The sequence below is a fragment of the Spinacia oleracea genome, chromosome 6, assembly GCF_020520425.1.
Source record: "Spinacia oleracea cultivar Varoflay chromosome 6, BTI_SOV_V1, whole genome shotgun sequence".
Lineage (NCBI taxonomy): Eukaryota > Viridiplantae > Streptophyta > Magnoliopsida > Caryophyllales > Amaranthaceae > Spinacia > Spinacia oleracea.
This window is the reverse complement of record NC_079492.1, coordinates 6,407,034-6,467,981: the sequence shown is the minus strand read 5'-3', so window position 1 is coordinate 6,467,981 and position 60,948 is coordinate 6,407,034. Positions and strand designations below refer to the sequence as shown.

Here is a 60,948-nt window from a genome sequence, read left to right as displayed (position 1 = left end):
ATTTGGGGATGTGAAGTATACGTCAAACGATTAATTTCAGACAAACTTCATCCAAAATCTGACAAATGTATCCTTGTGGGCTATCCAAAGGAAACAAAGGGGTATTACTTCTACAATACATCTGAGAACAAAGTGTTTGTTGCTCGAGATGGTGTCTTTTTGGAGAAGGATCACATTTCCAAAATGACAAGTGGGAGAAAAGTAGACCTCGAAGAAATTCGAGTCGAACAACAAACTCTAGAGAATGCTCAAGATGACATTCAGGATGAAACTCAGAGATCTTTAGAAGAATCTGGTGAGAATCATGGTCAATCTAGAAATGTTACCCCGCGTAGATCGCAAAGATATAGATCTCAACCGGAAAGGTACTTAGGTATTTTGACGAACGAGAGCTATGACGTTCTATTACTTGAAAGTGATGAACCTGCGACTTACAAGCAAGCTATGACGAGCCCTAGCTCCAAGCAATGGCAAGAAGCCATGCAATCTGAATTAGACTCCATGTCTGAAAACCAAGTATGGGATTTGGTCGATTTGCCAGATGGCTACCAAGCCATTGGAAGCAAATGGGTTTTCAAACTGAAAAAGGACAAGGATGGGAAACTTGAAGTTTTCAAAGCTAGATTGGTTGCGAAAGGTTACAGGCAAGTCCACGGTGTGGATTACGATGAAACCTTTTCACCAGTTGCAATGCTAAAGTCTATTCGAATAATGTTAGCAATCGCTGCATATTACGATTACGAAATATGGCAGATGGATGTCAAAACTGCTTTCTTAAACGGCGTTTTAACAGAAACTGTGTTTATGACACAGCCTGAAGGTTTTGAGGATCCAAAGAATGCTAAAAAGGTATGCAAGCTAAAGAAGTCAATCTACGGATTGAAGCAGGCATCCAGGAGCTGGAATATACGTTTTGATGAAGCAGTCAGTGACTTTGGTTTCATCAAGAACGCGGACGAATCTTGTGTATACAAGAAGGTCAGTGGGAGCAAAATTGCTTTCCTAGTATTATATGTCGACGACATATTGCTTATCGGAAATGACATTCCTATGTTGAACTCTGTCAAGATTTGGCTTGGGAAATGTTTTTCGATGAAGGATCTAGGGGAAGCACAGTACATATTGGGCATCAAGATTTACAGAGATAGATCTAAAAAGATGATTGGACTTAGTCAAAGCACTTATATCAATAAGGTGCTTGATAGGTTCAAGATGGCGGACTCCAAGCGAGGCTACCTACCCATGTCTCATGGAATGACTCTAAGCAAGACTCAGTGCCCAAAAACACTTGATGAGCGTAGACGAATGAATGGGATTCCATATGCATCATTGATTGGTTCAATAATGTATGCTATGATATGTACACGCCCGGATGTTGCGTACGCACTCAGTGCTACGAGCAGATACCAGTCAGACCCAGGAGAGGCGCATTGGACTGCTGCCAAGAATATTCTGAAGTACCTGAAAAGGCACAAAGATGACTTCCTGGTCTATGGTGGAGATGATGAATTAATTGTTAAAGGCTATACGGACGCAAGTTTCCAAACCGACAAAGATGATTTCAGATCACAGTCTGGGTTTGTCTTCTGCCTCAACGGAGGAGCAGTAAGCTGGAAAAGTGCTAAGCAAAGCACCATTGCGGATTCTACAACTGAAGCGGAGTACATTGCTGCACATGAAGCAGCAAAGGAAGCTATATGGCTAAGGAAGTTCATAGGAGAACTTGGTGTAGTCCCCTCCATTAAAGGACCAATAGCCCTGTATTGTGATAATAACGGAGCTATTGCACAGGCAAAAGAGCCTAGACACCACCAGAGAGTCAAGCATGTACTTCGTAGATTTCACCTTCTACGAGAGTTCGTTGAAAGAAAAGAAGTCGAGATAAGCAAAATTGGAACTGATGACAACATATCAGATCCATTAACTAAACCTCTGCCGCAAGCGAAGCACAACTCGCACACTGCAGCTATGGGAATCAAGCATATTGGAGAATGGCTTTGATGTCTCTGTTTAATGTTTTAAAGTTTTAGAGTTTAAATCTTTGTAAAACATTATTGGTTAATCATTCACAATAAATGAAAGGAATTCATTTTTCCATTTAATTTGTGGTTTATTAAATGATGAGTCCCTTCAACTTGACGATATATTCAAGATAGACTGTCAGGACCAGTCCTGTGACTAAGAAATGTCTATCAAGTGAACTTGAATGTCAAAGGTTGAAAATGGTCCCTAGTCGGAGTTTTCTATAAAATTGGACGCATAGAAAACGTTAGACGATTAGAATGCAAGATGACTAGTAGTTCTGTTTCTTGAACTATGTGGACATGGCAATGTCATAATCATTTGCATAGATACTTACTTTGGGAAGACTAGTATCGGACAAGACCTATGAAACTTTACTGTAAGAGATGAAAGTCTGTCATAAGTAAATTTCATTAAATTATTAGACACTAAATCCTCAATACCTGAGTGATTTGAGATTACTTGTTTGAGAACTGGTTGCTTTGACGTTGACCAACCGTCGCACCGTAAAAGGAGGCTATAAAGGCAACGCTCAGGTAATCACCTATCAAACGAAGTCTAATCTCAAGATCGCAAGATTGGGATTGTCCTCCCATAAATCGGGATGAGATGCTTAAAAGTTGTACAAGGCCACTCGGAGAGCTAGAAACTGTGAAATGCATGGCCGTGCTCGGATGAATCATAGGCTATGATTATCTGTTTATTTGATCAGTTGAACTCTGAAACCGAGGAACACCTCTGGACATAATAAGGATGACAACTCTTACCTTATGTTCAAGAGCAAGCATCGAGCGACAAAGGAATTAGGAAATGCACACTTGTCCCTAAGGACAAGTGGGAGACTGAAGGAAATAATGCCCTTGGTCCAAGTATGCATTCTATGTTAAGTCTAATAAATGCGGTTCAGTATTAATTAACAAGTTAATAATTCAGTGAGATCAAGTGAGCTGAATGCCTAGCTAGAGGCCGCTTCAGTTCAAGTGGAATTAATGATATTAATCCACAGCTTACTCTTGACTGAACCCGTAGGGTCACACAAATAGTACGTAAACGGATCAAGTATTTAATGGCATTAAATACTCCATCTATGAATATTCGGAACCGACGGATCTTGGTTTCAGTGGGAGCTAAGATCGTCACAGGCAAGAAATGAATACTCCGGAAACGATGATATTGCCGGAAACGGAAATATGGATCGTATCGGAAATATGAATATCATCCAAGTCGTAGATGTTACCGGAAACGGAAACATGGTACGTATCGGAAAATATTATTGGAAATGGAAATATTACCAGAATCGGAAATATTGCCGGAAACGGAAATATTGTCAGAATCGGAAATATTGCCGGAATCGGAAAATAATTCCGAAAACGGAAATATTAAATATTTGTTCGAAACGGAAATTAATTCCGGAATCGGAAATATTAAATATTGTTCGTATCGGAAATAGATTCCGGAAATGGAAATTTAATCGGAAGCGTATCGTACGAATAAGCATCGGACGAGGCCTGCCGGACGAAGGCCCAGCACGAAGCCAGGCCATCGCCCAGCAAGCACGCACGCCACAGCCCAGCGCGCACAAGGCCACGCATGCGTGGGCCGCGCTGCGTGGGCTGCTGCTCGCATGCGTGGGCAGCCCTTGTGGCTGCCGTGTGTGTGTGAGTTTGAGCTCATGCGAGATTCCTGAATCTGCAAGAGTCAGTGTATGATTAAATGTCTATTCCTATTGGATAAATTGATTAAGTAGAATTCATGTAGAATTCTAATTCCAATTAATTCGCATCCTACTAGGATTACGATTCCTTTTCCATAACTCTATAAATAAAGGCCTAGGGGTCATAATTTATACAGAAGTTTCAAAGTATTCAAAAGTGAGGTTTTTGAGAGAAAATTCAAACACCCATCTTGCCCCAAAAGTGCCGAATTTTCTGAGTACCTTAAGGGCGATTCTAGTTGGTCAATCTTAAGGCGGATCCGGACGTGCTGTGGACTTTCTACGGAGGGACGACACTTGGAGTCCTAAAAGACTTGTTCTTGTTCGGTTCGGGCGCAGCTAGGGAAGGCACGCAACAAAGAGTATGCATCTAATTATGCTATATGATTATGTGTAAATAATATGTTTCCTGGGTTAATGGTTGTTTCCGCATGATCTATGTAAATGTCATATGTATCATAACCTAACATGAACGTGGGCTGACAACGTGTTCAGACGGACCTTTGTCTTGCGACCGTCTTCTTTCATGATTTTGAGCTAGTCTTTACGGCTCGACTTGGTCTTTGATCAGAAGACCGTGCACAAGTGTCAATGACGACCTTTCTCTGAGGTCGAACCTTTTGTTTTTGAGATATCCAAACATGACATGGTGTATGGCGCAGTCCGGGAATGTGATTTTGATCGTGCGCTCCTTGTTGGAGTATCTTTTTTCGCGAGCCCCAAGCACTGGGGCTCGTCGGTCGTTTTTCGCATCTTGTGATCATGTTTGGGGTCATGCTTGTATGTGCGAGCGACCTTTTATAGTAGTGTGCTACTTTAGCGAAGCCGTGGAGTGCGACTTTTAGTTTTCCGGCGACATCCGGTTTTAGCTTGGCCCGGATTAATCTTTTCACAGACAAACATTTTTTATTTGGAAAACCAACGACTTAACGACATACATTTTTTGGTGTTTCGAAGAATGACCATGATATTTATTTTAATTTGAAAAGTGAACATAAGCATTTTCTGAGACGAGTCTAAGTTTCGACCAAGTTTTAATGTTTATATTTGCTTACTTGGGAGCTAAAGGTGCTTTGGGCTTGATCCTACTTGCAATAGGGCCTCGTTTTTAGCAACACGGTCTTAAGTCCTTTCCTGTTCCGCGTTTTGTGAAATCTGGGCCTTGGGCTGCATCTTCAGCGCCCAAGGCCAAGCGTTAAACATTTCGGCGCCCAGCCATGGGCGCTGAAAGTCTTTTCCTGGTGATATTTGACTTTCGGATTTCCTAACACGTTTCCGAATGGGATCAGGATGTCACTGGGTGCGTCCAGCTATATATAGGGGCTAGATACGTCCCTATTTTCCACCACTCTCAAATTCTTTCTCTCTTTTTTGCTGTGTTTTAATTACTCATTGCTTTTGTCATGTCGATCCCTACTTTCTCACTCCAACGGACTGTTAGGCGTTGGCTACGGGCCCTTACTCCCACAGAAAAGGCTTTGTTAAAAGAATATCACTTAGAGGCACTTTTAGGCTTACAACAAATTAATATTGATTATAACTTTCTGCATGCTGCCCTAAGCTTTTGGGACTCCGATCATCATGTTTTTGCCTTTCGGGGCAAAGAAATATGTCCTTTGCCAGATGAGTTTGCTGCGATCCTTGGTTATCCTACTAATGCTACTCCTCTTACCCCTGGCACTATTGAAGAGGGTAAAACAACCATAGGGACTTTCCTAGGACTAGATGATAACATGTTTGCTGAAATTGTTGTAGGTGACGAGGTTAACTTGGCAAAACTTGTAAAACATCACTTTAGGCCTAGTAAGAATATGACCGAACAAAAATTGAATACTCGAGCCCTTGTATTTTGCTTGTTGAATCACTATTTGCTATCGAATAACAATGGTGAGTTCGGTGACATAAGGTTGATCCCCTTTATTAACCATATAGAAAGTTGCTATTCTATCATGCCGTTGGTTGTTGCCGAGACTTTGATGAGTGCGGATGAGCTGAAGAAGGATGCCAAATCTGAACATTTTAAGGGAAGCCCCCTATTACTGCAGGTAATCGATTTTCTTCTTTGCGCACGCATACGCCCCTTTTGCATATATTTCTTTTGCCTGGGGCTGAGTTTCAGCGCCCATGGCTGGGCGCTGGAGTTTTCGGCGCCTGGTCCTGGGCGTTGAAACTGCGCCCCAGGGACCGTTTTTTTCTTTTCATTCTTTTGATTCGATAGTACCCTGTTTTTGCAGATTTGGCTTGCGGAACGGCTTAGACTTTTGGAAGCTCCCGCCGATCCTAAACATTATCGCCCTATAGCCTTGGGTAACCGAAAATACTTGCACCAAGGCCAGGACGAGGCCGAATGGACCTCCTTTTTTACTTATGGCATTTGCTCTATTAAGTGGGTGGTACCATGGTGGGGTTTGACTACTATGACAGGGGGTTCTGATGTATCGGTTTATGTTTCCTTGTTGGGGCTATCTCGTCCCATTTATATTTTCCCTTACCGAGTCATGCGTCAATATGGTTTAAGGCAGACTATCCCCTTTTCTGATACGGTACCACCTAAGGTAGCGGCCTTTTCACAAACACGGGTCCGAGCGTGGGCTAAGTATTATGATGGTCTCCCGCGTTGGGCCGTAGCTACAAATGGCTTTGTGGGTCTTTCTGAAAACTACAAGTTGTGGATGAGCTCCGATGATAAAGATGTGAGGGCCGAGGCTCGTAATGGGGAGCCGGCTGAGCTTTTAATACCTCGTATTCGTGTTAAGTATGAGGGTCCTGATTCTGCCAAACCTCGTACCTATAGTATTAAGACTGTGCAAGCTCGTCCTGATCGAAAGCGAAAGGAAGTTCCTCCCCGTTCCAGTTTCAGGCCTAAAAAGATGCCTAACATGAAGGGGCCTGCTGTTGTTAAAAGAAACGCAAGCTCTCGCGGAGATCGTCGCCGGAACAATGTATGGGTTAGGAAGGCTCAGCCGCCTGTAGAAACAGTGGCTAGTCTAGTTGATGATAATAATCCTTCTCCCACCATTGTCTGTGCCCTTGAGGCTGAGCGGGCTATAACTGAGAATGTTCCTGAAGCCTTGGCATCTTTGAAAATTAGTGTCCAGGAGCCGGTTCTTATGGAGATTGATATTGGGGCAGCGCAGAAGACTGTGGGGGTGGATCCTGCGAACATTGCCCTCTACAAGACTTTATTTGATGATCCGGAAGAACTAGAGTAGTGTAGTTCTTGCTAGGGTGTAGGTGCCCTTTATTTATTTCAGTTGTGTTTGTTTTTATTCTTAGCACTTTGTTTTCCTTCTTATCATTTTTTTCAATAAAGGCGTATTTTTATTTTTCATTTTGTTTCTCCTCTTTGTTAGGCGTTTTTTTTTTACATGTCTAACACTTTTTGCACAAAGAATATGTATTTTATTTATTTATTGTTGGACCGAATCCTTGGTAAGGATTGCCTACGTATCTTGTCAGAATCAGGTCGCGCGTAGTTCTAGCTAGATAAGTTCTAGGATGCCAGATTTTAATAGATATGCCCTGAGGTGGTAGCATATTACTTAACCGGTCAAATGAGTGAAGTATTATCATTATTTTCGTCTGCCGTTTTTTTGCCGTAAGTCGCGTAAAAAATGAAATTCGACTATGTTTTGTATGGCTATATTTTTGGTAAGCCTATTTGGATACGTACTATACCCCCCAAGTGTTCGTTATTTTTCCGTTGTGTGCGGATAAAATGACGAGCACTTTTGAAAAGAAAATTTTTGGCAGGCAGAGAGTTTCAACGCCCAGGCTGGGGCGTCAGAAATTTCGGCGCCCAGCCCTGGGCGCTGAAAATGACTTGGGCGGTCAATTTTGGACGCTTTGCTTCACATGTTCTTGCATTTATTTCTTTTTTTGTGCCTTGATATTTTGCTCGTATTTAAAGTCAATTTTGAGGCTATTTTGGAGGCTTTTTTGACTGTTAGCGTGAAATGCGTTTTTGTCCGGATTGATTTTTTCTATTCGTGACTCGAAACAGTTTTGAAAATGGGGTTAGGGTGCGGAAGTTATGAAGATCTTTGTGTAGGCTTTGAGGTGGGTTGAAGTGCGTGTTTGTTAGTGAAGGGTATGATGGAATTATGTTTTATGAATCTGTTTTTTGATAACATTTGCATTGTTTTGGATTTCGATTTCCTTTGATTTCTTTGGGTTGCATGGGTTGACTCTTATGATGACACTGGTTGGCCTTTTAGGTTTTGGGGGTATGAATGGGATAGTGTGGTTTATTTTGTGGGTTTCGGGAATTGGTTCCCATGGCACTATTTCAAAACCGAGTGGGCTTTGTTTGTTGGGCCTAGAGTGGGCCGCCTCTTTATTTTTGTATTTCGCAAGTACATTTGGTGTTTATTTAGTGTTAGAAAAAAAATTAGGAGAAATATTACGCCTTTATTGATTCGAAAAGTAAGGAAAACACACCGAAATAAAACTGACCTATATTCTAAGGGGCCTTAGGACCATCTAAAGTCTCTATTATTTTTTCTATCAACCAAAAGAACTACTAGGCGCTTTTTACTAATGGTGCTCTATGTGGCTCAAGCCTGGGGTTTAGTCTCATAAAACTTCGGTCCTTCACCGGTACTCATCTTGAATTCCATTCCTTTTGCATTGACCCACTGATATGTCTTCACCCATCCGTTCTCGACCTCTTCTAGTGTTGATGCAGGAGAGATTAACCGGGTTGGATCGAAACCTTCATCTTGTAAAGCTAGGGTAGTCATCACAGTCTCGTTCTCCATAGGCCTCGATTCGTTAAACAATGTCCATAGAGCCTGGTTGTCCAATATTTCAGCTGTTTTAGTCTTGGTGAGGTGGGGTGCCTCATCCAAGGCGTGGCAGTCATGGAAAATTTCAAATCCGGGTTTTAGCAAGCCATCCTGAACGAAGGGTTCAGGGAAATCACATCATGGGTGTTCTTCTCCTTCCGGAACCAACATCCCGTTAAGGGTCCTTTGATACGGGGGAAGGAGGGTGGTTTGTTTGGCTTTGTTAAGGCGTAGCCTAGACAGGCGGTCAGCAATATCTTCCTCCGTTGGTTCATAGCCTAAGCCAAAGGGAGTAGGTTTGTTGGGAAAAGGACGGAATGTGTATTCCTTCTTCCTTATGCCCAATGGGGTTCCTGGGAAATAACCTTGAGCTAACAACATTCTAGGGATGACTCGGGATGCATGCTGGTCTAGGAATGCTGGATCATAATCTTCGATGAACTGGATTGTTTCTTCCATTTGAAACCCGTAAAGGCCGTCTGCAGTTTCGGCCGTTCCAACCATAGTGCAACTGACGTCGAGAGGAGGGGCGCGGATTTCTAGTACTACACCGTTATGGTTAAGTTTAACCATTTGGTGCAAGGTAGAAGCCACACCTCCTAAGTCATGGAGCCAAGGTCGCCCCAAGAGGAGGTTGAAAGTGGGCTTGATGTCGATTATTTGAAACTCCGTGGTGCGTGCCACAGGCCCGGTTTGTATGGTAAGGTTGATTTTTCCCAATACAGGCCTTCGGGAGTTATCATAAGCTCGTACCCCTTGCGTGGAGGTTTGGAAGTCATCGTTTCCTAGCCCCAAGCAATGGGCGGTTCGCAATGGGCAGACATTAACCGCCGAACCATTATCTACGAGCGCTAGGGGGATGTTTTGTCCTATGCATCCAACCACTAGGTAAAGGGCTTTATTGTGAGCACCCCCCTCTTTGGGCAAGTCTTTGTCAGTGAAAACTATGGCTTTTTCTCCGGCATCTCTTGTGACATGGCTAACCAATGAGTCATGTGTGATATCTGTAGGTACTGAGATGAGGTCGAGTGAGCGAATAAGCTTTTCGCGATGTTCCTTTGAAGTACACATGAGATCCCAGATGGTAATCTCGGCCTTGGTTCTTTTTAGTTGTTTCAGGAGAGGATTTTCAATGACTTCTGCGACGGTGGCGTGCCGTCCATTCTCAGGAGTTTGCCTAACCGGGATGTCGTCCATAGGAGGTGGGTGAATATCCGGTTGGTATATTCTTCCGGATCGGGTGAGGTTGTCGACCTCGGGCTCCTGAGGGGTGGTGTCAATGAGAGCATACCCGGGCCAAGTTTCGGTGAAGAGGTCCTGGCCCGATACTTGAGATAGGTAAATATCTTCAGCATCATCATTCCACACACCGCACACTTCTCTCTCGATTCGATCCATAGGGCCACAACGATTGGTGCACCTTGAGGCGTGATGTACACCGTGGGGTCGAAATTCTCTGGTTGGTCGAGAGAGATGTGACAAGAGCCGAGTGGGCTCTTGTTGTTGTTGGGTTTGCCAACGTTAGGGAGAGGTATCACTTCATCCTCTATCATGTCCTGGATCGTATGTTTTAGATTCCAGCAGTTTTCAGTGTCATGCCCATTTCCTTGATGGAATTTGCAGTAAGTACCTTCGACCCAATATTTGCTTTTGACAGGAGGGTCACGGGTGGGGCCTATAGGTCTCAACTTTCCTTGATTGGTTAGTCTTTCAAAGGCTTGTACCAAAGTCGACCCGAGTGGGGCAAACTTTCGGTCTCGGACCCATCTTCCAGGGCTTCTTCGGGCGGGAGTCTCTTCTACAGCATGGACTTCTTGGGCTTGGGATGTGTTACCCCGATTATAGGTGTTGTTTTTTATATGTGGGTTTTCTTTGTATGGTTTTGGCGAGGTCGTCCTCGATCTTTATTCCCACATCATAAACTCTTTTGAAAGTGTCAAGTCCCAGGTACCTAAGGTGTTGTCTGTAAGCCGGGTCCGGGTTGTCAATGAATTTTCGGACCAATTCTGTTTCGGGAGGCCTATTGATTAGCTGGGCCGCCTGGTCCCTCCATCTAGCAAAGTAGGTCGTGAAACCCTCATTTTTCTTTTGGAAGAGAACTTCCAGCTCGCGCATGGTGACTTGGAAATCCATGTTCGACGAGTATTGCTTGATGAAGACATTGACAAAGTCTTCCCAAGTGGGGAAGAGCTTAGGGTCCTGGTGATAGTACCATTTGAGCGGCACAGGTTCCAAGGACAAAGGAAAGGCAGGTAAGTACATGGACTTATCCACGCCTTTCAAGTTCATGGCATTCACAAAGCTCAGTAGATGATCACGGGGGTTGTCCGTGGCCTTGAACTTTGGTAAGTCAGATGAACTGAACTTTTCTGGTAGTTTGCCAGGAAAAGGTTCAGGATCGAGGGAGAAGTAGTTGCTCCCCATGGTTTGCTGTAGGACCATTTTTTCAATCCTCTTCTCGTTATCGAGGTCATTTTTGGCTTGTGCAGCCGCTAAAGCTTCATTTTCCATTTTCAATTGGCCCATAAGTTGGGTCATTTGGACCATCTGGTCTCGCAAATCTTCGATGGACATGTTTGAAGGTGCGAATCGAGGTTGGGGAAGCGGAGATCCTTGAAATGAGGGACGACGGACGGAGCTTGGAGTCACTAAACCTGATGTTGGTGATGTATCTTCGAGACGCACTAACCGTTGATTCCCTGATCGGCACCAAGTGGCAGGACCAGTCCTAGGCATAAGATAAGCTAAAGTTTAGGTTCCCAAAGTTTCAAGCATTACTTAGTCTAGACTTCGACTCTCTCTATTGGTTTTTCACTCTTTCTTTTGTTGGTACACTTTTTGGTCTTTTTTTTTCTTTTGGTCATTCTTTGGATTTTCGAAACATTTTCCCGTGTGACATTCATAGTTGTTTGCATGTTCGGTATTTAGTGCCGAGAATTTTCGTCGTAGGAGGCCTAACAACGACGCAAAGAGTTATTTAATTTTTTACGAGCCGCTTTTGAAATCGAGTGCTTTTCTTACGCCCTCGTAGCAATTCTTTTTACGAACATTTTTTTTGTGCTACGTATTTTCCTTTTGCGCGGGCACCGAGGCTGCTGTGCCTGACCAGAAGGCCAAGCAGCAACTTCAGCGCCCAGCGAGGGGCGTGAGAAATTCTGGCGCCCAGCCAGGGGCGTTGAAAATGCGTCCCTGGCTGGTTCTCGTTTTCTGTTTACGTCTACTTCTGTTTATGCGACTTCGATTTGCGTGCTTGCCTAATAACGTCCTTTACGCGTTGTGCAGCGTTTGTGGGATTCGTTACAGGCCATCCCGAGCGTCGCTTATTTTTGTGGCGATCATTCGGGTTTGCGGAACACGTATTTCGGTATAACTCTTTGGCAAATTAGTCTATGAATGTTTGGGCAATTTTTAAGGTCGTTGGTTTTCTAGGATAGTTGTCACACACAATCACATATTTCGCTACACATAACTAACATTCATCATGAGGCGATAATAACATGTCATGTAGTTTATGATAGGCTTCTATGGGTAGTTATTTGCGTCTGGCTTGGTACCGCTTCTATCGTAGATCCAACACATGCCCCGGTCGAGGTAGTGTCTTCAACAGAAGAATTTCGCTCAAGAGGCCAACCCGCAAGTGCAAGCCAAGGGGGCATGCAGGCGAGAGGGACCTAATGAGCGAGCGATTGGGTTTGGGATAGGTGTACTACCTGCACAAGTACCGAGTGGGAAACATGCGCGGCGTATGCACCCCCCTATTGGCGAAAAAAGGTATCCTTAGTCCCAACTCCCGAGGGAGCCGAGATTCGTTATGCGGTTCTGCCCGTTCACATTAATATGCTGATTTTCAGGTCGTCCCAACTTGATGGGGAAATAAACGCGGGGTAGGATCATTTCACCCTTCGACTATTTTGATTACCTACAAGCACGAGTATTTCCTTCACTTTCCCCAGCGGAGTCGCCACTGTGAGGGGGTCGAAAAAGCACGAGGCTAATGCGTGACCTCGTCCCTCGTGGGTGTGACGATTCTTTTATTTAATCAAGTTTAATCGGATTTCCTGTGAGTGTACACCCAATTGACTAGTAATATAGGAGTCACCATTCAGTTTTTAACAACAATGAGAAAAACTGACAAAACCCGGTTATCGTGACATAAAGGGAGTGCAATTATGTTTGACCACGACGGCCGTAGGTTCCTTTGTGATCCCTGGTGTGGGGATCTCTCAACATACACCCGCAAGGTAGAGATTGAGGGTTCGGGGGACTGTAACTACCGAGAGGAGTACTTCGCTCGTCGATAACTCCAGAGGCAGGATATCCTTACTAGCTCAGCATAAATAATTGAAGAGACATGCGTTAACTATTAAACTAATCTGAGTTGATTTTAGCAATATGCAACATATAATACTAGATCGATCGCGATTATCTGATTTAGATTGCATTAAGGGACCTAGCATGATAATCCAATTTCCCAAAAATATTATATTTGTTAGGCGTGATAGAACAATCAGATTTAGTTAGTTTAACAGTTCATAAAAAGGGCGAGGAAAGCAATTAAATCATCGAAAAGGGGCACATTACGACGCACCCTTGAGAGGTGCGTCACGGTTCTCAGAAAACTAACCACTTTGACTTTGCTATTTCTCCTTTTTATTTAACGAATCTCAAATTATGGGACAGGATACGTTCTGTTCGATTTATGGATCGATTGCGACAGAACGCGTGAACAATTTCGCAGCGTGAGGCTTAGGCTAAGGGTTGGAGTCAATACTCAGAATATGAATTGTGTGTGTGTGTGTGTGTGTCCTTTTCACGTCGAATTTGGGGCTGTATTTATAGGGAAGAGTTCGTGGAAATATAGAATTTGCAGAGTTCTAATCCACAAAGAATTAGGAAAAAAACACGTACCCAGGTATTTTCAGCGCCCAGGCCTGGGCGCCGAAGATTTCGGCGCCCAGAGCCAGGCGTTGAAAATAGGGTCTGGGCTGTTTTCTTAGTCAGATTCGGATTCCTGAAATCCGTAGTGTTTGAGACTTAATCGATTCTTTTAGTGCGTATCAATTTCATGACGGAATGCGTCTGGGCCCGTTACGAACTCTAGGCTCGTTAGGATTTTAATTAATACGTAACTCTTATTTCCGAATCATATTAGGAATAGGATTCTCGCAGTTTTCTATCTCATTTAGGATTTATGTTGGAGTGCAACACCTAATTCTGACAGGTTTCTATCTTTTATGACTTGCCACTTTTAGAAGCTACCTTTTACGGCAGTTACTATTTTTAGCATGTTTCCATAAATAGCAGGTTTCGGGTGAAATGAAAAGGGGAATTGAGATTTGTTTATTTTATAGGAGATGCGTTGTCAAGCGGAGATTTATGTTTTCATCATCGAACCTTTCCCTTTCGGGAATGGGGACAAAAGTAGGTGTCTACAACTATGTTTGTTGAGAATAATAGAAATATAAAGTTGGAGTAGTTATGAAATTTATAAATCAATTTATATACGTTAATACTACTAATAATTAACATATTAAATGATGATAGATAAATTCTCTCAAAAAAATAATGATGATAGATAAATAAAATGTTGGTACGTAGATGTTTAAGGCAAAATGTTCATATTGATTTTTCTTGGTATATGTCATTTCAAATCTAACTTGAAATACACTTAGGTAGTGTTTGGAACCTGAAATTCATTTGAAATGCATGATTTCAAATTTAGAATTTCAAATATTGATATTCAATTACAACTCTAATGTTTGGCAAACATAAATCATTTCAAATCCAGAATTATAAATCCACTATCATGTTTGGAATATCAGGTGAATTCTGAATGTAGAATTGAGCACTCTTTGCCACCACCGCCTTCTCATTTACCGCAACGGCTCTGCACTATGCTTTCCCACCGCCATCATCGGAAACCATTAATATAGGGAAACCGTACAGTAAAATTGAACAAATCCAATTCTTTAACTTGTTTTCTCTTTTTTTTTTCAAAAAAAGCAATCACTATAAGATTTGAATCAAAATCGATTTTTTTAAATTGAACAAAACATTTAAATTGCTAGTTCATGAAATTATTTATTAATCAACCAGAAAAATCAAAATCATCTTATTAACGGATTCAAATTTGGGGAAAAACTAAACCCTAACCCGCCGTTCATTGTCATCTCGTCACGGGTCCCTCTGAATCATCCTGAGTTGAAAAAAAGTGTCAGCCTAATATCAATAAACAATAGGCGGTTGTGGAAGTGGCGGCAGGCAAAACGCAGTTGTGAGGTGGCGTAAAGATATGAGGGAAGCAGGATAAACATCTAGGGTGAAGAAGGAGAGGAATTAGGGTGCAGAAGGAGAGAAATCTGAAGGAGGTTCAGAGAAATAAGAAGGTTTTTGGGTGGTTGGCAATGGCGGTGGGGAGCCGAGGAGAGAGAGAGGGGAGAGCAAGAGAACCAGAAACGTAAAAGCAGAGGAGAGAAAGGGAACAGGTTGGCAGAAAGATTTCAAATGACGTGATATTTTATGTCATTTGAAATTCCTTGTTTTGTTCTAACTTTTGGAAGGGCTTGGAATTGGGCCAAATCCAATTCTAAATCCTTTGCATTCCCAAACAATGAATTTGACCCAATTCCAAGATTTGAAATGAAAGCCTCTAATCCAAACAGGCCATTATCGAAATGATAATATTAATTGGTTTGGTTTGGTTTGTTATGATTATCCGGATGTTAGTTGATTCATTTTCTATTTCCTTTTTTTGTCAATGGTTATTTTCCTTTTATTGGTAGTTCGAATTCTCTTTTTTTTTTCTTGCTTGATTGGTGCATGATTGAAGTTGTGAATTGATTGTTTTTCTTTTGAATAATTATGATGTGGCAATTGATGTGGCATAGATGAGAAGACAGTATTAGGGGTTTGCTCACCTCTTGCTCTCATTAACCACCACTCTAGCTTTAATTTGAAAGCTTTTCTAGAGAATCGAAGCAATTGAAACTTTGCAAGCACATTTCAACTCGTTCTGAAAATCTAGAAACAATAATGCATTTTTGCAGAGAGTGATAAACAATAGAAAGTTCAGCAGTCTTAAGATTTCAAACCCTATTCAGGCCCTTTTTATTTACGTGCCGGGTCGGGCCTTGGGCCGGCCCGGCCCACAGCCATCCTTAATATTGTCAACTGAACAATAGACGCAAAATACCCAAAAGAAAAAGGCTGAAGTTTTACTCTTAAATAGAAAAAAGGAGTATAAAGGATATCATTCTAATATCATTATCTGAATAAAGTTACAGATAAGAGTACTAAGTACTAACCTTTAGTGTAAAAGAACAACAAAAATCAAGCTGATTCGTGTTCTACAGATTCATACCTCCTACTTCTGTGACTCTCACTGTGACTCTCAGAAGTACCGTACATTCGACAACACAGAAGAAAATACAGAAAATTAACCAAACACAGAAAAGCAAGCAACCAATAATAGTAGTCAACATGACCCTTATTCAGGTTGCTCGACAACCAGCTCACCTTCCCACCAACACTCGAAAAACTATCAACAACATCAACCAATAGGCTACCAACAAGACTCGAAACCGCCATTCCTAGCGTGAATATAGCCATTGCAATGCTCGACATACCTGTTATGTTATAACGGAAGCAAAGAAAGATTAAATAACGTAAATAAAGAACGCAGATCGAGATTTAACGTGGTTCACTAACAATGTGTTAGCTACGTCCAATACAGGCAGAGGGTGAGGCATTATTCTAACAATACCTTTATAAAGGTGAGCATAATAAAACTCTATCTGGCCAACCGCGTTAAAACCCTCGGCAAGTCCGAGCAACACAAGCTGCGGTACCAACCACATTGCTGACATTTCGAGTACTTCGTTAGGTTTATCTTCCAACCCCGAATCAATTGCAACTTTTCTTCTAATTGATTCAACAACTCCAGCAACTAACAGTGAAACACATGATAGTAGCAACCCGATTCCCATACGGACTCTCGGCCCGAGCCCACGTGGCATGTTGAAGTACTTGGCCATTAATGGAACGACAGCACGGTCATAGAATGCTACCCAGAAAGTAATAGTCACGATTGAAAAAACGGTGAAAGTACCTGCTGGAATTTGGAAACTTGAAGAAAAGATATGTCGGTCTAAAGTTTTCGCTTGAAGGGTTGTGTAGCTGTTGTTTAGGGCTACTAGCATCATGAAACCTGTAGTCCACATTGGTAGGATTCTTACAATGGATTTAAGCCTTTCTACTTGTTCGACAGTGCAGAGAGTCCAAGGGTTTGATGCAGATCCATCTGGGTTGAAGTCTGTACCGGGATTTATAATTACACAAGCTCTGTTTAAACACCTACAAAATGCAAAAAAGATATAACACCAAATAAACTACACATGGGTAGCTGAAAGTGATCAAGTTGGACTGTTTCACCAGCAAAAAATTCAGGATTTTTAAGCTAAACTACCTGGAATTCGTTTCACTTTTAAATGGTGGACACTCTAACTTGTAAGTAGGCATTTGTGCCCTTAATACTTCCTCAGTTCTTATTTACATGACACAATTGATTTTGGCACACATATTAAGGAGAGGTAAAAGAGAAAGTTAAAGGAGTGCCCCTTAACAACAACCAACAAACAAAACATTCCCATAATAGAATTGTGTCAACTAAGAAGGAATTTCCCTAAAAGGAAATTGTGTCATGTAAATAAGAACGGAGGAAGTATTAGGCCAAAATACGAAAAGTTTAATGACACTGAAGAAGTCAGATACTTGAACTCGTATCAATGTTGGATATATATTGACTCTGAGTTCTGAAATCATGCAAAAGATACAACACCATTCAACTACACATGGATAGCTAAAAATGAACAAGTTGGACTCTTTCACCAGCAAAAATCCAGGACATTTGAGCTATACTGCATGGATTTTGTTTCACTTTTAATACCTATGAAGCCCATGTTAAATGGTGGACACTCTAACTTATAAGTGGGCATTCGAGTACTTAATTTTAGGCCAAAATATACAAAATTTAATGAAACTGAACAAGTCAGACACTTGAACTCATATCAATGTTGGATATATAATGATTCTGAGTTCTGAAATGCTTCAATGCTAAAGGATGTAAACTAATTTGAGTACCTTATGTGGTCACTAGGAGTTGTGGCCTCAGATCCATTTCCGCAATAGTAACGCACTTCAGCACCAGCACGGAAACTAATTTTCCTTCTCTGAAATGCAGCTACTGGAACTTGAAACAAACCAATAAACAAGTTGTCCCGAGCCTTTACATGCACGTACAAAGGAGAACCGAGTAGAAAGGTAGCAAGGGAAATAACCATGAGAAATACGGGCACACCAAATCCAATTTGCCACCCAAATTTATCTTGGATATACACAATAAACGTCAGGGCTATGACTGTGGACAACCCTGTTGAGGCGTAATACCAGTTAAAGAAACTATCTAAAACCCTTTCATTATTGGGGTTCTCTTTATCATTCACTTGATCGGCCCCAAAAGCCAAAGAACAAGGCCGCACACAACCAGCTCCAACGGATATTAGGCCGAAAGAACCGAACAAAACGAGATAATGAAGCGAAGTAGGTGAGTCACAATCTTGACTAGACATTGCACAAGGTGAAGGTTTCATCCATGGGATCATAGATGTTGACCAGATCATAGTTGTTCCCTGTTGAAAATGATCATGGTGATTCTTAGTTTATTGATGCGTACTGTTGCGTGAAAACAATATTCAAAACTAAGGCTTAAGCATGATAACTTCAAGAAGTTACTGCACTATTCTATACTTAATACTGCAGATTGCTTCCCTTTTTTTTTAAATGAAATTCTTCAATAGGTATCCGTTTCCCACAACTTTGAAGTCCATTAAAAACCTATCTCTAAGTTTTAAGTGGAAATAATCCCATTCCACATAAGATCTTTAGCTTCAATCCATCAAGGTATTCACATATTGACAATATATTCTTCTGAACTCCATAAGAATTAAGAAATCTTTCTTGTGGTTTTCTCCTTCACAAATACTCCGTATCACCTAACTCGGGCAATATAATTCTCAATGCGAATTTCAGAATCACAAGTCAGGTACTCCAACAGTTTACAATAACCTAAGTAATAAATTTCCTTATGTTTTCACTGTCAAATGTTAAGTTGCAATCATTCTAGGACCGCCAACGCATGAGCTAACTTAACCGAACAAACATAAAGATTCAAGTGACGGGCCAAAGTGCTTTTCCTAGCAAGGCAATAAGCAAATTAATGTAATTCCAACTTTTCAAATGGCATCACATTGAGCACAATTGGAAACCAACATGTCCTAATCCAATAAATAAGTAAATACTCTATCAAGAATGCACATAATTTCTAATCCCCCTCCAAAATAGGAAGAACCCTAAATTGGAATTTCTAAAACAAGACAACAATGAAATCCAAAAATCAACTTACAAGAAGGCTGCAAAAGGTCCCAAAAGCAATGACCCGGAAACGGCCAAAGTAAGAATCCGAGAGAAACCCCCCAAATATAGCCATTGCATTGGAAGAAGCAGACCACAGTGATAATATGATACTCCCTTTTGCAGCTTCCAAGTGATAAACATTCATCAAGTAAAATATCATGTTGGGCAACAAACCATAGCTTGATACCTTCTCAAATGCCTCATTCACTACCCACAAAAAGTATAAAAGCAAAATCAAAATTTGCAAACAAAATATTATAAAAAATTAAGCAAAATGATATACGCAGCCTTAAGCGCTAACTAAGGTGATGTTTGGTTGACATGAAAAACCACACGAAGTATATTTCCTTCCTAGGAAGTGGAAGATTATGGTATTGTTTGGTTGACATGAAAAATCACCGAAAATATGACTTCCTATGAAGTGGAAAATTAAGGTATTGTTTGGTTGACAAAAACGTGGAGAGTCGCACTTCATTTTCTTCCTATGTTTAAGCAAACAACATCACCCCTTTTCCTAGGAAATGCTTATACGTGGGAAAAACTTCTTCCTCGGAAGTTCACCTTCCTATGAACAACCAAACAACCCCGAAACTGAAACTATAAGTAGAAGCATTAAGCATCAACTAAACATTAATAACACCAATTGACGCATGGTTTTGCCACAAATTCTAAGCAACTGAATTCCAAATAACCAGAAGAAAAAAAAAATCCAAAATTAGAAAGACATGAGCTTGAATAAGAAATAAGGAAAATGATATACCAGCCCTAAGCAAGTAAGCATAACCATGTGAAACTAGTCAACTAGAAGAAAGAAACATTAACAATTAACAACACCAGTCGAAGTGTGATTTTGTCATAATTGTTCTATTAAGCAACTGAATTTCAAATACCCAGATGGAGAAAATCCAAATTCAGAAAGATAAAAGCAAGAAAAAGAAAGGGGAAATCTTTAGAAACGGTGTTACCAATAATAAAAGGCATTGTGATTAGACCACCCTTTGTTCTGGGTTTTGGGTTTTCATGCTCTGAGTTCTGATGATCTAACAAAAACGCCATTTTCTCCTCTTCTTCAATCGCCATTTTTGAAATTTTTAGTAAGCGTAAATCCTTTTGCAGTAAATAAATGAAGAAATTTCAACAAATATGCAGAATGATTTTGAATTCTTTGATGTTTGAGCTGAAGAGATGATGAAAGAGAAGTGAGAATTGTTAGAAATCAAGTCAATGAGTTAATAAGATCAAAATACGACCACATTCTCACGGCTCAATTACACAAAGCGTGACCCTCGTGGCTCGTGGTGTGTGATCCTTTTACAGAGAGCTGTCAAAGTAGTTCATCGGGTCGGTTAATCTCGAGTTTCGGGTCATTATCAGGTCGGATCGTGTCGAGCCACTTTATCATTCGGGTGTAGGTCGCATTCGGTCAGGTTGATTTTTGGTCGGGTCATGTAAAGATTTTTCTCATTTCGGGTACAACTCGGGTTTGGGTCGAGTCATGTTCAGGTCGGTTTCAATTTCGAATTTGGGTCTTATGTAGTCGGGTTTGAATCGGGTTTGTAGCAGTAAATTTCGGGTTTGGGTCGCGGTCAAGTTCAAATCGAACAAATTTTGGGTCGGTTAAAATTCAGGTCAGGTTCACTCTCGGACACGTGTTAAGATCGAGTCATATCTGATTTAGTCATCTCAAGATATTCAACCGTAAAATATTTACTCCACAAGTCAAATAATAACAAGGTCATTGTCGGGTATCGAATCGGGTTTGGATCATTATTTAGTCGGGTCAGCTCGGTTATCGACTTATCGGTTATCTTTAGGTCGGGTGCCGGGTTCGTTTGGGTCATACAACGTCGGGATAAAATCGGTTATCGATTTTTTCCGATCAGGTACAAGCCGGGTTTCGAGTTAATTGTTTTACGAAAATTTCGGTTCATAGTCGATTACGAATTCGATCAGTTCAGATCGGGTTTTCAAATCGGATCAATTTTTGACAGCTCTATCGACTTGTGCGTTACTTGTGACCCGTTCACTCTATTTTATTTTCGCCAAATTTATTTTTAACGGTTTTTTCATGAAATGCCCTGAGGTTTCACGAAATTCACCAAATACCCCTGCGTGTTTCAAAATACATAGTATACCCCTATTTGAACTTAGAGTGCACCAAATACCCCTTGACTTAACGGCCGTTAGTGTTCCGTTAACGTTATTTTACCTTTATGCCCTTACTCACCCAATATTCTACATTTAACTTTTTTTTTTAAAAAAATAAAAAAATTCCTCTCTTCTTCTTATTCTCTCTCCTCTCCTCTATGTTGCTCGACCCATCTTTGACATCTTGTCTCTGTTCATCTTCTTCTTCTCTCTCCTATCTCTTCACAAAACAAAAAAATATTTCTTGCCCATTGATTAGCCTAACCCAACGCGAATTCGTATCCGTATTCCAATCTGAATTCAACCTTAAACCCTCTTCTTTGGTTTCGCCCTTCTTGTTTCTCCAATCTCAGTTCAAGCGGCGACTTATCCGACATGATATCGCCTCCGGTCAGCCCATGTTGGTCGCCAATGAGAGCGGATCTCACCGCGGCATGTCAGGCGTTCGCGACGGTGGCGGAACCGGACAAAAGTTTGGGTTTGCAATTTTCAATTTTTTACCCAATTTGATTTGTTTGAGGTTTGGAATTTTAAAGATGGATAATGCGGTGAGTCGGAGGAGGGCGATAAACGCGAGTTTCTCCAATCTACCTTCTCGTATGTTCTCCTATGTGTTCTCCTTTGTTGTATCTCCAATCTCAGTCCAATTTGTGGGCGATTATTTTCCAATTGATGATTTCAATTGTTTTTACTCATTTTCCATTTCAATTTAGGGACACCAATTTATTTCAATTTATTTCTCCATTTGGTGAGTTAGATGGGGATGTCTCCAATTCATGCTTTACAAGCCACTATAGCTCAAGGTGTTGCTTTTGGAACTGGAAGTGTCGTAGCGCACAAGGCTGTGGATGCTATTATGGGACCTCGCACAATCCAACATGAAACTGTTGGTACAGAGGTTGACAATATGATTTTGGATCTATGTTGTAAATGTAAAACAATTCATTGAAGGTTGAAGGTTGGCGGCGAATATGATTTCCGCGGATATGATTTCCAATATTGTCAATTTTTCCATATGATTTGGGATCTACGTTGTAAAAACAGCAGAATTTAGGCAGATTAGAGAGAGATTATTAGAGAGAGATTATATATAGACACTAGAATTCGAATTTGTAGTTTAGATTTTCGATTTTAGGAATTAAACTCTCAAAATTTAATATTCTCTTCTTCAATATTATGGGTTTTGTTCTTCAATTTTCACATGTGTTCTTCAATTTTGGGCTTCAAATTCAATTATTAATGGTATAAGTTGTTTGGGTATTTGGTACAAAAAACTTTATAAATAGGTGTATATTATGCAAAAAGTTTATAAATATGTGTATTTGGTGAATTATAAACATGACTTAACGGAGGACTAACGGAAAGTCATAATAGGGGTATTTGGTGAACCAGTTTGAAAAAATAGGGGTATTCTATGAATTTTGAAACGCGCAGGGGTATTTGGTGCATTATTGCAAACCTTAGGGGCATTTCATGAAAAAACCGTATTTTTAATGATTGAAACTTTAATTGGTCAGATTTTCTGATTTGACTAAATTTTAAGGATATGGATTTACATGGACTCTTAATAACATGTAGGTCTTCCTTGACTCGTGACCCCGTGATCCATTATTTATCCGATCTTAAATAAAATGATGTAGACGGGATTTGATCTTAGGTCTCGAGTACCACAATCTCAATGCTCGCTTTACCAATTTAGATGGTTGACATCTACAATATAGGACAAAGTAATTAAAGTAATATTTATGTTTTGGCCGTTAATTGCCATTTGTGTGGTTCACTTGGCTGGTTTGAAAAGATGTTTGTAAATATAATTGTATTTGAAGATAACACTTGGTCGGGTCTGCCCAATACGAAAAATTCACGACACATCACAGTCACGGAAAAAGTACGGCTGGCACGGGCATGAAGACATGGGTTGTGGGCTGGGCTCGGGGCACATTTTATGGAAAAAGCCTAGATAAGGCACGACAAGAAACGAGCCGATAATCTGGCATGATAAGGTATTGCATGTTAAGTTGAGTGAAATTAGGATTAGATACAACACGACACGAGGGCTTGGATTGTGCATGCCTAGCTACTACGGCCCTTTTGAAAATTTTGACGTGACATGACCCGACATGAAACAAGTGAACTTGGTGTGTGGCGGGCCCATTAAAGTCCACAACACGTAGGCTCGACGTGAAGCACGATCCGACACGACCATCTTTAATTTTATTACTCCGTAGCTTTTTATTAATTGTTTGACATGTTAATTATTTGTTTAAAAACATGTTTAACAACATTGGTTGGCTGTTGAATGTTACTAACAACTTCAAAACCAAAAAGTTACTCCAAAGTCCAAACATATTTTTTGCGGTTTTTTCATGAAATGCCCCTGAGGTTTGCAAAAACGCATCAAATACCCTCGCGTCTTTTGAATCACACAATATGCCCCTATTTTTTTCCAAGTTTGCACTAAATACCCCTAAACCGACCTTCCGTTAGTCCTCCGTTAAGTCATGTTTATAATTCACCAAATTCCCCTATTTATAAACTTATTGCACAATATACACCTATTTGTAAACTTATTTGCACCAAATACCCAAATTGCAGGAATTGAATCTAACGGCTAGTTTTATTACACCTAGGGATCAAAATATAGTCGTTCACTTCACTTGCATATTTCTCACTTGGTAAGACAATTTTTATTGCCCTAGTATGATAAATGAGGATCCTTGTTGGTAACCTGGAACAACAAAGAAAGATTGGGTAACTATGTGATGCAACACTATGTTGGTAGGCATCATAAATATGTTATCAAGGTCACTCCTTTGTTGTCTATGTGTTAGAAACTAACTTCCCTTGGACCCTAACAACAGGAAGCATCTGGGAAGGACAATGCAAGTGATAGAAAAATGAAAACTATTTTGTTTTAGCATAGATCATTGACATTAATTGTTTGGGTTAGACAAATTAACTTCATCAATAAGGCAAAATGCAGAGGAATCAGAAGATGTATAATCAAGTTTGATCAATCTGTATCATATTGCTCGTACATAGCTCATGACATATCGTCACAAGATCAAAGAGCTTTGTAAGTAATTGGTTGCTATCATACATCACATTGCACTCGTTAATTAAGAAGACATACCCAAGGAACAGACTAGCTACTAGCTAGTACTAGAATGAACAAAATGAAATCGTATTACTATTTTTGCTACTCCAAAAAAAGAAAAACAATACTGTAGATTGAATTTTCACCATGAAAATGACTAATCAGTCCAGAGAAAGTTAATGATCGATCTAAAAATGAACAAACTGGATCACACTACTCCCTTTGCCCACATTCAAATTCCTTCAACGTACAAGTTCAAGCAACCAATTAATGAATAATTAATACAAACAAATACCTAATCAGATAATTCTAATTATTTAGTCAGAGCAGCCATTAATAACTGATCTTCCTCCGCCTGCTTCCGCTTCCTCCGCTTATAGAAAAAGACAAAAATGCCCACAGCAATCATAACAATTAACCCTCCAAGCCCAATTCCAACCACCGAATTAAGCAGTCGATGTATCCTTCGACATCCCCGAAGTCGGCAGCGACGAAACAGAACTCACGCCCACCGGTGAAACAACCGCTGGAGGTCCAGGCGGTATGGCGGCTGTTGTTCCCGAAGGAGGCGCTGGCGGCGCATCCACTGTTGCGTCATCTGCCAAAATCAACGGCGAAATCTCCGGTGGCGGCGTAGCCATCGGAAAAACGTGCGTGTATGTCGACTTTTGGCTGCAAAGATAACCCTTGCAAAAAAAAAGTAGGAGATAGAAAGTGTGAGTTTATGTCTAAAGTTGCGGTTCTTGCAGATCTACCCAGATTTTTTAGGGTTCCAGTAGAATTCAAGGAGGAGGAAGAACAGGGGAGAGGAGAGAGAAAGAAAAGAAGATTGAGATTTTTTTTTTTTGAATTTCTGAAAAACAATTATAGGTAAATCGTGCCAAACCCAAATTAAGGGCAAAATGGTAAAACGTAACTAACGGCGGACTAACCTCCGTTAACTCCAAGTGCATCTCATGAACAGTACGAAAAAATAGGGGTATATTATGTGATTCAAAAGACGCGAGGGTATTTGGTGCGTTTTTGCAAACCTCAGGGGCATTTCATGAAAAAACCGTATTTTTTGGCTATTGGTCAAACAAAAAAAACTCAAACAACGCCAAAGAAAAACCATTTACCAAACAAACAAAGTTCATATAATAAACTGTCCTTTGAATAATCTGGTTTATCATTTTATGTTCATTGAGGGTAGAAGTAAATTTTTGTCTACAATCTACAAGTTCTAGTTTTCCCATAAATATATATACAATGTAATGCCCCAAACATGGGGGCAAAATCTATATATATACCCCTCAAATTTCACGTCACACACAATTATTTACGAAGTATTATTTATTATTATTATTATTATTATTATCCGGCTTAGGAAGGGGATGGCTAGCTTTTTCCGAGGTTTCTAAATCTACAACGTAAACATATCGTTGTTCATCATCTTCTTCTTCTTCTTCTTCTTTTTCGCCGTTTTTACATTTATAAAAACGTTGCTCGTTGTCGTAGTCGTCGTCGTCTTCTTCGACGGAATGTATGATGACAGTATTGACAGAATGTCTAGGGCTATCAATAATATTAATATTGTCGTTGTTGTCTTCGGGTTTGGAAAGGAATGCTAGGGCAGTAACTACGTCACTAATGAGTGGTCTTGTGCTAGCTTCTTCTTGTAGGCACATTGCTGCTACGGCTAAGGCTTGGTATAAGCCTTTGACTGGGTACCTGTCTTGTAGAAGTGGGTCTGCCATTTTGGTGAACATTTTTCTGTCTTTAAATAGTGGTTGTGCCTACAAGATGGAACATTAGAGTTATGTGTTATTATAACTTCAAACATGAAATTAAATGAGTATGAATAGATAAAGATGACACTGGGACGGGACGGGACGGGGCGATGCGGGACACGGCACGGTCTAGCACGAAAAAAGCACGGCACGACACCGGCACGAAGTCGTGGATCGTGGGCTCGATCCATATTGTTTTGGAAAAAGTATCCAAGGCTTAGGCATGACACGGCCTAACACGGAAAAACACGTTATATTGTGTGAAATTAGGCTTCGGCACGACATGACACATTGGGTTTGTGTTGTGCCTGAGCTGCCCTTTTGAATTTTTCAGTATGACCCAGCATGAAACAAGTGGGCTTACCATGGATGGGGTCAGTTCAGGCCCAAAACAAATGAACTTGACTCAAAAAATGGCCCACAATCATCTTAGCGGGACCATGGTCACAATTTCAACCCAATTTGCCCTAGAAAAAAAAAAACATCCTAAATGGCTAAATCCACAAAAAGTCGAATAGGTAGCCATAAGCCAGTATACTAGACTAAAATTCAGGCTTTATTCTCTTAACCTTATCCTTATTGTTTACTCCGAATTAGTTATTTTTCTTCAACTCATACTAGATCATATCAAAAGAGATAAAAAATCACTCACATACTAAACCGGCAAGAATTAGACTAGACCAGAACAAACCGATAAAAATCAGACCAGACCAAACCCGAAACTTCAAAACCAGACCAAACCACGTGAAGAGAACAAAGCCCCGGTCTAAACAAGTCTTTTTTACCAACTCTATTAAATTGCATTAGAAAATTATGAAACGGTAACATGCACATGAATAGTTGAAATGTAGTAGGAGTTTAAAAGACTAAAGTTTTTCAAACATACCCAAGAAATGAGGTTTTGTTCAGAAGTTGGTTTAGTAGTATCAACTGCTCTCCTCCCTGAAATAAGCTCAAGAAACACAACTCCAAAGCTATAAACATCCGATTTCGTGGTAAGTTTACCGGTCATTGCATACTCGGGTGCACAATACCCATACGTACCCATGACTCTAGTCGAGACATGTTCTTTATCACCCGTCGGGCCTATTCGAGCAAGCCCGAAATCCGAGAGTTTTGGGTGGAATTCTTCGTCTAATAAGATGTTTGATGCTTTGAAATCGCGGTATATGACCGGTGGCTTGCTTGTTTCGTGCAAGTACTCGAGCCCCTTTGCTGCCCCCTCGGCTATCTTCATCCTTGTGTGCCAAGATAAGGGCTCTGTGTTGGGTGGAAGATCTAGTATATATGTGCAAAACAATTGAGTGTCATTATACTTGTCAAAAAAACTAAAACAACTGCTAAAAGCGTCTGCATGGTACAACTGGTTGTATAATGCAAAGTGTTCTAAAATTTGACCCAAAACTAACTCGGAAGCCTAAGAAGAACTCTTTCAATTTATAATGTTACGTAGAAAAGGTTTTTCCAACGATAAAGGAAAACCTGAATTCATGCATTGTACAACTGGTTGTATGATAAAAGTTGTTTTAAAATCTGACCAAAAACTAACTCAAAAGCCTAAGAGGCTAAGAAGAACTCTTTATAAGTTACCTAGAAGGGGTTTTCCAACGATAACGAAAAACCTCAGCTCATACATGGTACAACTGGTTGTATAAAAAAATATTCCAATCAAAAACTAACTCAATAGCCTAGGAATAACTCTTTATAATGTTACCTAGAAGAGGTTTTTTAAATGATACAAAAAAAACTCAACTCATGCATATGGTACAACTAGTTGTATGATAAAAAATGTTCTAAAATCCAACCAAAAACTAACTTCAAAGCCCAAGAACTCTTTATAATGTTACCTAGACGGCTAGAAGAGGTTTTACCCTTTTCTAAAGCTAATGAGAGTGTTTGTCTAAAGTTACAACTTTTATCAACCTACATCACTTTATGTCAATGTCTAGTCATTTTATGCATCACACGGCTAACCTTTTAACTTACCAAACACTTTTCACAAACCGCTTATTCAACCAGTTAGTCAAACCCACTACTATAAACAGTTAACCGCTAATAAATAATTACCAAACAAGGGTTTTTTATAATGTTACCTAGAAGATGATCTTCCAATGATCCAAATGCCATGTATTCATATACCAAAATCCTCTGATCACCATCAGCACAATATCCAATCAAATTGACTAAATTTGGATGATCAACAAGACTTAACATGAAAACCTCTGACAAGAATTCTCTGTTTCCTTGCAGTCCATTCCTGTCAAGCTGCTTCACTGCCACAATCTAACCTCCAACCAAACACAAAATTATTTTATCATTTTTAAGCCTCTAATTTTGTTAATTATCAAACAATTAAGTATAATTATGTACTTAACCAAATTACATACTACTACGTACTACTTTCGTTTCAAAATGATCTTTACATTTTCCGTTTCAGTCCGTTTCATAATGTTCTTTACACTTTACTTTATTCTATTTTTGTCCATGAAAATTTACTACCATATCTTTTTTACCCAACAATATTTACAACTTTTCACTCACATTATTTTCCTTTATTTATTATTTTCTTACACTCACTCACCTTTTTACACATTTATCTTACTTTATCCATATTTTATTATATTAAACTAACTTTTCTACCTTTCGTCTTGATATTTGTGCAAATAGTAACCGCAAAAATCTTTATGAAACGCAAGGGCAGATCTTAGGTTGTTCTGGGGTGGGTCTGCCCCCCGACAGGAAAATTTTATAGTATAATTTTAGTTACGGCCCCCCGTCCGGAAAATTTTATAGTAAATTTTTAGTTACGGCCCCCCGTCCGGAAACTTTATAGTGTATTTTTAGTTACGCCCCCCTAAAATTTGTGTATAATTACTTAGCATATTGTTTTTTTTTTTTTTTTCTACCGCCCCCTTATAAAACTGTTCAAGATCTGCCACTGATAAAACAGAGATAGTAGCATATTAATTACCTTATCAACACCTTGAAGAAACCCTTTGTAAACCCTCCCAAATCCACCTTCACCAACGAGATTATCAATGCTGAAGTTGTTTGTAGCGTTTGCCATTTGCCTAAATGTAAATGTTTGAGCTGCTGATATCTTTTGACCTGGGATTGATCTCTCAGACTGCTCAACTGTATGTTGTTTCTTCTTGCCTGTCACATATATACATTCATACATTATATTATAAACATGTACAAATATGATTATTATACAAGTCTTAGGCAGTTGTTTACGTCTTAGAATATGAAATTTCTTATATGCACGCAGGAATTTTGGGTTTTTGCTAACATTAATTTAGCATGGAGTAATGATTAATTGATTATCATCTTTAACATCCTTTTTTTTAGCTGGGAAAAACAATATCAGTAATAATCAGTCATTTATTATTTACAATTATAATTTGGATTTAAATTGGATAGTTGGATATCATATTTGCTATACCTATATATCCTTGTGTTATGAAGCAAATATAAACAAGATTCAATGAAAATTATGGCCAACTATTCTATTCTTCAATCAATCAATAATCTCCTTAACATATGTACAATAATTTTATCATCATTCATAATATCATAACATATAAGGCCAATGATGTCTTGAATGAGCGATTATGGCTGAGAGGCCTATGTACAATAGGTCACATGTTTGAATCCCCCGCATGTAATTTGTATTGTCTTTGTGTCTTATTCGCACCAAAAAAAATCACAAATTCGCAACGTGGGATGTATTATGATCACATTTTATCAAATCACATGATAAATTGAAACATGAAGATAATCAAACTCTAAAAAAATTACAAAACACCAAAAGAAATATGAAACAAAACCTTTGGTGGTATCATGGATTAATGGTCATGTAGGGTGAATTATGATCACATTTTAACAAATCACATGATAAATTAAACAAAAACATGAAGAAAAATCAAATTCTTTAAAAAATAAATTATGAAACAAAACCTTTGGTGGTACGTCTTAAGGAAAGGGTCTTAACAACGGTGGCAATGGACATTTTACCATCATTATTAGTTAAATCGCGGTCCATAGTGTCACCCTTAGAAAACCTCCTCCTCCACCCTCGGCTTTTGCGCGAGGTGGATACGAGGCTGTTGTTGCTGTTGCTGCTGCGCCGGCCTTCCTCGTCGAGGATTTCAGCCCTGCAGCAGCCAAGAAAGATCATCTTCTTTCAGGATTATGCCTTCTTTTTCCCTCTTCAAAAAAAAAAAAAAAAAAAACAAAAAAGACAACACACCCCAAAGTTAACTTTTGCCTTTTTTTTAGCTTTTTTTTTTATCATAAACCATCCATTTTCGTAAATATATAACACTTTCTTTAATTAAAAAAAATACTCCACTATTTTCTCCCTCGAAAATAAATTTTCAAACTCTTTTTTATTGTACATTTATATAAAAAGTTAATTATTATTAAAAATATAAAATGGTTGGCATAACAAGTCTGGCTTTAGGCCTGCAATGTTGTTTGTTACAACATTACAACCCTGTATTGGCTGCACGACCATGGAAGTGATTAGGTTGACAAATTGTTATTTAACAGAAATACGAATATTATAATTGTAATTATCTATTTTTCCCTTTTTAATTCATGTTTATCTATTTTTATTTCTTACTATTTAAAGTTTAATTGGCTGATTTTAAACAAAAAATTTGTCTAATTTTATATTTGATCTTGGCCAACCTCGTGTCAACATCAATCCTTGTAAGAATTAGTTTCATTGATCTTTTAAATTTTTAATCATGTGCTCAAGTAGTTAGACACTTAGACATGTAGTTGTACTTTCTCCTCCCGTTTCTAAATAGATTTATCATTTGAATTTTGTAGTATTTATAGGACTGCTAAAAACTGACTGGATTCAATAGACATCCGACAAAAAAGAATGACCCTAAAAAATTCACATATTCAATCCGCATGAGTACCATGAGCTTGCACAAAACATTATCCGATTAACCCGAAGCGATTGTACGTTTGTACCCAATCTGTAACAAACCGATGACCCGATTTAACAGTCTAAGTATTCATATACGACTCTTTAACTTGAATTTTTTGACGTAGGATAAATTTTGCAAAATTAACTACTCTTAATACAATCTAAACAAACTAAACTAGTAATTAAGATCCTTAACTCCTTATAGCTAGACAATTACACAAATACTAAACAAACAAAAAACATAATGTTGAAAAACGTAAAGGTAGTATGATATGATCATCGTATCATCCCCTCCTGATCTTGATTGTTGAGAACCCTTGTTTGCACCATCGACTAGTTGTTATCGTGCCAAGGCAACTTGAAGTAAAAGATGTACTTCTTTACATTCCCTCAAAAAAAAAAAAATGTACTTCTTTACATACATTTTTACTAATATTTGAAGGGTGTTAAAAAATAATTGTCCGTATAAGTCACATGGATATTACAAATTATAAATGAGAACGTGAAAATGCAAACACATGATTTATCATACACAAATGTTTAGTATTTAGTATTACCATGAGTCAAGATTTCATATGTTTTAAAGAGTGGTAAACAGATAATGGATTGGCAATAAAATCTAACACTACATATAAAAGAGAATTGAAGGTTTAGGGCTAAAGGTTAAAGTAATAGTGCTCACTTTTGGAAAAATGACATCCATGTCCTACTTTTTTTTTGCCTTTTCCATCTTTTATTAAAATATAAATAATATGTTGTAATTGTATGGAAATGCCACGTGACCAAAAAATGGCCCACACTTGAGGATCAAATCCTAACACCTTAAACAGCACAAAGTTGATGTTACTATTGCAGCAATAGTGTGCTGCCCATTTTACCCTCATCTATCTCCATTTATTACTCCTTTGCCATTACATCAGATCGTGACACGTGCATCTTCATCCACCGCCTTATTTTTCCTTTTTCTCTCTCTTCCGTCTTCAACTCTTGGGTCAGTTGGGTGCCTCCCTTCCTCATTTTTTTGGGGGTTGCCTTCTCTCTTTCGCCCTTTCGGTCCTTCCATGGCTGATCTTCGTTTCATTTTCCAGTTTATTGTTTTTTTTGCGATTGTTGTCCATTGCTTTCAAAGGTCTGCTATTTGTGATGTTTCTTTAGGTAGCCAAGTGCTCATACACCATGTAACTACGCTCAATCCGTTCTGTTTAGTGCCGTGTAGTACACCAAACAACCCGATGTTAACGTCACTTGACATTTGAGGGGCATATAGTTTTGGGGGTTTTAGGTGGCAGAGTACTTATTGCCCTTCAGAAAAACATATGGGTGAAGCGACTTTGTTTGAGGGGTGAGTTTAGTTTGGGCTTGATTGGAAGATAGGTGGAAAGAGTGAGTTGGAATGCACAAGGGAGGTTGCTTTTTATAGGGGAGTCTGCCTATTCAGCTGTCCAGTAATATTATATTATAATGCAAAGTGATAGGTGGGGTTTTTACCTTCACACAGTGGAGGGCAGGGAGGCCCAACCATGAATAAGGCTGGGTGCCATGTGTAATCGTCTGATTTATGTTGTCAAGTCAGCAATGTTAGGCCCCCAAAATTAGTGCTTTCTATAAATTGTTGACCAAAATCAGTGATTCCAAGAGTATGTTTTCTGTGTAAATGGTAGAAATCAATGTTCTCCCATATGTATTAGTCTTTCTTGTACTACTCAATTTACAATTAATAGCTGCCATTTATCAAGGAAATTCCACAGCTCCTGATTACCGTTCTCGCTTAATCAATCCTTTTTAAACCGTATGGGTGTAGGATAATAAGACTCTTTGGTTATGCTTCAGTAGTGTTGAGCATGTATGGTCTTCTATGACACAACAAGAATTGGACATTAGCTTTCAAAGTGTGCTTGCAGGACTGCTTACCTTTGAGCATTGCATATGGATTGCCCTCTTGATCATGTTCCCAGAGTTTCCTTGCATAGTTCATTGGCTTGCATCATGTTGCTTACTTTTTTTTTTTGTCAATTATGCAACCATATATGGAAGCACATGCACTGTTCTCATTGCTACGCCTTACTATAATAGACCCTGATGGTAGTTTAGGCTTAGTATAACATACTATAAACATTTAGGCTTACTATAACGTATTCCAATTAAAATGATCCCAGTTTTGTCCATGTTTGTTACGTATGTGTTCATTATGAATGTGGTTGGCTACAGGTCTTTGTTAGTGTGTATTCATTCACCACGTTTCAGCGTAGCTGCACCTGCATTTTTCATTCCCACGTAAAGAGCTCATAGGCTTCATAGCCGTTTAATGATATGCTGTTTCTTAATTTCACAGTTTTTGCTGCCAGGCCAGAAGCTGTTAATTCGCATTGAATTTGCAGGGTTATGGGTAATTTGGTATCATTAGGAGTGATCAATATAGTTCCTTGCATCAATTTATTTCTTTACCTAGTTGCATATGTGTCCGGTCGTTTTACGTATCCATATTATCGTTATTATGCACTCGATGATGGTTAATTTGTATGGCAAGCAGATCGGTTCCTATGCTCACCATCCTCTGGGACACGCAACAAAAAACGTGTAAGGGTTGCTGATGCTGCTCTACATAGCAGCTTGTACAGGTAATCACCCCATTACTTTTTACAACTAGATAATATGCACAAGTATGCATCCTGCTTAAACCGGGTCCGGGAAATATAGGGATTCCAGTCCACCTAGGCAAGCACCATCTACCCATGAAGCCGTACCCTGTACTCTCACAACCCCAAGAAGTAAGGATCTCTATCCCGTGGTTTTCCTTTTAACGCCTTACCATTTATGCTTCCTGATCTGCTACTTCTTCTGTTACACTGTGCCTCCTTCAGCTGTTTCCCACCCGCTGTCTCTTCCACCGGATACTTTCCCTTACTACCTTTCTCAGGGCCCAGTGGCTCCAGGCGCATGCGTCATGTTCAAGAGTTGTATAATGATAACCTAATGCCACCTACACAGCCACTTCCTGTATCCACATCAGACAGGTATTTTTAATATATGTCATGCACTTCTATTTGTAATCCACCCCTTATGTAAAGTGCCTATTCCTTTGAAATACACAGTGTGGTCGGCACTTTGGGCTCCTCTGATCCAGAACCATCGCAAAAGACACGGAAAGAGAGGCAACTGATAAGTAAACAAAGTAAGCTTCTTTCAATCCTAAGTCCTATATGTGGTCTTTGGTAATTCATACCCTTAACACCAACATACTCTCCATGAACCAGAAATTCCTTTGGCAGTTACTAATCAGCCCTTGCCCGTCGAACCACTTATTCTGCCCCCGGCTCACTATTGCCCTAAGTGCAATGCAAAGAAATTTGCATATGAGTCACCTACTTTCTGTTGTGGGAATGGAGAAGTGAAGATAGCTTCTAATGACTACTCTGCTGAACTTGTGAGGCTCTTCACTTCACAGGATGAAGACGCCTTACATTTTAGGAAATACGCAAGACTTTATAATAACATGTTTGCGTTTGGTTCCCTTGGAGGGGCAGTTGATGCAAAGACTGAAAAGGGAATCTATGTCTTTAAGTTACACGGCCAAATATACCACTACATTCCTGATTTACTTCCTAGCAATGAGACCCCTAAGTATCTACAATTTATTTTTATGATGGCCAACATGAAGTGTCAAATCGACTAGGTTGTTTTCCAGAGTTGAGAGAAGACGTGATTAACATCCTCATGGCCATTACAAAAACAAATCCTTATGCTAGGTTTTTCCGGTCTTTGAAAGAAATGAATATTGATGAAAATACGCAGATTATACTTAATAAAAATACAGTGCCTGACCAACGAGTTTATAATGCTCCTACCTCAGATGAAGTTGCTGTTATTTGGCCTGAAGCCACATCTTCCAGTGAATCTAGCAGCTCGCATATACTTGTGTCCGGAAAGTCTAATGAGTCACATAGGATCATGAACTATTATGGCTGCTACGACCTACTCCAGTATCCGCTTTTGTTTCCCCGGGGTGACTGTGGTTGGAACCAGGGCCTTAAAAAAATGTCTACCGGTGGTAGGAGGCAGCTACAAGTACAGCAGGATCCCGTCCTATCTTGTGTTGTGCACACTGCTGAAGAACTTTTATCGGAGGAAGCCATACGTAAGTTGTTTAATATTCTGGCATCTTCTAAGCTGAACACCTACATGTTATTGCCTTTTAAAATTGCATATCTAACCAGGATTTATTACGCTTGTAGGTGCAACACCGAGCCGCACTAATACAGACAAACGTATTTCTGCAAGGCAGTATTATGCATATAAACTCCAGAGCCGCCCAAATAATCTACTTCTTAGAGCCGGTCGCTGTCTTCAGCAGTACATTGTAGACATGTACGTGAAAGTTGAGAATACGCGCCTTGATTTCTTCCGTAACAACCAGGACACTATCAGGGAAGACTTATATCAAGGGATTCTGGACACTGTGGAAAGAGGGGAAAACAGTGCAGCTAATGTGGGGCACCGTGTCGTGTTGCCACCAACTTTTATTGGCGGCCCTCGGGACCTTAAGAAAAGGTACCTAAACGCAATGGCTCTTGTGCAACGGTATGGGAAGCCAGATCTCTTTGTAACAATGACATGTAATCCAAATTGGCAAGAGATAAAACAAGAGCTCGCTCCCGGGGGAGAAGCGCAGAACAGGCCTGATTTGGTTTCGAGGATTTTCCGAGCGAAATTGTTAGCCCTGAAAAAACTGATAACGCAGAAACATGTTTTCGTTGAAGTTGCTGCAATGATCTACGTTGTTGAGTTTCAGAAACGAGATTTGCCTCATGCGCATTTTCTCATCATTCTCACACCTGCTTCCAAGATCAAAACTCCTGCCGATTATGACAAATTTGTCTCTGCTGAGATACCCTCCATCGACAACCCTCATCTTCGGAAGATCGTTCTCAAGCACATGATGCATGGCCCCTGTGGAAAGTTAAACCCTAAGTGTCCATGCATGAAACGCAAAGGGAATAAAGAACACTGTAAAAGTGGATACCCAAAACATTTTTGTGATGAGACAACCACCAGTGCGGATGGCTTCCCAGTGTATAAGCGCACAGCCACCGGTGAAACAGTATCCATTCGCAGAGCCACTTTGGATAATAGGTGGGTTATTCGGTACAACCCGTACCTCTCATCTTTGTTTGATTGTCATATTAACGTTGAGGTTTGTTCAAGCATTCAAGCAGCCAAGTACTTATACAAGTATGTTTACAAGGGCCATGATAGAATCTCGTTCAACGTTGTGAGAGACGGTGAACGTGACGCTGTTGATGAGATTGAGCAATACCAATCAGGTCGATGGGTTTCGCCTTGTGAAGCTGCGTGGCGCCTTTTTGCGTTTGACCTGTATGAGATGCATCCTGCTGTCCTACCTCTTCAGGTCCACCTACTTAACATGCAGACCATTCAGCTGAGGCCTTATGAGCAGCTTGATTCTATCATTGCAACAGAAAAACGGTCCCGCACTCCTCTGACCGAATTCTTTAAAGCGAATGCTGCAACACCAGATGGGACAGGTTATCTATATGGAAGTTTTACAGAGAAGTACAAATGGGATGCATCTGCAAAGGAATGGCTGTTACGGAAAAACAAGACTATAGTTATTGGCAGGCTAGCTTTTGTTGCTCCGTCTGAAGGAGAGCGATATTTCTTGAGGTTGCTTCTTGTTCATGTGCATAGCCCTAAATCATTTGAAGATCTACTGACAGTTGATGGCTATCGATGTGCAACCTTCCAGGAGGCAGCCTTGAAACGCGGCTTGCTTGAAGAGGATGAAGCTGTGGACCTATGTTTGGCTGAGGCAGCTGAGGTCCAAATGCCTACTGCTCTGCGTAGCTTATTTGCAACAGTCCTCATTTTCTGTCAACCAAGCAACCCAAGTGCACTGTGGGATAAATATTATGCATCTCTGTCTGAGGATTTTAACCGCCAATTTCCAGGCTTAGATTCAAAGGTTAAACATCTGACAGCCAGATCGGTCGAGCAATACTTGGAAGAAATTGGTAAATCGCTTAAGACTTTTGGCCTTGAACACTTGAATGAAGAACAGGATGCTGAGGTAGCAAGGACAAAAGACATAATTGATGCACTGGGTGCACCAATACCCGAACAATGTATTAGTTGTCGTGACAAGTTAAACAAGGCCCAACAAGAAGCTTTTAATTCCATCACTGACCATGTGAAGCAGGGAAAGGGTGGAGCATTCTTTATAGACGGCCCTGGTGGAACGGGGAAAACGTTTTTGTACAATGCACTATACGCAGAGGTTCGACTAATGGGAAAAATTGTGCTTGCAACTGCTACATCAGGTATTGCAGCAGCCAATATACCATCTGGTCGAACAGCCCACTCCAGGTTCAAAATACCAATTGATATTGAAGCATCCCTAGCTTGCGATGTTCCGAAACAAGGTAGTTTAGCTGCATTGATACAGGAAACGACTCTTATCATATGGGACGAGGCTTCAATGGCACGAAAAGAGAATGTTGAATCCTTGGATCTGCTGCTCCGAGATCTGTGCGATGCAGACCTGCTGTTTGGTGGTAAACTCATAGTCTTTGGAGGTGATTTCCGGCAAGTCCTCCCTGTTCTGCCCCGCAAAACACAACGGGAAGCAGTTGCAGTCAGTTTAGTTAGCTTTGTCTTGTGGGCTCGAATGATAAGGTTCCTCTTGACAGAAAACATACGAGCTCGTGAAGATCCAGCCTTCTCAGCTTTCTTACTTGCATTGGGTAATGGAGAACTGCAAACCATTGACAACAACCTTGTCCACTTGCCAAGTGAGGTCGTCAAGCCTCTTGAGGAAGGAAAGGATCCCATCACAGACCCGACTGCCCTTACATTTCCTCAACTCGACCTTCAAGCCTTTGACTCGGACATCTTCACAACAAGGGCAATTCTGACTCCCATGAACGCTGATGTTGACTCTATAAACACAAACCTTATTCAAAAGTTTCCAGGTCAGCCTGTCCTCTATAAAAGCTTTGACACAATGCTTGATGACAATTATAATGTCTATCCTACCGAATTTATAAACACACTCTGCCCCGGTGGAATGAGCCCTCATGAACTTATCTTAAAAAAGGGAAGCCCAGTCATTTTGCTCCGGAATGTTCTCCCATCTTCCGGCTTGTGCAATGGTACAAGGTTAATATGTGAAGAGTTTTTCCCTAACCTCATCCAATGTGTAATCATCACTGGCCACCACAAAGGGAAGCACGTTTTTATTCCCCGTGTTAACCTGCGGCCTGCCGCTTCTTCGAAGTACCCAATACTTTTTCAAAGAAAACAATTTCCTTTGAAGTTGAGCTTTGCAATGACAATCAACAAGTCCCAAGGGCAAACCTTAAGTCAAGTTGCTATTTACCTTCCTCGTCCATGTTTCTCGCATGGGCAGTTATATGTCGCCTTGTCAAGGGCAAGACAATCAGCCCATGTTACTGTCATTTCAGCCGGCACTCCCCAACAACAAACCGGAACTCAAGTTGAAAATGTGCTTTCATATGACGTGTTGAAGCTCGCTGGTATTATATGACGCGTCTATGTAAGTATACCTAATGCATCTGTGAATGTTACTTAGTTATGGTGTCATGTTATGTGCCTGTCTTACATTCTAATCCGCTTCTATAATGTTGCCTGTGATTCACCTCCCTTTCCCTGTGCTCGGTTCTTTACAATTTCAGGCCCCTTTTAAATCACGCTCGCTCTTTCAAATTAGTTGTCTGCTTCTTTCCTACGATCACTGCACTCTGATTTTCTTTATTTTGCTTATGACCAGGTGCTTCCCTCGTTGCCCACGAATACGTCTACTTGCTTTTGCTGCTGCATACTCAGGGGCCTTACATTTTGGTTAATTTCTTACAGCATTAGCATTGAGTTTATTACGCCCCATTTTCTTAGACACTAATGCTGACTGTAATTCGTCTCTCTTTCCCTGTGCTCAGTTCTTTGAAATTTCAGGCCCCTTTTAAATCATGTCCGGTCTTACAAATTAGTTGCCTGCTTCTTTCCTTCAATTACTTCACTCTGATTTCCTGTATTTTTCTTATGAGCAGGTGCTTGGCTCGTTCCACACGAATACGGCTACCTGTTTTTGCTGCATACTCAGGGCCCTTTAATTTTGGTGAAATTCTTACAGCATTAGCATTTAATTTTAGTTGCCATGTCACCAACAACATTGTCATGAAGAAATGAATCATTGACTGAAAATGTGCTCTGAATATCAGTTGTTTTTGTAATGGATTTGACTGCTTTGCTGTCTCTTGAGTCATTTGAATGCATTTGATTTTTCATATCTGAATAGTTGACTGCTTAACTTTGTCAGGATTATTTTGTGTTTATTCATTGTTTACTAAGTGGATAATGGAAGTAATTTCTTTCACAACCTCCAAAATCCCCAATCAATTGTCAAAACAACTTTCTGTTTTGCTAAATGGCTTTAACCGTTAATATGATGGTTGGTATTTTTAAAAATCTGATTCAAGTGAACATCTTTCCTTCTGGCTATGTCTTTGATGGGCCGCCACCTGACTTAAAGAAAAAAAAACTTGCAAAATGGTATGGCTGCTCTTTACTTGTCATTTGAACTGATCCAAACAAGTGATTGTATTGATTTAATTGAACTTTACGTGATAGTTATGACAAACGAGCAGATGCCACTGATGATTTGACGGAGGCAATTAAGGTACATTCATGCAAAATCTTACCCCAATTTGAATATTCAGCTGTTTTTTGTTTGTTTTTGGTTTGCTGTGTAGGTCTCTCGTGTTTAGATGAATATGGGTGTTCCAGCCTGTTCATGTTGTTCATCTTATTCATGTTTGAATAAACTGTGGCAAAGAGTCCTTTACAAACATTAACATATCTGCCTTATGTGCTTTGCTGATGTTTTGTGATGTTGTTAGCAGACTGGTTTTTGTGCTGTTGTCTTGTATTGTTGTGAGTGTTATTCTCCAACTTCTGTGTTTGGTTGTTGCTAGGTGTGCTCTGCTAACTGTTGTCCTGCTGTGTTCAGGTGGTTATTCAGTTCCAGTGGTTTGTTGTCTCTGTGTCTGAGCTGCTGCTACAGGTCTTGTTTTAGGTTGCACTAATTCAGTCCGTTGGCCTGGTTCAGTTTGAGCTACACTAGTTCAGTCTGTTGCCCTGCACTGGTTCAGGCTGCCTTGCTGGTCTGAAAGCTCTAATTCAACACAATTGATCTTTTATTGTTCGTTGATTTAATTTATCATTCGTTGATTGGACATTAAAGCTTGAGCAATGGCAGAATTGCTTGAATAAAATTGTCCAAGGAATTCAGACCCGGATGAAATTAGCGAAGACGAAAATGGAATTCCTACTGCAATAGTTCCCTGAGCTGACCCAAAACAAATTATCGTCTGAAAAAAATCAATTTCCAGAATGGATTAACATGTTGAATCGGACTTCTGGGCAGAAAACCATGGGTGTCTGAAATTAAAGGTAATCATCAACCCTCTCCAGCTCTGATGAATATCCTAAATAGTTTTTATGCAAAATTGGATGATTTTGATGTTAATAATGATGATATTTAGAGAATACAACATTCTAGGGAAGTTTTTGGGGGGTGCTGGTTCACCGAAAGTCAAGATTAACATATAGGACATTCATGAGGAAATTGAATACTGGATAACTGTTGTTTCCTGCTTTGTTCTTGTAGGAAACTCACCTCAGACCATGATTGAGGGTTATGTGAAACGGGTATGGGGAAAAATGGGCATACACAAAGTTGGACCAGTTGGAAATGGAACGTAAATTGTCATGTTTACAACAATGGAGGGGAAGAACAAAATGATGGAGGTCGGGTATTATTTCTTTGATAACAAAACATTCAATGTCAAGAACTGGAACCCAGATATGAATATCATGAAGGGTTACACTAAAACAGTACCAATATTGATGTAGGAGGCTATTCAATAATTTTTTTACTATGTTTTAATTCGTTGATTAGATGATGTTAATTGTGGGTTTGTCTGTTAGTTTTTTGTGTTTGCTTTTTAGTTGTCTTGTGGTATTGTAGTTGTTTGGTTGTTAATTTAACGTTTTTAATTTATCAGTTAACCATTACCATTCTTTTTTAGTTCCTACAACTTTTAAATATTAACAGTCGGTTTCAATAAGTTATCATCATGGTTCGTTTTCTGTGGCTTAACTAAATTATTTGATTGTTCATTATAGGTTCAGGTTGCTAAATGGTACGGTTTTTCCTCAAATGGCTCTGAGGTAATGTTACAGCGTAATAATTTGTTTAGTTTCCCCCTCCCTCAATTTTCTCAATGTTTTATTACCACTTATTTTACGGCCTTTTGTGTCTTTCCGTGGTATGTTCTCTTTTTTATATGTCTCAAAATGATAGAATTTTGTATAGGCGGCAAACCCTTCTGCTATTGTGAGACATAGTTTATCTTCAGGAGAAAATAAAATGAATTGGGCCTTAGTACAGGGAGGCGGTTTAAGTGTACTGGTATGAAAAGACAGATGCACTGTCGTACATCAATTTTTTTTTTCTGTTGGAGTTGTCCGCTGCCTTAAGGCTCCATTGGTGCATTCACGTGTATTTCCTGATGTGAATGGTTTCGTGACTTGTGAGTTGTGACTATATATCTGTTATTTTTTTGGTGTGAGTAAAATTGGTAAAGTGGTTATTTTAACGAGTAACAACAACAGAGATGAACAAAGTTTTATGTTATTTCAATATAATTCCTATTACACGTGGGAACTATTTCTTGTTTAGAGTTACTTGTCCCTGTAAATTAAGCCGTATTCGACTTTTGTGTCAACCATTGTTAACTTTAATCTTTGATTTATATCACCGGCCATGTCCATGTTTGTAGTAAAATTTATTTACTGGGTACAATTTTTTTTTTTGGGGGGGGGGGTAAATAAGAAATTTAAGTGTGAGTTTCCCTCGAAAGTCAGTTGGCTTATTAGGGATGGAGACAGTACTAAAGATGCGAGTTCCAGATGTTTTGAGGTTTGGTTCTTTGGGAAGGCTGGAGGGGATTATGTGCCATGAGACTTAAAAGAACTTTACCTGAGCAAGATAGCCTTATATTGATGAAATTTGACTTAATGCCTTGTTACCTTTTCTTTCCTCTTCTTGTGAACGGTTGGTGTTTCCTAATACTCTTCCATTAACAGTTTTTTAAATTTAACCTCTATGTTAAAAGAATTTCTCTACTTGTAAGTTCTAACCTCTGAGGATTGTGACTTGTGAGGCTTTCTTTTGTTTAGGATAGTTTCTGCATTGTGCTACATTTTTTTGAGGATAGGGCATGAGGCTTATTTTAGACATTTTCTTTTGGCAGGAGATTGGATCGTTTGTCGATGATGGTGTCTAAGTGGAGCCTTTTAATTTGGAAAGATAAACAGAAGACGGTTACTTCGATGAAGCAGGGAGCTTTGTGGAATATGTACCGAAAAAGGAAGAGAAGGTGTGATATATACTATTAAGCACTTGTTTTCAGATTTTTGTACCAATTTGACCTTTGCATAATCTTTCTTGAATGCATGTATGAATATTTGGAGGATGCATGGCTTGATAGCCTTGAAGTGTACCCAAAGCTTGCTAATAGATGATTCATATAGTCTAACAACTACCAGTTTGCAACTTCGCATCAACACGATATTTGGTTTGATTACCTTCTGATATATTTGGTTATGATTACCTTCTGAATATTATCTGCTAGCACATTTCGTTCCCTCCTTATATGTAAGAACAAAACCATGATTGTAATTGGAGTTGAGTTTATATGATTGTATTGAGATTTCATGAAGTCTGTTACTTCTAAAGATAAGATAATACATGAAGACAATTGTTCCATACTTACCATAAGATAAACACTGGTGCTTATGAACTAATAATTGGATGCATGTTCTACTGTAAACCCTTTTCATTAGAATTTTTTTTATTCAACCGAAGTTCTGATCTACTTATTAAATTACTTGGCAGATGGAATCTTGCTTCTTGAAGTTAATAGAATGTTGAGAGCTGGAGGATATTTTGCATGGGCAGCATTGCCAGTCTATAAACATATAAACATGAAGAGAACTTGCAAAAGCAGTGAAAAGGTATCATTATTATTTACTTACACCTCCATTTTCTGTTTCATAAGTAGGGAATTACCAGTGCTTATCTTTTATCACCGTTCCCCCCCCCCCCCTCCTCTTAAGACTTTTGAGTTTGATTGAAATCCCAATTTAAAGTTTCCGCCGGTTAATATTTGAGTTGTTAATTTATATTTCATGAAATCTTGAAAGAGCACAAGTGAGTGTTTGTAATGCTGGTTGTTTTTCAATCTTGAAAGAGAAGATTGAGCAACTCATTGAAAGTTAGTGTAATATTTTCTTTCTTTCTTAAATTGAGGATTAACTGAGATATTATTTTCCTTTCATTCTTAGATTGAGGATTAACTGATTCTCTATAAACAGCACCAAGAGTCACAAGTTGGTAATGATACATATCTTTTGAGTATAAAGAGGGTTCTGATTCAATGAGAAATGCCTCTTCCTCGGATCATTAAAGTCAGTTAGTGACTTTTTGATTCATATCTCTAATGATGAATAGCAACTTTACCTAAATGTAGGATTATTTTACGCCTTGACAGTGGAGTATGGAAAATAAGAGCCTTCGTTTTCGGTGGTTTTTTTTCATGGTTTTGTTGTTTTAGGTCAATGTTTAGTGTTTGATTGTTAGTTGATTTTCTAAAAACTGATGTGTTATACGAGTTCTAAAAACGGAGTATTGGATAGGACTCATAGGTGGGTTGAGGAAATAGATGGCGGGTATTATAGGGGTGGGAATCTGGCAGATAAATGGTATCCGGGTTTTGAATATTGATCAAAATAACGGGTTGACTTTATAGTAAAAACATGACATAATCAATCAAAAGTTGCTATTGAGATGCCCCGACTCAATAATGAAACTGGAAACTATTTATATAGGTGTCTGTTGTGATCTGGTAAACACTCATGGTGTACTCTGTGCCATTTTTATTTTGTAATTTTAGATTTTTAATGTCGGGTTTTCTGTTATATGTTTTTTTTAATGAAGGGATGTGGTTTCTGGGCTTGTTCATTTGCATGATCTGGGAATAAATTCATCATGACTGGCCTGGTCAGGTTCAAGGGTCTGCTGCAGGTCTGGCCTGGTGTCTCTAGGCTGCTGGTGGCCTGGTTCGGGTTGCTCGTTCTGGTTGCAGCATTCTGATGTTTTCGTTGGTGCTGTTGATTTATTCATTGTGTATCCCGTTCAGCTGATGGAACCTGATTTCTCAGGTTGTTTTGACAATTTGGTAAGACCTGGATTATTCGTGTTTTCTCATATTGTCTGCATCGTTTTTTTTTTCCCAATTTCCTGTTTTTTACAAAAAATATAAACCAAAATATGAAAACCGCAAAAAATAGATTTTGTTGGTGAGACCCTTATTTTCTGTGTTGGTCGCATTATCTTCTCATCATTCGTAGTATGGTATTGCTTATTAAAACATACACGCAAGATAATCTCAATTCAATGTTCATTCTATGTATTTATGTGTATGTGTGTTATTTCTTGTGTTCAATGTTCATACTTAACAAAATCATTTATCCTGCCTTTTTGTTCACATGCTGTTTTCCAGGGAATCAGAAAAAAGGAAACTACAGTGCATGGCCATACCCATTAGAGAGGTATGCATCCTTTGATATTGTACTCATTAAAGATCAGTTGTACTTGGTAAAGATTTCCCTCAGAAAGGGTAAGGAAACACGTTTTGAAATATCAAAGTATGGTTTAAATAGTGCTAGGACATGGTAATACAAGACTTCACCAACTACAAGGACAATAAAACACTATTTGGAATAGTTAATTTGCTGTTTAGCCCATGCCTCTTTGCTTACTGCTGTGGCTTTCTTTTGGACCACAGATTTTTCTTGCCACTATATATGAAGATGTAGCAGCACTCTATTCAGTCCCAAACTTTTACAACCTAAGCAGAATATTACAATTTCCTCTCCACTTCTCCAAAGTCAGAATCTGCAATTTGTCAGGTTTGAAAAAATCAACTGGAATTTATTGCTTTGATGTATAAGATCATAAATGGTTGCATTATTGTTTTTTCAAATTCCTGCCAATTGAATATAGAACTGTATTCTCTGCATAACTGATAATTCAAAGTTACAAAGTTACAAAATAAGATGATGTTGTTGTGTTAGCTAAAACAGAATTCATGGTTGTTTCTGTATGATTAATCATATTTCTTTTTCTTACCATGTGTACAAACTCTAAGAAATGAAGCCTGAACGCGTGTATCTGGATCAGCTAACTGAAAAAAGCAAGGGCTACAAGATTAAGGTCAAGGTCGTAGAGAAAGGACCGGAAAGGAACTCTCCTTCAAAGGGAATCCTATTCCAAGGACTTGTGATGGAGGATAACAAGGTATAATTGTTTCATTTCGTTGCCCATTTTTCCATGCTTGCTTACATGTTCTCTGCCAAGTTTATTTCAATCTGGTTTTTCCCCATGCCTTTACTAAGCTGCTGAATCTTAGTTGCCTACTCAGTGTTCTATCTTTTAGGGTTAGTTATAAGATTTCTGTTCGATTTTTAGGGTAATCTAGCATACTGAGTGTTCTATCTTTTGAATCTTTTAGGATTAGTTGCATATTGAGTGTTCTATCTTTTGAATCTTTTAGGGTTAGTTGCCTACTGAATGTTCTATCTTTTGAATCTGGCAACACCACACGTAATCTAGCATTACCCCTTATTTGCAGCAGCTGGTGTTGATTTTTTCCCTGAATCTGTCAACACATAATAATTTTGGAAAAAAAGGAATCCCTAATATCTCCTTTACACACTCAGTTCTAAAATACTAATAATCTATCAACACATAATATTTTTTGAAAAAAAGGGAATCCCTAATAATCTGTCAACCTGAAAATGTTGAACACATAGTAGTCAAAAAATTGTTAGAGTATCACAAACACTTCAGATCTAAAAAAAAAATCACATTATGAATATCGTCCAGTGATTAGATTTTTCCGATTTCCTTGAACATTATGTGCTCTCTAAAGTAACATGGTTCGGTCCTAAAATCGAATGAACTACATGACAGATCTTCTGATGTTCGGTTTCCCTATTTCAATGACCTTCTGAATGTTGGATTTATGTGATGCCTGGTTTGTATGATAGCAAATAGATTTTACTTACTTTGGGTAACATGCATATTCAGATTTAAGTTGTACCTTCTCGCTCTTCAAAAAACGTATGACCTCCTTACACTTAGTTGGAAAAACAGAACCATACTCAGTTATTGTATTTGATACTTATCTATGAAAACACCTGACTACCTTCTTACTGTTCAAAAACCATAAACATCCCTGGCCAACGTACGCCATCTATCAAGTTATTAGATTTCCCGAATATGACTGCATGTTTAGTCGCATGTGGTCACCACTGCAATTAGGTTTCTGGTGATAACTCTTTAATCATACATGTTTTATGTCGCATTGTATGCATGCAACTGCTGTGTTCACAATTTTTCCCTGGTATAGTCTCATTTCCTTGGCCTGTTTGTGGTTTATGCATATGGCTTGCTATTCACGATGCTATTCCGTTAATTTATTTTGCATTAATAGATACGTTAAATAAGTTAATGTAGTAGCATCGTCATAAGGCATAAAACGATAATGTAAAAGCATTAATAGACAAATACATACAACATTTGCAAATTTAGGGAACATGCATAACACTGCTTCATTCATAGTTCAAACATTAGGATACATTGGATTGAAGGCAGCTCTCTATACATTATGGGGGGCAAGACATGACCAACAGTCTGATCAAGCCTGTGCTCGGGGAGGGCCAGCCATAGAGCAACCAATGCAACCAGGACAGCCTTATAATAGAGCTGTCCAACGGTTACCTCTTGCTGCTCATATAGTGCTGGTCCTTAGGTGGCTTATGATTCTGAAGGCGCGTAACCTGGGGGGGCAGCCAATCGAACCGGGAATTCGTGGTGTCACCCCTCAGTTTCATAAACCTTCATCTCATCAAACCTACACATGGCCTGGTAATTCAAATGTATGTCGTATTAGTATCGACAATACATCAGACCATGGTACTTAGTATCGACAGTACATCAGAACATTCATATGAATTGTGATATTTCTGTAAGTATCCAGGTATTCATACACCATCTAAGCATGATGAATACAATCTGATGTGTACCAAAGGGTACAACAGAAAACCCGATCTTGACATCACTTGCCATTTGAGGAGCGTTTTGTTTTTAAGCTTTTAGGTGAACGGGAGCTTATTTCCCTTCAGAAATGATATACCTGGAGAGCCTTTGTTTAAGGGGTGGGTTTAATTTGAGGCTGAATAGAGGATAGGTGAGAGAGTGAGTTGAGGGAAGGTTGCTTTTTATAGGGGAGTATGGCCATACAGTTGTTAGTTTATATTTATTATGATGCACAGTCTTTGGTGGGTTTTATCTATTCACACAGTGGAGGGCAGGGAGGCCCAACCATGAATAGGCTTGGATGCCATGTGTAGCAGTCTGATTTATACAGTATAGTCAGCAGTTTGAGGCCACCCAGATTAGTGATTTAAATGAAATGTTAACCAGGCTAAGTCATTCCCAAAGTGCATGCTGACCAGGCTAAGTTATTCCCAATGCATAGCTGCCATTTATAAAAGAATAAGCTCTGCACTGTGTGAATATATAAAACCCAGTTACCGTTCTTGCCTACTATATTTTTTATTTAAACCCGTTGCCTTAGGAAAGCAGGACTTTTGACTATGATCCCATATTGCTGAACATATATGATTAGGGTTTTGTTTACCAAGTATGCACGCATATATGGAAGCACATCCTCTACTTACTTAGGCTAACTATAACATATTCTTATGTCAATTTAGTCGTAATACTAAGAAGCAACCGCACACTTTATTTCACAGAAATATATGAGAATATGAGATGTAGGAAACTAGACACTAATCTGCTAGAGAACCTACACACTTAAGTGACACAAGTCACATACCTATTCTTCTTATACCGAGACCAGTTTATGTACATGCATCAATTAGTCTTGCAAGGGTTAAGTTAGGGTGAACATACATGCATACATCTATTTACTGAACTAAATCAAAGAAAAAACAGCATAGGTAATATTAGATTTATTTTTCTGTGATGAATTCCACGCAGTCTCTCAAGTCTTAATGTACCCATACTGATATCCACTTTATCTTGTATATCAGATGCAAACTAACACTAAACTTATGAACTCAGAAACTGGCCATGAAATATAACAGGCAACCTATCACATACCAAAATGCAGCTAAGCCTTTTTTGAAATTTATCTGAGCTTGAGGAGTCAGAGTGCAATATACTTGATCATTGAGGTAGTACTTAGCAATCAAGAATGAAATGAAGGAAATAATGCCCTTGGTCCAAGTATGCATTCAATGTTAAGTCTAATAAATGCGGTTCAGTATTAATTAACAAGTTAATAATTCAGTGAGATCAAGTGAGCTGAATGCCTAGCTAGAGGCCGCTTCAGTTCAAGTGGAATTAATGATATTAATCCACAGCTTACTCTTGACTGAACCCGTAGGGTCACACAAATAGTACGTAAACGGATCAAGTATTTAATGGCATTAAATACTCCATCTATGGATATTCGGAATCGACGGATCTTGGTTTCAGTGGGAGCTGAGATCGTCACAGGCAAGAAATGAATACTCCGGAAACGATGATATTGCCGGAAACGGAAATATGGATCATATCGGAAATATAAATATTATCCAAGTCGTAGATGTTGCCGGAAACGGAAACATGGTACGTATCGGAAAATATTATCGGAAATGGAAATATTGCCGGAATCGGAAATATTGCCGGAAACAGAAATATTGTCAGAAACGGAAATATTATCGGAATCGGAAAATAATTCCGGAAACGGAAATATTAAATATTTGTTCGAAACGGAAATTAATTCCGGAATCGGAAATATTAAATATTGTTCGTATCGGAAATAAATTCCGGAATCGGGAATTTAATCGAAAGCGTATCGTACGAATTAGCATCGGACGAGGCTCGCTAGACGAAGGCCCGGCACGAAGCCAGGCCATCGCCCAGCAAGCCACACGCATCACCAACACACGCCTAAGCCTCGACCAGGCCCAGCGCAAGCCAGGCCCAGCCGAAGCCATGGGCGCGCGCGGACAGTAGCATGGGCCGAGCGTTGTGCGCTCAGCGTGGGCCGCAAGGCCTGCGCGGGTGTATGGTGCTCGTGCGATGCTCGTGTGCGAATCCTAAAGCTATCGGGATTCGATAAAAGATTAAATCCTAAACCTATTAGATAAAGTTTATTTAAATAGAGTCCTAGCAGGATTCTAATTAAATAAATTAGTATCCTAATAGGATTCCAATTCCTTTTCCATACCTCTATAAATAAGGGCCTAGGGTCATTATTTATACACAACTTTTCAAGTATTCAAAGCTAGGATTTTTAAGCAGAAAAATCAGCCATATCTCTTGCCCATTTAGCCGAAAATAAGTAGTACCTTAAGGGCGATTCTAGTTGGTCAATCTTAAGGCGGATCCGGACGTGCTGTGGACTATCTACGGAGGGACGACACTTGGAGTCCTAAAGACTTGTTCTTGTTCGGTTCGGGCGCAGCTAGGGAAGGCACGCAACAAAGAGTATGCATCTAAACTATGATAAATGATTATGTGTAAATAATATGTTTTCCTGACTTTATGGTTTTTCCGCATGATTTATGAATTGTCATATGTATCATAACCTAACAGTGGTATCAGAGCCTCTTATTATTTTCATAATCTAAATTGCATGAACATGGTTAAATATTACAAATTTGCAAGAATTAAAAGGGGTGATTAATTTTCGTAATTGTTAATTAATTGCAAATTGCGTTTATTTAATTATACGTACGCAGTTTTTCGGCAGTTTCTTCGTTACTCATCCAAATCGAGTGATTTTTGTGTCAATTCCGCATGTAAAAGGCATTCTAAAATTTTGACAAAAACAATTTTTTTCGGCCGAACCCATAATTCTCAAATTCGAAGCCTAACTATGACTTTTCGGAGGTTTTAGTTTTTCGAATGCAAAATTTCGTAAATTTAAGATGTTAAATTAAATATTTGCGATTCTTGTTGATAAATCTTGAATTTTTTATTGACCTACTGTATATGTTTAACAAGTTTGAATGCCTAGCCTTGTTAATTATGCAATCTAATTTGTAATTATGATTAATTTGTTGAAAATTAGAATAATTTAGAATTAATTTGATTTTCATAATTAATTATAATTTAATTAGATACCTATGATTAAAAACCACCATAAAATTGTAAATTTATGTTAAATTTTAAATTTTTATGACCTAGACTTGAATCCATGTTAATCGGAAATCAATTGAATAATAAATTTTCGATTTTTTCGCCCTAAAATTATGAAATTAATATTATTTATTAATTTGTCATTAATTTTGAATATAAATTTTAAATTTTTTATGCGATTCGCTCATATAACTTGCACGCACAAAGCAATGGACGCTACGTGTTACCCTTAAGGTGTGTTGTATAGTGCGGGCATGTGACGACGAGCAAGGGAGCTCGTCGCCCATGCGGTACGAATGCAATGAGAAAGGCCATGGTGCACGAGCACAAGGCAGCAGCCCTGCCTTGTGTCGTGTGTTGTGTGCAATGGGCGAATGGGCGAGGGCGAGAGCAAGGCACGAGCAGTCGCGTGTGGGCAGCAAGCGAGCTGCGCCACAGCGCGCACTGCCTCGCGCAAGCGTGCGGAGCCTCGCGCGCAGCGAGCGTAAGCTCGCGTGCCACGAGTGCTGCGCCAAGCATCGATCGCTCGCGCGCAGCGAGCGCTGTTGTGCGTACGACGAGCGCTGCGCCCAGCGATGGCGTGCGAGCGCTATTGTGCGTGCGACGAGCGCTGCGCCTTGCGATGGCGTGCGAGTGCTTGTTGTGCGTGCGACGAGCGCTGCGCCCAGCGATGGCGTGCGGGTGCGTGTTGCGACGTGCGACGAGCGCTGCGCCCAGCGATGGGCTGCGGCAGCATGTTCGTGCGTCGAGCGCTGGCGCGCGCAGCGAACACCATGCGTGATGCCTTGCGATGGTGAGCAGCAGCGATGCGAGGCAGCGCATGGGCTGCGCGCACATGGCCAGCGATGGATGTGTGCGTGTGGCCCATGGGCGTGCGTTGTGTGGGATTGTTGCGTTGCGATTAGATCGTTTTGAAATTTTAATTTGAAATTTTCAGTTTACGTAATTTTAATTAATTTTAAAATTAATAATTTAAATTATTTTCTTGGATTTTAATTTTGAATATTGTAATTATAATAAATTTTATTTATTCTAATTATTTTACTAAAATTAAAATCATGAATTAATTTAAATACGACTGAAATTAAATTAAACTTTGTGGATTCAATTATAAATTTATATGAGCTTTAAATTTTAATTAAATTTGTATGTTTCCGGTTAGACTAGAAATACATTTTTATGTTTAAAATTAGTAAAGCATATGAATTTATTGGTTTAAGTGGGAGCCCCTTTTAGTCATAAACTCTTGATTAGGTCTACAAAACCTTAAGGTTAAAACAACTTGATTAGAATTAATAAGGACTGAATAATTTGTAGATTATTGGTGCCCTTGATTAATTGATGCAAATGTTTATGTGATGCATAATGTGTTTTACTAACCAGCTATGTGGGCCATTCATGTTAATGAATGGATGAATGGTATATATTGTATATGTACTGTTTTGCAGGTTATGAAGTGACTAGTATGGCCCAAATAGGATAGAAAATATGGTCTGTGTACCATTAATTTGAATGTAATTGGTCTAAAGGACCAAAGTTGTTTTTCAATTCAAATATGGTCTGCGTACCATCAAATAGTTGTAATTAGTTTTAATTATAGCTTATTCTATTTGAAGAAAATGGTGCCTCCCAAGGAGATTTTCAAGACGGACTTTGAAGTGAAAGCTTCAAGATGAAGTCGGGCTATACTAGATCACATTTATCTTATGCATGTTTTAAGTTATTTATTGTTTTTAAATATGTCTTAAAATGCATGAGATCAAAAGCTTGATTATGTTGCATGATTAAGGATTTTAGTTCACTTAAAATCTAACCAACATAGTAAGAGCCTTAAGTTCCAAACTTAAAAGTTGAGTTAAAAGGTGCCATGCCAAAATATACACTTGCTTGGATATCCTTTACATCAATCTAGTAATAGTTTTCGCTCAGCGAGGTGTTACTTATTGGTCCTAAAGGGGCAAGGTACACAAATAATTGTGAGTACATGTTAGTTTTGGTGAAACTCAACGATATAAGTAAGGAGTCCTTTTATGTCGTGGCAAAATCGATAGGTTTAACTAATAAGTTCTTAGACGTACCTATCAACCAAGAATAGTTTCTAGACTATTAGCAAAAGTCTTTTGCTTACCTAAGATGTTTTAGGATTAAGTCGACAAACTGTGCTTAGTTCTTCAATGATTTTAGGATCTTGGAATCATTTTATTCACACCTGCCGGAACACATAACTTGAATAAAATGCTTAATGAACATTGAATTATGCATGTATGCTAGAATTTAAGTTTATTAAGAGAAACTGTGAATGGTTATTTATTTGTTTATTCTTTTCAATTGTAGTTTTAAATATGGCAAACAACAATCAAAACATCATCATGGGTTCTGAGCTTATGGTCAAGCTGAACCTGGAAAATTTTCTTGAATGGGAAGCTAAGCTAGTTGAAATAGTCAAACTCAATGGACTTGAGTATGTACTATCACATCCCATGCCAAGCTACTATGCCAGAGACATGACCCCTGAGAGATTTTACGCCTGGGATGCGGATCTCAAAAAGGTTATGAGTCTCATGCTGAACAATATCCCTGATGATTGGGCTAGAAGGTTTGTAGCCTATGAACCTTTTACGCTCATCAAGAATCTGAGGGATATCTGTCGTGGAAGCACGGAGGACAGGGACCTGAACGTCCATGAGTTGATTGAATCAATTTCTGGTCTAAAGGTTAGTTCTCCCAATAGGTGTTATAGGATGGAAGTCCAAGAAACACATGTTCAGCTCCTTCGCACTAAACAGAGGGTAGGCGACCCACTAAGGTTCCATGTGGATCTTATGCGTTCATACTTTGATCGCCTAAGTCTACTAGGAACACCAATAAGCGAAAGGATGGCAGTCTCTATCTTGCTCAATTCACTACACAGTGGGTTTGGTCGCTTCAAGCAACTATACCTAAGTGAACCAAGAGAAGAAACAGTTGCAGAATTTGTTCACCTTGTCAGAAAGGCTGAAATAATACTGGACTGTGAAGCCAAAGATTTACTCAAGGCTAAAAAGAGACCGTTCAAGAAAAGTGGAAAGTCTAAGGGCAATGCTAAATCAAAGCAGGACAAGTCCACATCAAGCTGTCTTTATTGTGATGGAATAGGCCATTACAAAAGAGAATGTCCAAAGCTAAAGGAAGATCAGAAGAACGGAACAGTCGTTCCATCTTCAGGTATTTTCGTTATAGACTGTATACTTGCTAATTCAACTTCTTGGGTATTAGATACAGGTTGTGGCTCACACTTATGTTCCAATCCACAGCGACTAAGAAGAAGTAGAAAGTTAAGCAAGGGTGAAGTCGACCTACGAGTGGGAAATGGAGCACGGATTGCTGCATTAGCTGTAGGAACTTATTATTTGTCGTTGCCCTCCGGGCTAGTTTTGGAACTGGAAGAGTGTTTCCATATTCCAAGTCTTACTAAAAACATCATTTCAGTTTCTTGCTTAGATGCTAAGGGATTTTCCTTTTTAATAAAAGACAATAGTTGTTCGTTTTATTTTAAAGAGATGTTTTATGGATCTGCTAGATTAGTCAATGGACTTTATTTATTAGATCACGACAAACAAGTATATAACATAAATACCAAAAAGGCCAAAAAGGATGATTCAGATCTCACCTATCTGTGGCATTGTCGATTAGGCCATATAAACTTGAAACGCTTAGAAAGACTTCAAAAGGAAGGAATTCTAGAACCATTTGACTTAGAGGATTATGGTAAATGCGAATCATGTTTACTTGGCAAAATGACAAAGCAACCTTTCTCTAAAGTTGGAGAAAGAGCAAATGAACTATTGGGTTTAATCCATACAGATGTATGTGGACCAATGAGTACAAATGCTAGAGGTGGTTTCAGCTACTTTATCACTTTCACTGATGACTTCAGTAGATATGGTTATGTCTACCTAATGAAGCATAAGTCTGAATCCTTTGACAAATTCAAGGAATTTCAGAGTGAAGTAGAGAATCAATTAGGCAAGAAGATTAAGGCACTGCGGTCTGATAGAGGCGGTGAATATCTGAGCTATGAATTTGATGACCATCTGAAAGAATGTGGAATTCTATCAGAATTGACTCCTCCTGGAACGCCACAATGGAACGGTGTGTCGGAACGGAGGAACAGAACCTTGCTAGACATGGTCAGGTCAATGATGGGTCAGGCCAAACTTCCATTAGAATTTTGGGGACATGCACTAAATACAGTTGCACTCACTATAAATAGAGCTCCGTCTAAAGCTGTCGAAAAGACTCCATACGAATTATGGTTTGGAAAGCCTCCAAATGTGTCTTTTCTTAAGATTTGGGGATGTGAAGTATACGTCAAACGATTAATTTCAGACAAACTTCATCCAAAATCTGACAAATGTATCCTTGTGGGCTATCCAAAGGAAACAAAGGGGTATTACTTCTACAATACATCTGAGAACAAGGTGTTTGTTGCTCGAGATGGTGTCTTTTTGGAGAAAGATCACATTTCCAAAATGACAAGTGGGAGAAAAGTAGACCTCGAAGAAATTCGAGTCGAACAACAAACTCTAGAGAATGCTCAAGATGACATTCAGGATGAAACTCAGAGATCTTTAGAAGAATCTGGTGAGAATCATGGTCAATCTAGAAATGTTACCCCGCGTAGATCGCAAAGATATAGATCTCAACCGGAAAGGTACTTAGGTTTTTTGACGAACGAGAGCTATGACGTTCTATTACTTGAAAGTGATGAACCTGCGACTTACAAACAAGCTATGACGAGCCCTAGCTCCAAGCAATGGCAAGAAGCCATGCAATCTGAATTAGACTCCATGTCTGAAAACCAAGTATGGGATTTGGTCGATTTGCCAGATGGCTACCAAGCCATTGGAAGCAAATGGGTTTTCAAACTGAAAAAGGACAAGGATGGGAAACTTGAAGTTTTCAAAGCTAGATTGGTTGCAAAAGGTTACAGGCAAGTCCACGGTGTGGATTACGATGAAACCTTTTCACCAGTTGCAATGCTAAAGTCTATTCGGATAATGTTAGCAATCGCTGCATATTACGATTACGAAATATGGCAGATGGATGTCAAAACTGCTTTCTTAAACGGCGTTTTAGCAGAAACTGTGTTTATGACACAGCCTGAAGGTTTTGAGGATCAAAAGAATGCTAAAAAGGTATGCAAGCTAAAGAAATCAATCTACGGATTGAAGCAGGCATTCAGGAGCTGGAATATACGTTTTGATGAAGCAGTCAGTGACTTTGGTTTCATCAAGAACGCAGACGAATCTTGTGTATACAAGAAGGTCAGTGAGAGCAAAATTGCTTTCCTAGTATTATATGTCGATGACATATTACTTATCGGAAATGACATTCCTATGTTGAACTCTGTCAAGATTTGGTTTGGGAAATGTTTTTCGATGAAAGATCTAGGAGAAGCACAGTACATATTGGGCATCAAGATTTACAGAGATAGATCTAAAAAGATGATTGGACTTAGTCAAAGCACTTATATCAATAAGGTGCTTGATAGGTTCAAGATGGCAGACTCCAAGCGAGGCTACCTACCCATGTCTCATGGAATAACTCTAAGCAAGACTCAGTGCCCAAAAACACTTGATGAGCGTAGACGAATGAATGGGATTCCATATGCATCATTGATTGGTTCAATAATGTATGCTATGATATGTACACGCCCGGATGTTGCGTACGCACTCAGTGCTACGAGCAGATACCAGTCAGACCCAGGAGAGGCACATTGGACTGCTGCCAAGAATATTCTGAAGTACCTGAAAAGGCACAAAGATGACTTCCTGGTCTATGGTGGAGATGATGAATTAATTGTTAAAGGCTATACGGACGCAAGTTTCCAAACCGACAAAGATGATTTCAGATCACAGTGTGGGTTTGTCTTCTGCCTCAACGGGGGTGCAGTAAGCTGGAAAAGTGCTAAGCAAAGCACCATTGCGGATTCTACAACTGAAGCGGAGTACATTGCTGCACATGAAGCAGCAAAGGAAGCTATATGGCTAAGGAAGTTCATAGGTGAACTTGGTGTAGTCCCCTCCATTAAAGGACCAATAGCCCTGTATTGTGATAATAACGGAGCTATTGCACAGGCAAAGGAGCCTAGACACCACCAGAGAGTCAAGCATGTACTTCGTAGATTTCACCTTCTACGAGAGTTCGTTGAAAGAAAAGAAGTCGAGATAAACAAGATTGGAACTGATGACAACATATCAGATCCATTGACTAAACCTCTGCCGCAGGCGAAGCACAACTCGCACACTGCAGCTATGGGAATCAAGCATATTGGAGAATGGCTTTGATATCCCTGTTTAATGTTTTAAAGTTTTAGAGTTTAAATCTTTGTAAAACATTATTGGTTAATCATTCACAATAAATGAAAAGAATTCATTTTTCCATTTAATTTGTGGTTTATTAAATGATGAGTCCCTTCAATTTGACAATATATTCAAGATAGACTGTCAGGACCAGTCTTGTGACTAAGAAATGTCTATCAAGTGAACTTGAATGTCAAAGGTTGAAAATGGTCCCTAGTCGGAGTTTTCTATAAAATTGGACGCATAGAAAACGTTAGACGATTAGAATGCAAGATGACTAGTAGTTCTGTTTCTTGAACTATGTGGACATGGCAATGTCATAATCATTTGCATAGATACTTACTTTGGGAAGACTAGTATCGGACAAGACCTATGAAACTTTACTGTAAGAGATGAAAATCTGTCATAAGTAAATTTCATTAAAATTATTAGACACTAAATCCTCAATACCTGAGTGATTTGAGATTACTTGTTTGAGAACTGGTTGCTTTGACGTTGACCAACCGTCGCACCGTAAAAGGAGGCTATAAAGGCAACGCTCAGGTAATCACCTATCAAACGAAGTCTAATCTCAAGATCGCAAGATTGGGATTGTCCTCCCATAAATCGGGATGAGATGCTTAAAAGTTGTATAAGGCCACTCGGAGAGCTAGAAACTGTGAAATGCATGGCCGTGCTCGGATGAATCATAGGCTATAATTATCTGTTTATTTGATCAGTTGAACTCTGAAACAGAGGAACACCTCTGGACATAATAAGGATGACAACTCTTACCTTATGTTCAAGAGCAAGCATCGAGCGACAAAGGAATTAGGAAATGCACACTTGTCCCTAAGGACAAGTGGGAGACTGAAGGAAATAATGCCCTTGGTCCAAGTATGCATTCAATGTTAAGTCTAATAAATGCGGTTCAGTATTAATTAACAAGTTAATAATTCAGTGAGATCAAGTGAGCTGAATGCCTAGCTAGAGGCCGCTTCAGTTCAAGTGGAATTAATGATATTAATCCACAGCTTACTCTTGACTGAACCCGTAGGGTCACACAAATAGTACGTAAACGGATCAAGTATTTAATGGCATTAAATACTCCATCTATGGATATTCGGAATCGACGGATCTTGGTTTCAGTGGGAGCTGAGATCGTCACAGGCAAGAAATGAATACTCCGGAAACGATGATATTGCCGGAAACGGAAATATGGATCATATCGGAAATATAAATATTATCCAAGTCGTAGATGTTGCCGGAAACGGAAACATGGTACGTATCGGAAAATATTATCGGAAATGGAAATATTGCCGGAATCGGAAATATTGCCGGAAACGGAAATATTGTCAGAAACGGAAATATTATCGGAATCGGAAAATAATTCCGGAAACGGAAATATTAAATATTTGTTCGAAACGGAAATTAATTCCGGAATCGGAAATATTAAATATTGTTCGTATCGGAAATAAATTCCGGAATCGGGAATTTAATCGAAAGCGTATCGTACGAATTAGCATCGGACGAGGCTCGCTAGACGAAGGCCCAGCACGAAGCCAGGCCATCGCCCAGCAAGCCACACGCATCACCAACACACGCCAAAGCCTCGACCAGGCCCAGCGCAAGCCAGGCCCAGCCGAAGCCATGGGCGCGCGCGGACAGTAGCATGGGCCGAGCGTTATGCGCTCAGCGTGGGCCGCAAGGCCTACGCGGGTGAACGGTGCTCGTGCGATGCTCGTGTGCGAATCCTAAAGCTATCGGGATTCGATAAAAGATTAAATCCTAAACCTATTAGATAAAGTTTATTTAAATAGAGTCCTAGCAGGATTCTAATTAAATAAATTAGTATCCTAATAGGATTCCAATTCCTTTTCCATACCTCTATAAATAAGGGCCTAGGGTCATTATTTATACACAACTTTTCAAGTATTCAAAGCTAGGATTTTTAAGCAGAAAAATCAGCCATATCTCTTGCCCATTTAGCCGAAAATAAGTAGTACCTTAAGGGCGATTCTAGTTGGTCAATCTTAAGGCGGATCCGGACGTGCTGTGGACTATCTACGGAGGGACGACACTTGGAGTCCTAAAGACTTGTTCTTGTTCGGTTCGGGCGCAGCTAGGGAAGGCACGCAACAAAGAGTATGCATCTAAACTATGCTAAATGATTATGTGTGAATAATATGTTTTCCTGGCTTTATGGTTTTTCCGCATGATTTATGAATTGTCATATGTATCATAACCTAACATGAAACAATGAGAGAGAACATCCGGTATAAAATGCATAACCAAATGTCTTAAATGATAAAATCAAAGGAGTTTCCCAGCTTGCTATTTTGTCGGAAGATTCACTTGGTTCATAGGCAACTAGAGAGTAAAGGCTTAAAACTAAGAGAAATCACTAAACACCCAATTACAGAACCAATAGGAAAATCAGCAGCCAAAGAAGCTCCAAAATCACTTAAAGAAGCTGAACAACTTTTCATAGGATTCAACTTTGTGTTAAACTCTACTTCATCACAAGCTTTCTGGGTTCCTATACTTTGTATACTGGTGATACTTACTTATTTAAGATGTTGTATGCTATTTCTTTATGCAGGGAAATCGAATGTGTGCTGCACTTTTTGGAAATCAAATCGATGTCTACAAGGAAGCTATTGAACACTTAGGGAGTTATGAGATAGCTAATGCTACGATTAAACCCAGCGATGAATATTGGAAAGCCAAAGATGCGAAATATGGTCTGCTTGGATACCAGATGAGCTTTGGCTCACAGGCGGTAATCCAACGAATTAATGCTGAGTCAGGGCCAATATTACCAGACTACCAATGCCTAGCCACCATCCCAAGAATGTATGATCCAACTGACAGATTTGGTAAAGAAACTACCCTTTTCCCTACCATGTTGTGATACTATACACATGCGCCAATACTTATTTCTATGCTCCTTTTATTCGCAGATGTTGTTGCTGTTGTTCTGTACCTCGAAGAAGAAGCACGGAAAGTCACTGAATTTGAACAACGCGAATACTTAGTTCGTGAAATTGTGGTGACAGACCATAGTTACAACTCATACCATATTTAAAAATCTAAACATCTTGCACTTTAATCATACATGGCAAACCTTCGCCAATTTTGCAGCAATGAGCAGCCAATAACAATTTCTGTTTGGAACGAGCTGACTGGAGAACATTGCAAGCCGCTCTCCTCATGGGCAGAACAGTTCACTATTTTTGGATTCACGGCTTTGAGAGGGAGTTCTCATAAAGTTATTGATTACCTTAATCCTCCATTAGTGGATGCATACACAGTTTCAATTATCTTACCAAAGACGTTCTGTAATGTACAGGATTCTCACTTGGTTCTACCATGTCAACTAGAATCATTACTGATCCAAAAGGAGAAAGAGCAGACGCACTGAGGGAATGGTAACACAGCACATGTTATTCCTTACCCTTTTAAAACACAGCATAAAATACATGGAAAATAACCTCCATATGTTTTGTAGGGTCAAAAATCGCACCGACTGGCTGAGTGACAGGCAAGCAAGAGTATTGGATGTCAGGAACCCTACGAAAGAGAAGGTGATCATCACACTGGACTCCCTGAAGCTGAAAAAGGTATAAACCTTCGCTTTTGTCCTATGTGCCTTGATTATCAGTGACTGAAACAATAATGACAGATGATTTCATATTCATAACAACTAAAACTAATATTTTTAGGCTAGCATATCAGTGTTGAACTATGTTTGCATTGCATAACTGCTAAGCTAAGTAAGAAAAAAATGTCAGCAAAAAGGACAAAGAACGGATAGTGGAAGTAATTTCAAAGATATTGCATAGCCTAAACTAAATTGCATTGCATAGCTGCTACAAATAGATAGGAAATATAAGGGCTGCTACAACATCATCACTGTGTTTACATTGAATTTCATAACCTAAATTAAATTGCATTGCATAACTGCTAAACTAAGTAACAACAAAATGGCATCCAACCAACTACAATAACTTTACATTCAGTGAGAAAGAAAGACGTTATAATGTTGCTTCATAATAATGCGATCACAGAATAAACACCTGGTAACCATCACTGACTTCAAGAAAGTGGCCTGGGGTAACTGAGCTTAAACCTGCTGGAAACCCACACTCATATGAGAAAAAGTGATACACAGATAGTGTATGTGTTATTATTCCAGTAATCTTGATGCACTTCAGAATATAAAGAAGTGTGCCTGACTTGTGAACCTGTCGGATTTTTTCCCTAGCCATACAACACCTTGCAAGAACAGCGCCATT

At 39.3% G+C, this 60,948-nt stretch overlaps 3 protein-coding genes across 5 annotated transcripts; 1 reads left to right on the top strand and 2 right to left on the bottom strand.

Moving 5' to 3' along the window:
* Window positions 1-15,712: 15,712 nt before the first annotated feature.
* Window positions 15,713-20,250, bottom strand: LOC110790740 (protein NRT1/ PTR FAMILY 1.1-like). 2 transcript variants are annotated; one of them, XM_021995511.2, is made up of 5 exons: window positions 19,959-20,249; window positions 18,983-19,200; window positions 17,662-18,209; window positions 16,286-16,875; window positions 15,713-16,148 (listed from the first exon to the last, which is right to left on the bottom strand). In XM_021995511.2, the coding sequence occupies exons 1-5, from the start codon at window positions 20,071-20,073 to the stop codon at window positions 15,853-15,855; spliced, it is 1,767 nt and encodes a 588-aa protein (XP_021851203.1). In that variant the 5' UTR covers window positions 20,074-20,249; the 3' UTR covers window positions 15,713-15,852. The 2 variants fall into 2 exon arrangements, with proteins under 2 accessions (XP_021851203.1, XP_056687629.1); XM_056831651.1 differs by lacking the exon at window positions 18,983-19,200 and having other exon boundaries at window positions 19,959-20,250.
* Window positions 20,251-24,372: 4,122 nt separating this feature from the next.
* Window positions 24,373-30,512, bottom strand: LOC110790751 (probable serine/threonine-protein kinase PBL23). Of its 2 annotated transcripts, none has more exons than XM_056833507.1 (5): window positions 30,025-30,512; window positions 28,979-29,163; window positions 28,101-28,290; window positions 26,894-27,285; window positions 24,373-26,013 (listed from the first exon to the last, which is right to left on the bottom strand). In XM_056833507.1, the coding sequence occupies exons 1-5, from the start codon at window positions 30,185-30,187 to the stop codon at window positions 25,567-25,569; spliced, it is 1,377 nt and encodes a 458-aa protein (XP_056689485.1). In that variant the 5' UTR covers window positions 30,188-30,512; the 3' UTR covers window positions 24,373-25,566. The 2 variants fall into 2 exon arrangements, with proteins under 2 accessions (XP_056689485.1, XP_056689484.1); XM_056833506.1 differs by having other exon boundaries at window positions 29,968-30,510.
* Window positions 30,513-34,720: 4,208 nt separating this feature from the next.
* On the top strand, window positions 34,721-40,747 carry LOC130462887 (uncharacterized). Its single transcript, XM_056831859.1, has 5 exons — window positions 34,721-35,087; window positions 35,185-38,502; window positions 39,736-39,796; window positions 39,886-39,992; window positions 40,653-40,747. The coding sequence occupies exons 1-5, from the start codon at window positions 34,721-34,723 to the stop codon at window positions 40,745-40,747; spliced, it is 3,948 nt and encodes a 1,315-aa protein (XP_056687837.1).
* The last annotated feature ends 20,201 nt before the right edge of the window (window positions 40,748-60,948 follow it).

Excerpts from the sequence above, each read along its gene's own strand:
- LOC110790751 (XM_056833506.1), bottom strand. The coding sequence starts at position 30,187 with ATGATCTTTCTTGGCTGCTGCAGGGCTGAAATCCTCGACGAGGAAGGC. Across the intron at positions 28,291-28,978 it reads TTCTTCAAGGTGTTGATAAG|ATTGTGGCAGTGAAGCAGCT; the intron begins GTAATTAATATG and ends GTTGGAGGTTAG. Across the intron at positions 26,014-26,893 it reads AACAAAACCTCATTTCTTGG|GCACAACCACTATTTAAAGA; the intron begins GTATGTTTGAAA and ends TCCATCTTGTAG.
- LOC110790740 (XM_021995511.2), bottom strand. The coding sequence starts at position 20,073 with ATGGCGATTGAAGAAGAGGAGAAAATGGCGTTTTTGTTAGATCATCAG. Across the intron at positions 19,201-19,958 it reads CACAATGCCTTTTATTATTG|TGAATGAGGCATTTGAGAAG; the intron begins GTAACACCGTTT and ends TTTTGTGGGTAG. Across the intron at positions 16,876-17,661 it reads ACTCCTAGTGACCACATAAG|GTGTTTAAACAGAGCTTGTG; the intron begins GTACTCAAATTA and ends TGCATTTTGTAG.
- LOC130462887 (XM_056831859.1), top strand. The coding sequence starts at position 34,721 with ATGAATATTGATGAAAATACGCAGATTATACTTAATAAAAATACAGTG. Across the intron at positions 38,503-39,735 it reads TGACGTGTTGAAGCTCGCTG|GTCTCTCGTGTTTAGATGAA; the intron begins GTATTATATGAC and ends TTTGCTGTGTAG. Across the intron at positions 39,993-40,652 it reads TGTTGTCCTGCTGTGTTCAG|GAAACTCACCTCAGACCATG; the intron begins GTGGTTATTCAG and ends TTGTTCTTGTAG.